This window comes from Bos mutus, chromosome 11 (genome assembly GCF_027580195.1).
Source record: "Bos mutus isolate GX-2022 chromosome 11, NWIPB_WYAK_1.1, whole genome shotgun sequence".
NCBI lineage: Eukaryota > Metazoa > Chordata > Mammalia > Artiodactyla > Bovidae > Bos > Bos mutus.
In genome coordinates this window covers 10792297-10863980 of record NC_091627.1, presented here as the reverse complement: position 1 = coordinate 10863980, position 71684 = coordinate 10792297, and the positions used below count along the sequence as shown (strand labels likewise).

The 71684-nt window shown below is 41.6% G+C and overlaps 3 protein-coding genes across 4 annotated transcripts in view; 1 reads left to right on the top strand and 2 right to left on the bottom strand.

Moving 5' to 3' along the window:
* The window catches only part of PPP6C (protein phosphatase 6 catalytic subunit), a 41221-nt gene extending 5605 nt beyond the window's left edge, over nucleotides 1-35616 (bottom strand). The window contains exons 1-3 of the mRNA XM_005893052.2: nucleotides 35428-35616; nucleotides 10620-10715; nucleotides 942-1007 (exon numbers count right to left, since the gene is read on the bottom strand). Of these exons, the coding sequence (XP_005893114.1) occupies nucleotides 942-1007; nucleotides 10620-10715; nucleotides 35428-35502 (237 nt within the window). The 5' untranslated portion in view covers nucleotides 35503-35616. The remainder of the gene's footprint in view (nucleotides 1-941; nucleotides 1008-10619; nucleotides 10716-35427) is intronic.
* A 5883-nt stretch (nucleotides 35617-41499) lies between these two features.
* On the top strand, nucleotides 41500-64357 carry RABEPK (Rab9 effector protein with kelch motifs). 2 transcript variants are annotated; one of them, XM_005893049.3, is made up of 8 exons: nucleotides 41501-41573; nucleotides 42750-42808; nucleotides 45218-45375; nucleotides 54246-54398; nucleotides 58200-58361; nucleotides 61460-61609; nucleotides 63481-63630; nucleotides 63910-64346. In XM_005893049.3, exons 2-8 carry the CDS (start codon nucleotides 42756-42758, stop codon nucleotides 64200-64202), a joined length of 1119 nt encoding a protein of 372 aa, XP_005893111.2. In that variant the 5' UTR covers nucleotides 41501-41573; nucleotides 42750-42755; the 3' UTR covers nucleotides 64203-64346. The 2 variants fall into 2 exon arrangements, with proteins under 2 accessions (XP_070235098.1, XP_005893111.2); XM_070378997.1 differs by lacking the exon at nucleotides 58200-58361 and having other exon boundaries at nucleotides 41500-41573; nucleotides 63910-64357.
* Nucleotides 64358-65452: 1095 nt separating this feature from the next.
* HSPA5 (heat shock protein family A (Hsp70) member 5) lies at nucleotides 65453-69796 on the bottom strand. Its single transcript, XM_005893048.3, has 9 exons — nucleotides 69696-69796; nucleotides 69389-69614; nucleotides 69059-69290; nucleotides 68514-68651; nucleotides 68108-68220; nucleotides 67623-68013; nucleotides 67262-67499; nucleotides 66784-66951; nucleotides 65453-66364 (listed from the first exon to the last, which is right to left on the bottom strand). Exons 2-9 carry the CDS (start codon nucleotides 69511-69513, stop codon nucleotides 65802-65804), a joined length of 1968 nt encoding a protein of 655 aa, XP_005893110.1. The 5' UTR covers nucleotides 69514-69614; nucleotides 69696-69796; the 3' UTR covers nucleotides 65453-65801.
* Between the last annotated feature and the right edge of the window lie 1888 nt (nucleotides 69797-71684).

The following is a 71684-nucleotide window of genomic DNA, read 5'->3' as shown; positions in this document are numbered from 1 at the left end:
AAAATAGCAAAAATGAAGAGTCACACACTGAATTATTTGGAAACTGGGTTTTGACAAAAAATTGAAATGGAAGTACATAAGCTATTCCTACTAAATGTTTGTGCTAGTTTTATGCTACCGGAGGCTTACAGCAACCTGATGTGCAGTTCTCTCAAGGACTGTCCCTATAAAACCACCATTTTTTCAATTCTCTACTACCTACATTAATAAACATTTGTAAAAAAAAAGAAAAGTGTGAATCAAAAAACTTTAAATTTCAAAAATCTTTTTAACTGTATCAAAAGAGCTGTCAATTTGAAAATAGTTCTTTTTTTTTTTAGAGCAAATATCCTAACAGTGTTCTACACTCAGCTTTGTATTTAACAACTGCATATAATGACATACTATCTACACTTCCCATTTATGTTTACTTGGGCCAATATTAGACCATAGGAAACAGCTAAAAGAATAAGAAAGTAACCCAGAAATTTTCAGAAGGAAGGAAATTAACAGGACTCAAAAAAAATTAAACAGTAACATTTTATTCCAAAAAGAAAGCAAGTATCTACGTTAATAGTAAATATGTATATTCTTCAATCCAGATTAATAACAGATGAAAATGAATACTCAAAAAAAATGACAAAATAACAGTAAATTGAAAATTCATGCTTTAAACCTGAGGTTCCAAGCTATTTTTTTTTTGTTTTTGCCTAACCACTACTGAAGGCTACAATCCAGTCCTAACTGCACAGCAGTTTACAAAAATTATTATTCTCAACTAAAGGACACAGCAAAATGTAGCAAAGTATTGAATCACTTTTTCACATATTTAAATAGTGACTGTCACATGGCAATGAAAGTATTATATAATCTACATGTAGTAAGACAGATCTCCATTTAAAATAAGTAGGTGAAAAAATGTAAAATAAAATAAGTAGTTGTTATCACTGGTGTTTACATACCATAAATATGTAGTTTGTGTCAGGAACCTGACCTCCAGTTCTGAATAGTTCACAAAGGTCATAAAACTATAAAAGAAAGGCAATATATGCTGATTACAAATTCCTGTGAAGGAGTAAAATATGAAACTGAGGCCAAACTGTGTAAAGAAGCGGTGAATTAAGACTTCAAATATGTACATTCATAAAAAGAAAGAAAGTGCAAACTAAACTACCAAGCACACAGCTTCCGAGCCTTAAAAAAAATGAAGCTCTCGGTTATCACTAAAGTCATTCCTAGCTCATCAGTGTCATGGCAAACCCCTCAAATTTCTTTCATGCATCTCCCCGTCTACCACTAGAGAATTTGAAATCATGTACCTGTTACCTAACTGTCGAGAAGCTAACCCAATCATCTTATCCCACATTCTGCATCTATTTTAAAGAGACAAACGTTAAGGAAACAAGTGCATAAGAATTTCTTTCAAAGAATGAGTTTACATGACACTTCATCGTGTCCTACAGAGCAGATCAACCTACCTTCTTATACTCTGCTTTCAGAGATGTGTACCCTTAGGCTCTACAGCTGTGGAGAGTCTTCTCAATAATCAGTATATTAAAAAAAAAAAAGTATATTTCATCATACTCTATTTGCCTGAAAATTTAACTGACAAAAATGTGTGCTTGATAACTTCAGTCAACTAGATTATCCTAATCTTATTTTCTAAAGAAAACATCACAGTTTTTCTGAAAAACAACTTTGGATTAAAGGTATTGACTATACCAACTACTATTAATAATTTCCTTCACATCTACTGTTTACATTTGAAAGTAAAATTTACGTAGTAATATTACTTCTCACTTCCCACCTCATATATATGTATACATGTGTATATCACATATGCATAAACAATCACACACAATATAAGCAGTAAAACATAAGTATATATATTTATACACACTTAGTGTATGTATGTGTATATGTAATACACACACACACACGTGTGTGTGTGTGTCTTACTTTGGCCTAGTAATTCCACTTTTGTGACTATATCCTCAAAGGGAAAAAAAAAAAAAAGGTGTGTAACATAAAGAAAATGCATCATAGCACCATTTCTAATAAGAGAAGAAACAACCTTCATGACCAACATAGAGGAATATTAGTAAGACCCAGACCTCACACAGTCATAAATAATGATTATAATGGAAACTATGTAGCAAAGTGCGACAGAACACAAAATTACACCTATAACTATACAATTTTACTCTGTAAAATATTGAGTATGTACACACAAGTCTGAAAGGAAACATTTAAAAGTTTTATAAAATAGCTGCTTTTTTTTATTCAATATAAATTTATTTATTTTAATTGGAGGCTAATTACTTTACCATATTGTATTGGTTTTGCCATACATCAACATGAATCCACCACGGGTATACATGTGTTCCCCATCCTGAACCCCCCTCCTACCTCCCTCCCCACACCATCCCTCTGGGTCATCCCAGTGCACCAGCCCCGAGCATCCTGTATCCTGCATCGAACCTGGACTGGTGATTCATTTTACATATGATATTATACATGTTTCAATGCCATTCTCCCGAATCATCCCACCCTCGCCCTCTCCCACAGAGTCCAAAAGACTGTTTTATACATCTGTGTCTCTTTTGCTGTCTCGCATACAGGGTTATCGTTACCATCTTTCTAAATTCCATATATATGTGTTAGTATACTGTATTGGTGTTTTTCTTTCTGGCTTACTTCACTCTGTATAATAGACTCCAGTTTCATCCACCTCATCAGAACTGATTCAAATGTATTCTTTTTAATGGCTGAGTAATACTCCATTGTGTATATGTACCATAGCTCTCTTATTCATTCGTCTGCTGATGGACATCTAGGTTGCTTCCATGTCCCGGCTATTATAAACAGTGCTGCAATGAACATTGGGGTACACGTGTCTCTTTCCATTCTGGTTTCCTCGGTGTGTATGCCCAGCAGTGGGATTGCTGGGTCATATGGCAGTTCTATTTCCAGTTTTTTAAGGAATCGCCACACTGTTCTCCATAGTGGCTGTACTAGTTTACATTCCCACCAACAGTGTAAGAGGGTTCCCTTTTCTCCACACCAATAGCTGCATCTTTAAAAGTATTGTAGAAGAGTGAGTGTCCTCAGACGTTGTTACTCTGGATGTCTGCAGCAACATGTTCTTGAACAAAAGCTTTGTAAGTTTCCATTTAATTTATATATATTTAATGGATGACCAAAAATTCTGCTTCAGGGACCCATAGTTCCTACTCCACACTTAAAGTGTTTTCCAAAATTCTTTAATATAATAAAGAGTTACTACAGTGAGTCAGAAAGAAATATAAATATTGTATTCTAATGCATATATATGGAATCTAGAAAACTAGTACTGAAGAATTTAAACAGGGCAGCAGTGGAGAAACAGACCTAGAGAACAGATCTGTGGACTTGGGGAGAGGGGGGGTGAGGGGAGGCGAGGGGGGGCAAGGGGAGGATAGGGGGGCGAGGGGAGGAGGGGGGTTGAGGGGAGGCGAGGGAGCAAGGGGAGGGAGGTGAGGGGGGTGAGAGGGGGAGTAAGTGGGGGATGGGTGGGACGAGGGGAGGAGAGGGGGGCAAGGGGAGGAAGGGAGGGCGAGGGGAGGAGAGGGGGGCCGAGGGGAGGCAGCAAGGGGAGGCAGGCGAGGGGAAGAGAGGGGGAGCGAGGAGAGGAGAGGGGGTGGGGGGGGCGAGGGGAGGGAGGCAAGGGGAGATGGATGGAGAGAGTAACGTGGAAACTTACAGTACCCTATGTAAAATAGATACCCATGGGAATTTGCTGTATGGCTAAGAAACTCTAACAAGGGCTCTGTATCAACCTAGAGCGGTGGGATGGGGAGGGAGATGTGGGGGGAGTTCAAAAGGGAGAGGATATATGTATACCTATGGCTGAATCAGGTTGAGGTTTGACAGAAAACAACAAAATTCTGTAAACCAATTATCCTTCAATAAAAAAAATTAAAAATATATATATAATAAAGAGTTACTAAAAACATATGGAGACAAATAACTGTCATACATTACTGGGAGCACATCTCATTATTTCACAAATAATTTCTACCATCTAGTGTATGTTTTTCATATCACACACACTCTATAAGTGTTCTTATTTTAAAACAAAACGAATCCTGAGATGTGGATTTTACCCCATTATTAGAGGCAAGGAAATAGTTGGTCAACTCAGTAGTTTTTAATTTTTTTGGTTTCAGGACCCAAGCATAGCCTTAAAAATTACAGGTCCTCAAAGGCTTTTGTTTTTACACTATATGAATCAGTATTAACCATATTAGAATTTTAAAGTGATCATTTGTTAATGTTTAAACCTCAGATATGCAGATGACACCACCCTTATGGCAGAAAGCGAAGAACTAAAGAGGCTTTTGATGAAAGTGAAAGAGGAGAGTGAAAAAGTTGGCTTAAAACTCAACATTCAGAAAACTAAAATCATAACATCCGGTCCCATCACTTCATGGCAAATAGATGGGGAAACAGTGGAAACAATGGCAGACTTTATTTGTTTGGGGCTCCAAAATCACTGCAGATGGTGACTGCAGCCATGAAATTAAAAGACGCTTACTCCTCGGAAGAAAAGTTATGACCAACCTAGACAGCATATTGAAAAGCAGAGACATTACATTGCCAACAAAGGTCCATCTAGTCAAAAGCTATGGTTTTTCCAGTAGTCATGTATGGATATGAGAGGTGGACTATAAAGAAAGCTGAGCACCGAAGAATTGATGTGATTGAACTGTGGTGTTGGAGAAGACTTCTGAGAGTCCTTTGGACTGCAAGGAGATCCAAGCAGTCCATCCTAAAAGAGATCAGTCCTGAGTGTTCATTGGAAGGACTGATGCTGAAGCTGAAACTCCAATACTTTGGCCATCTGATGCAAAGAGCTGACTCATTTGAAAAGACCCTGATGCTGGGAAAGATTGAAGGCGGGAGGAGAAGGGGATGACAGAGGATGAGATGGTTGGATGGCATCACTGACTCAATGGACATGGGTCTGAGTGAACTCCAGGAGTTGGTGATGGACAGGGAGGCCTGGTGTGCTGTGGTTCATGGGGTCACAAAGAGTCAGACACGACTGAGAGACTGAACTGAACTGAACTGAAATTCATTTTAAAAATCGGGGAGGGATGAATTAGGAGTTTTGGATTAACATATACATACTACTTTAAATAAAATAAACAGTGAGGACCTACTGTATAGCACAGAGAACGCTACTCAATATTCTGTAATAACCTATATGGAAAAAGAATGCATATATGTATATGTATAACTGAATCAATTCGCTGTACATCTGAAACTAACATAACACTGTAAATCAACAATACCCCAAAATAAAAAAATTAAATTAAAAAAAAAATCAGTAACTCACTAAGTAGTAACATACACAAATTTTTAATGAAAAATAAACTGTTTTCCAAAGCAAAACAAAACAAATTTATGAAAAGAATGGCACTGTTTTACATTTTTGCAAATCTCTTTAATGCCTGGCAAAAAAAGACCACAGCTTGGGTTCTCATAGCGTGCCTCTACAGCCAATCTGAATATTCAGTTCTGAATATTCACTGGAAGGACTGATGCTGAAGCTGAAACTCCAATACTTTGGCTACCTGATGCGAAGAACTGACTCATTTGAAAAGACCCTGATGCTGGGAAAAGCTGAAGGCGGGAGGAGAAGGGGACAACAGAGGATGAGATGGTTGGATGGCATCACCAACTCAATGGACATGAGTTTGAGTAAACTCCAGCAGTTGGTGATGGACAAGGAGGCCTGGTGTGCTGCAGTTCATGGGGTTGCAAAGAGTCAGACACGACTGAGCAACTGAACTGAACTGAACAGCCAATCTGTTGGGATATGCTGTTTAAAGTATACAAAGGAAATCCAGCTTCATACAGGTATGTGTTACAAAAGGGAGAAGAATTTTAATAACCTTTAGAGATAATGGTGCATATTTTTCTTACAAATCAAAACTGGACAACTGGTCTCTTCTCAAACTGTGTTAGATAGGCTGGTCTAACATTTTGAGTGAGTAATACACTCTGGTTATTTGGAAAATGAAAAATAGTATTTCCTTATAATCATTAAAAAAAATACTTGTTAATATTATCACTCATCTCATCAGAAAAGTCTTTTAGGTATCAGAAGCTAGGAGCTTCATGGTGGTGAATTCAAATTTTCTAAAATTCCAATTATTTTCTAGAAAACTCAAATTCTGGCATCAGCAACAAATACTATCAATTGTTCCTCTTAAAGTGACTGGCTCACTTCATTCACTTTTGCAAAATAGTTGCCAAATACTCATAATTTGTCATTCATTCTCTCAAGTAAAAATAGCATTCCATTAAAAAGAAAAAAAAAGAGGCTATTTCAGATGGAGATACAAAACTGCAAAAGTAATCTTCTTTTGAGAAAACCATTTTTCTTTGACATGCAGCAGATGTGCTTTATGCATACTTCCTATTTCATCACAGGGGCTGTTCAAAAAATGTATCTACTCAATGGTTAAGAGTTACTGTTAATTAATATTACTAGTTCATCAAGGACATTCTTAAATGATACTGGCACTTTATTTTACTGTAAATGCATGATGCCGGTGAAGAATACAAGGACAACCAGCATAGGCTTGGTGACACTCCCTGGATCAGGGAGGCACCAGCAGTTTTACCCTCAGTTGATTTTGTGCCATCTTACAGATTCTCAAAGGTCCACATAGCTAAAGAACTGAAGAGCTAGCTGAAGTGGATTCTTAAACAGCTATTATGTACCCAGGCAGGACTTAAATCAAGCTCTGTCTGTCACTCAACTCTACAACCTCCTCACTAGATTATTACTGTTTCAATGCTTCCTGGCACTGTACAAATGCCAACACTTTCCATGAGTTTATTTATAGTCATAATCCAATCTTGCAATCCCAGAACTGGCCCAAGGGGAAGACAACTGTACAAGTCCCAAAAGACACATCTTACATTTGACTTTACTCTACAGACATTTAGGAACTTCTCAAGCCCTATGCTTTTGATGAGCAATTGTTTTAAAGGGTCAAGTACAAGAGAAACACTATTCAGTTTGGTGGCAGTCTTAACATGGACTGGGAGTTCCCTGGTGGCCTAGTGGTTAGGATTCTGAGCCTTCACTGATGTGGCCCAGGTTCAAATACCGGTCTGGGAAGTGACAGCAGGTGGGTGAGCAAACTGTGCAGGCAAAAATAATAATAATAGTAACATGGGCTATTGGGCACCTATATGAGTTTCAAATCTCAGCTCTGTCCCTTAGTAGCTATGTGAATTTAGGCTAATTCCTCAATTTTTCAGTCTCAGTCCCTCTCCACAAAATGATCCAATCTCATGGAACCCTTAAAAAAAAAAAACTGACATGGAATTTATGAGAAAGCATAATTTATCTCAAAATTTATTAATCTCAAAACACAAGATAAATGAAAGCAAGAGTTGTACATTTGACTGAAGGATAAGAAAGCCTACTTCAGCGATCAATGCAAAGAAATAGAGGAAAACAACAGAATGGGAAAGACTAGAGATCTCTTCAAGAAAATCAGAGATACCAAAGGAACATTTCATGCAAAGATGGGCTCGATAAAGGACAGAAATAGTATGGACCTAACAGAAACAGAAGATATTAAGAAGAGATGGTAAGAATACACAGAAGAACTGTACAAAAAAGATCTTCACGACCCAGATAATCACAATGGTGTGATCACTGACCTAGAGCCAGACATCCTGGAATGTGAAGTCTAGTGGGCCTTAGAAAGCATCACTATGAACAAAGCTAGTGGAGGTGATGGAATTCCAGCTGAGCTATTCCAAATCCTGAAAGATGATGCTGTGAAAAGTGCTGGACTCAATATGCCAGCAAATTTGGAAAACTCAGCAGTGGCCACAGGACTGGAAAAGGGCAGTTTTCCTTCCAATCCCAAAGAAAGGCAATGCCAAAGAATGCTCAAACTACCGCACAATTGCACTCATCTCACACGCTAGTAAAGTAATGCTCAAAATTCTCCAAGCCAGGCTTCAGCAATACGTGAACCATGAACTTCCAGATGTTCAAGCTGGTTTTAGAAAAGGCAGAGGAACCAGAGATCAAATTGCCAACATCTGCTGGATCATGGAAAAAGCAAGAGAATTCCAGAAAAACATCTATTTCTGCTTTACTGACTATGCCAAAGCCTTTGACTGTGTGGATCACAAGAAACTGTGGGAAATTCTGAAAGAGATGGGAATACCAGACCACCTGACCTGCTTCTTGAGAAATTTGTATGCAGGTCAGGAAGCAACAGTTAGAACTGGACATGGAACAACAGACTGGTTCCAAATAGGAAAAGGAGTACGTCAAGGCTGTATATTGTCACCCTGTTTATTTAACTTATATGCAGAGTACATCATGAGAAACACTGGACTAGAAGAAACACAAGCTGGAATCAAGATTGCCGGGAGAAATATCAATAACCTCAGATATGCAGATGACACCACCCTGCAGAAAGTGAAGAGGAACTAAAAAGCCTCTTGATGAAAGTGAAAGTGGAGAGTGAAAAAGTTGGCTTAAAGCTCAACATTCAGAAAACGAAGATCATGGCATCCAGTCCCATCATTTCATGGGAAATAGATGGGGAAACAGTGGAAACAGTGTCAGACTTTATTTTTCTGGGCTCCCAAATCACTGCAGATGGTGACTGTAGCCATGAAATTAAAAGACGCTTACTCCTTGGAAGGAAAGTTATGACCAACCTAGATAGCATATTCAAAAGCAGAGACATTACTTTGCCAACAAAGGTTCGTCTAGTCAAGGCTAAGGGTTTTCCAGTAGTCATGTATGGATGTGAGAGTTGGACTGTGAAGAAGGCTGAGTACCAAAGAATTGATGCTTTTGAACTGTGGTGTTGGAGAAGACTCTTGAGAGTCCCTTGGACTGCAAGGAGATCCAACCAGTCCATTCTGAAGGAGATCAGCCCTGGGATTTCTTTGGAGGGAATGATGCTGAAGCTGAAACTCCAGTACTTTGGCCACCTCATGCGAAGAGTTGACTCACTGGAAAAGACTCTGATGCTGGGAGGGATTGGGGGCAAGAGGAGAAGGGGACGACAGAGGATAAGATGGCTGGATGGCATCACTGACTCGATGGACGTGAGTCTCAGTGAACTCCGGGAGTTGGTGATGGGACAGGGAGGCCTGGCGTGCTGTGATTCATGGGGTCAAAAAGAGTCAGACAGGACTCAGCGACTGATCTGATCTGATATATATTACAGAAGTGTAAATTTATTAATTTTAGTAGTATGCAGTTTCTCTACCTTCTGGACCTTTGATCCGGATGACTGTAATTCATATACTGAAAAGTCCTTGGGGAACTTTCTGGTGGTCCAGTGGTCAGGACTCTGCACTTTCACTGCTGATTGAATCTGAGGGCAGATTTAATCTCTGGTCTGGAACTAAGATCCCACGACCTACGCAGTGCAGCCAAACACAGGTAACCCCTCAATTTTAATATTATAATCAAAGGAAAACACTGCTTGGTTTATTCCAACTTTTACAAATATGTTAAAGGCACTGCCTATATTAATACCTTTATGTTAGCAAAATAGAAATGTTTATTATACTTTAGCAGACAAGTAACACAGAAATCAAGAAATACGCTCCTAATGGTTTACTTTAGAGAACTAGAATTTTAACAAATCAAATATGACATAATGGGGTTTCTGTTTAGAAGCTGATAACATGCAGGTGTCAGTTACTATAACCTCAAACATTCAGAGAATAGATTGAAAAACCCAACTCAATCACAAATAATCTATACACCTTTCTGCTCCTTTAGGCAGTCATAGTTAAGGTCATGCTGGCATTCATAAATCCAACATTGTTCACAATATATTATTATTATAATTATGTATTATATTATGTCACAATATATTAGCCCCAACTCCACTGCATGCATAAAGCAGGCTATGAGTGTTTTGTTCAGCTTTCATTACCCAGGAAAAAAGAAAAAAAACTCCACAAATACACAGTTTCCTAATCAGGCTAAACACTAACAGTAAGAGTCTAAAAATGAGGTGTACCCCTCTTTTCAATGCTCTGAAACTCTTAAAAACAAAATCCCAGCAGATGAAAAGGTGAGCTGTCTTTCTCATTCCATTCTAGCACAGAACTGCTGTGAAATCATGCACCAATAGTTTTTCTGAACAGTTGTTATTCTCATTCCCACTAAGGAAATGATGAATTTTCAATAAAATATGACATTAAGTGAACAGAATGAATACAACAGCAATGCGTAGAATGAATAGAAAATTAGTGCCCCAAACCAAAGCATCTCCTATCAACCATAATAACAATGAGCAGTCAGTCTGTAGTTATTTTCTATCTCCTCTTGTCCACAGAACAATAATGCTTCACTCAGTTCACTTCCTAAGTGTGATTTCAACAAAGTCCCTGAATAATTTGACTACTGCTTTTATTCAGTTTAACAGTAACCAGGAATCATTAGTGTCACACAGACTGAGGTATCCTAGCCAACCACTAGCTGCTCTTTTTTTTGTTGTTTTTTAATATTTTACAGCACAAGTGGAAACACACGTGGACTATGGACAGACGGTACAAAAGCTAAAACTCTGCTCATGAAATTTTACCTGTCCATGTATGTCTCCACACACTGTTACTGGTGTTGATACTGGCTGGACATTTGACTCTTCCAACAGGAGGTCACAAACGTAGTCACATAGCCGCTGTAAGAAGAGAAAATAAAATGCAACCTTTTATTAGAACATTAAAGCTGAAGACCAAGTGCAAAAAAGACAAGAACTAACACATGTAATAACTCAACATTCAAAAAACTTAAGATCATGGCATCTGGTCCATCACTTCATGGCAAATAGATGGGGAAACAATGGAGACAGTGAGAGACTTTATTTTCTTGGGCTCCAAAATCACTGCAGATGGTGACTGCAGCCATGAAAGTAAAAGATGCTCGCACCTTGGAAGAAAAGCTATGACAACCCTGACAGTGTATTAAAAAGCAGAGACATTACTCTGCTGACAAAGGTCCGTATAGTCAAAGCTATGGTTTTTCCAGTAGTCATATATGGATGTGAGAATTGGATCATAAAGAAAGGTGAGCAGCAAAGAACTGATGCTTTTGAACTGTTGTGCTGAACAAGACTCTTGGGAGTCCCTTGGACTGCAAGGAGATCAAACCAGTCAATCCTAAAGGAAATCAATCCTGAATATTCATTGGAGAGACTGACGCTGAAGCTGAAGCTCCAACACTTTGGCTACCTGATATAAAGGGCCGACTTCTTAGAAAAGTCCTTGATGCTGAGAAAGATTGAAGGCAGGAGAAGGGGATGACAGAGGACGAGATGGTTGGATGGCATGACCGACTCAATGGACATGAGTTTGAGCAAGTTCCAGGAGATAGTGAAGAACAGGGAAGCCTGGTGTACTGTAGTCTATGGGATCGCAAAGAATCAGACACAACTGAGCAACTGAACAAAATACATGTATTGTTTCACAGAAAAGGAAACCACTCTATGATGACTCTGGGATTTGATCTGTCGGCTTTCACCTTCCTCTCACAATGCCTATTCCAAAATGCAAACTCCCTGGATACACAGGTTCAGTTCAGTTCAGTTTAACTGCTCAGCTACACAAGTAGCTAAAAGACAGACAGCTTTGCAAGGAACTGTCAGCTGATGTTTTTCACACACACACACAAACACAAGTAAAAGTCAATCATTTTAAAAGGAAAAGGTCTTTATCTGCTAGTTTTTTAAGTAAATTACAAACCATGCATGTAGCAAATATGATCCAGCAATTGCACTCTTGGCAATGAAAATTTATGATCACATAAAAACCTGTACACAGAAGTCCACAGAAGCTTAATTCATGACAGCCAAAAACCGGAAATAAATCAGATGTCCTTCCACAATGACTAGTTAAGTTACAGTACATTCACACAATGGAATACTATTCAGAAATAGAAGCAAACAAACTATTGACACATGACAATCTGGATAAATTTCAAGGGAATTATGCTCAGTGGGGGGGGCGGGGGGGACCCTACCCCACAATGTTACATACTGTATGACTCCATTTATGTAACATTCTTGAAATTAAAAAATTTACAGAAATGGAGACCAAATTGGTTGACTGCCAAGGGTCTAGGAGTTAGGAGCAACAGGAGGGAAGTGGGTACAGTTATAAGAAGGACAACACGTGGATTCCTTGGGGTGACGCAACTGTCTTAAAGGTAGTATTGGATATGAGACTATAGATATAGTAAGACTGCAAAGAACACAATTAAGTACAAGTAAAACTGGAGAATGATGAACAAGATCGTGGGGTCTATCAATGTCAATATCATGTCAATATCTTGGTTGTGATATCTGTTCTACAAGATGTTACTACCAGGGACAACTGGATAAAGGGAGACTTCCTGGTGGTCCAAGGGCTGGGACTCCGCACTCCCAACGCATGGTGCAGGTGCCCGGGTTCGATCACTGGCGGGGGACTGGATCCCACATGCTGCAACTAAGAGTTCACACGCCACAACTGAAAACCACACAGCCAAATATATAAATAAACTTAAAAAATAACTGGAAAAAGGGTACATGGGATCTTTTGGTATTATATTATTAAATGCATATAAATCTACGATTATTTCAAAATAAAAAGGTTAACTAAAATTAATTATAAAATATAAATCTGAAATTGAAGAGTCACTCTACCTTTCAAAAAGAGCTCTAAATGTCTGCATTTTAAAAATATTTGTCCTCTGAAAGCACTCAAACCAAAAGATTTCACAGAAGGAAAACAATTCTAACAATAGTTCTCTGGAGAAGGAGGGGTACAGTCTGCTGTGTGAAGAGAACTGGAGGGGGAACCTCCTTCCATCTAAGACCAGTTAATACTAGTCAGACGCTGTATAAATTAAAATCTCATAAAATTAGATTTTAATAAGGGAAGCCAAGAAAGGACAAATTAAACTACACAAACATAATGAAATGATTTTAAACATGAATTATGGAATCTAAATGCTATGACTTACTTAAATATAGCAGAGGTACACTTTAACAGTTATAGCCACAATACTTTATACACAGGTAAGCACCAGAAAGCAGCCACAATGGGAGGAAGGAGGAGTAAGAAGAGAGGCCCCCCAAAAGAAAATGAGGGGAAACCAAGCTGTTTAGAAATGTTCAAAATAAAAACAGTCATTTTTATTCCGAGGATAAATTCTGACCTTCAAATAGCACCTCAAAGGAAAGATCTTCCTTTTGGCCTGGAGTCCTTCTGGCCCTGGAGTAGCGAGCTCTTTCTTGTGCTGAATTTCCTACAAACCTCAAAGGCTTCAATAAACAGTCCTTAGTCTTGACATATAATCCATTCATTATTCATACCAGGAAAAGATACGGATGAAAAGTCCTTCAGTTCTATTTTCCATTTGTTTAAAAAAAAACAAACTCAGCTTTTTCCTCCCCATGTAGGGAGAATTTCAGTTCTTCCCTACTGTGTCAATCTGTCTAAGTCTCCTTTCCTGGTTACACGGAACACTCATATTTCTGACACTTCTGGTCACCAAATGTATGGAGGTTTTTTCCTCCCTACAATATGCAATTCTCTGTAACATCAGCTGGGTATCCTACAATTTAACTCAACTCTGACACTATTTATTAGAGATAGTGTCAGATCTCACAGGTTAAGAGTTCAGTTCCACAAGACTGCCCTTCTCAACTCCCCAACAAACATACACACACACTTCAGACACCAGTTGTAAGCCCAGGTTATATCACCTGCACTTTTAACCAACCAGCTATATATCAGAGGTTCCAAAGACCTCCTCCGTGAGTTTGAATTTTTGCTAGGGCAGCTCACAGAATTCAGGGAAGCACTTGCATTTATCAGCTTATTAAAGGATGTGATAAAAGGATACAAATGAACATCTAGATGGAAGAATGTGTAGGGCAAGGTATAGGGAAGAGATGGAAACAACTGATCTTTCACTGTCACCACAGCTCTGCCTTTACTACAGCTCTGCCTTTACTAGAATGTCATGTCGTTGGAATCATACCTATGTTGCCTTTTCAGGTTGGCATCTTGCACAAAGTAATATACAATTAAGCTTCCATCCTGTCTTTTCATGGCTTGATCATTTCTTCTTAGCGCTGAATAACATTCCACTGTCTCAATGTACCAGTGTATCCATTCATCTACTGAATGATACCTTGGTTGCTATCAAATTTGGGCAATTATGAATAATGCTGCCATAAACATCTGTGTATAGGTTTTGTGGTGGACATGTTTTCGATCCATTTGGATAAACATCAAGGAGCATGACTGATACAATATATGTAAGGGTGTTTAGCCTGGTAAAGTAAAAGTAAAAGTCGCTCAGTTGTGTCCAACTCTTTGTGACCTCATGGACTTTTCCATGGAATTCTCCAGGCCAGAATACTGGAGTGGGTAGCCTTTCCCTTCTCCAGGGGATCTTCCCAACCCAGGAATCAAACCCAGGTCTCCCACATTGCAGGCGGATTCTTTCCCAGCTAAGCCACAAGGGAAGCCCAAGAATACAGGAGTGGGTAGCCTATCCCTTCTCCAGCAGATCTTCCCAACCCAGGAATTGAACAGGGGTCTCCTGCATTGCAGGCAGATTCTTTACCAGCTGAGCTTTCAGCTATCAGTGAAGCCCAAGTGACAAAAGATCTTCCAAAGTGGCTCCTCGAGTCTGCATCCCCATCAACAACCAGTGAGCTTCTGCTTCTGCCGGTGTGTCAGTGTCACAGGTGTGTCGGAGTATGACCCTGTTATTTTAATTTACATTTCCCTAATGACATATGATATTGAGCTATTGAGCACCTTTTCATATGCTTATCTGTTTTTCTTTGGTGAGGTACCTGTTCAGGTCTTTGGCCCATCTTTAATAAGGTTTCATAGGGTTGTTTGTTTTTGTTCTGTTGAATTTATCAGATACGTCTTTCACAAATATATTCTCCCAGTTCGTAGCTCACGTTCTCATTCTCTTGACAGTGTCTTTTGCAAACCAAAGTTTTGATTTTAGAAAGCCCAGAGCTTCTCAATTATGTTTCCATAAGTAGATTGTTTTGATTTGTTTGGGTTTGGTTTGAGTGATGAGGAACTAGGAATTTGAGGGGTCTTTTTAACAACTTCATTGAGATATAAATCACATATCATAAAATTTGCCCCTTTACTGTGTAAAATTCAATGGTTTTTAGCATATTCGCTGTTAAGCAACCATCATCATAATCAATTTTAGAATATTTTGATCACCCCAAAAAGATCACTAATGTACTCAACAGCATGGATCTCTCAATTCCCATAACCTCGTCTGCTGTGTCTACAGATCTGTTAATTCTGGACATCTGGAAACGGGGCCTTTTGTGACTGGCTTCTTTCACTTAATGTATGTTTTTAAAGTTCAGCCACATTGTAACACGCATTATTTCTTTGTTCTTTTTTATAGCTGAATAATATTCCATTGTATATGTTTATCACATTTTGCTTATCTATCCATCAGTTGCTGGACATGTGGGTTGTTGCCACTATTTGGCTATAAGAACTTGATTTTGACACAGTAAGTCTGTGATGCCTATCAGATCTCAAGGTACTTAAGACATGCTTTAAACAGCTAATCAAATGAGTCCTGTTTTCAAGGAAAAGTATCCAAACTAGAGAGACCCATCTGGAGACTGTGAGAAAATATCCAGTTCAAGTCATGAGACTAGAAGAGACAACTAAAGTGGCTGCTTATAAACAGAGAAAAGGTAAGTTCAAACAAACATGAGTCCTAATACCTCCCATAGAAGTTAGCGGGGGGAAGGGGGAACCAGCAGAAAAGACTGCTTGATGAGGTACAAAGGAAACCATGTGAGTGTGGTATTACGGAAGTCCTGTGAGGAAAACATTTCAAAAGCGGAGTGATCAACTATGTTCAGCACTGATGGAAGGTCAAATTTTGAAGAAACAGAGTAGGGCCAAGAGGGAAAACTCCTTTATTCCTAAATCAACAAGTACCAATCGGAGAATATCATACACAAGTAATACCATGGCATAGTTCAGAGGTTAAGGGCACACACTATTTTTACTACTTATTACTTAGCTTACTGTCTGTTACTTAGCTGTATAACCCTGCTAATTTACTTGATCTCTCTGTACCTCAGTTTCCTTGTCCACAAAACAGAAATACCAACCGGGGGATATTCTAAGGATTAATGCCAGTGCATGCAAAAAACGCTATGGAGCTTTACATACACAGAGTCATATACAAAATCTACTACATAAAAGCATACACTGAATTATAAAGTATGAGTTAGAAGAATATATATCAAACCCGAAATAGCAGCTGCTAGAGATGTCAAACAAAAGGAATTCCACCTTCCTCTTTATTTATTTCACTTTTTTAAAAAGCCTGAAAGGGACTTTCCTGGTGGTCCACTGGCTAAGACTCCACGCTCCGAATGTGGTGGGCCCACGTCTGATCCCTGCTGCAACTAGGAGTCTGATGCTGCAACTGAAGAAGACCCAGCGTGCTGCAACTAAGGCCTGGCACAGCTAAATAAATCAAATAAATATTTTTTTTTAAGGATAAAAAAATTTAAAAAGCGTGAAAAAAATTTATTCTCGGTGGAAGGAAACAGGTATATTGTAGGTTATCCTTCATATTTTCCTGTGGATACTGCATTTCTTTTGCAAAAAACTTAATGTTATTTTGAAACTAGAAAACAGCCTTGGAGTATTACTCAGCCATTAAAAAGAATACATTTGAATCAGTTCTAATGAGGTGGATGAAACCGGAGTCTATTATACAGAGTGACGTAAGCCAGAAAGAAAAACACCAATACAGTATACTAACACGTATATATGGAATTTAGAAAGATGGTAACAATAACCCTGTATACGAGACAGCAAAAGAGACACTGATGTATAGAACAGTCTTTTGGACTCTGTGGGAGAGGGAGAGGGTGGGATGATTTGGGAGAATGGTATTGAAATATGTATAATATCATATATGAAATGAGTCGCCAGTCCAGGTTCGATGCACAATACTGGATGCTTGGGGCTGGTGCACTAGGACGACCCAGAGGGAGGGTAAAGAGGGGGAGGTGGGAGGGGGGTTCAGGATGGGGAACACATGTATACCTGTGGCGGATTCATTTCGATATATGGCAAAACCAATACAATATTGTAAAGTTAAAAAATAAAATTAAAAAAAAAAAAGAAAAGAAAAGAGCCTTAATTGAAAAAATGTAGAATAACACATATGCTACCTCCTTTGTTAAAGCAAAATATATATAGTATACACACACATAAATACACACGCTTGCTTATATTTACTTGTCATGCCTAAACTGTTGTTTCTGGAAGGATCCATAAGAATCCTTATACTGGCTATCCAATATGAGGAAGGAACTGGGTGACTGGGTGGTAGGAGGCAAGAATGGGAGGAAGATGTAACTTTTATATAGTCTTTTACACTGTTTAAGTTTGGAACCATATCAATGTATTATCTATACAAAAAAAATTGTTAAAAATGTTACCAGGAAGAACAATATTTTCAACAGAGGGTGCTAAGACAACTGGATTTCCACAAAAGAACGAAGCTGGACCCCTACCTCACATCATATACAAAAATTAACTCAAAATGGATCAATGACGTAAATATAAATGCTAAGAACTATTAAACTCTTAGAAAAAAACATAGGGATAAATCTTCATGATCCTGGATTTAAGCATGAGCAATAAAAGAAAAAATAAAACTTCATCAAAATAAAAAAATTGTGTGCATCAAAGGACATTATCAACAAAGTTAAAAGATAACCTGTAGAATGGGAGAAAATATTTGGAAATCATTTATCTGATAGGAGTTTAATACCCAGAATATATAAAGAACTCCTACAATTCAACAACAAAAAGACAAACTAACTTAAAAAATACGAGGTGACTTCCCTGGTGGTCCAGTGGAAGACTGTGCTCCCAATGCAAGGGGCCCAGGTTCCGCCCCTGGTCAGGGAAGCAGATAGCACATGCCACATCTAAAGATCCAGCACGCTGCAGTGAAGGTCAAAGACCTTGTGTGCCACAACTAAGACCCGGGGCAGCCAGGCAAATAAATAAATAAATTTTTCAAATGGCCAAAGGACTTGGATACATTTCCAAAGAAGAAATACAAATGGCCAACAGCCACATGGATGTTCAATATCACTAGTCATAAGGAAAATAAATATAAATCAAAACCAAAATGGGGGGATTTCCCTGGTGGTCCAGTAGCTAAGACTCCGCACTCCCAACGCAGGGGGCCTGGGTTCAATTCCTGGTCAAGGAACTAGATCCCACATGCTGCAACTAAGACCCAATGCAGTCAAATAAACAAAAGTAAATAAAACTTTAAAAAAAAACGGGATACCACTTTACACATACCAGGATGGCTATAATTTTTTAAAGACAAAAGATAACAAGTGTTGGCAAAGATGTGAAGAAACTGGAACCCTTACACATTGCTGGTAGGAATATAAAATGGTGCAACCACTTTGGAAAAGAGTTTGGCAGTTCCTCAAACACTAAACACAGAATTACCACGTGACCCAGCAAGTCCACTTCTGGGTACACACCCAAAGAACTGAAAGCAGGAACTTGAACAGACACTTGTACACCCATGTTCACTGCAGCATTATTCACCGTAGTCAAAAGGGGGAAACAACTCATGTCTATCAACAGATGAATGGATTAAGAAAATGTGGTATATCCATACAATGAAATATCATTCAGCCACAGAAAGAAATAAAGTTCAGATACATGTTACAACATAGATGAATCTTGAAAATATGCTAAATAAGCTAGTCGCAAAAGGCCACATAATATATGATTCAATTTACCTGAAATGTCTAGAAAAGGCAAATTCATAAGAGGGGAGGGAAACAGGAGAGAGGGAGGGAAGGAACGTGGGTGTACCTATGGCGGATTCTTGTTGATGTATGACAGAAAACCACAAAATTCTGTAAAGCAATTATTTGATTAAAAAAATAAATAAAAGTGGTAAAAATATATACATATAAACTTTAAAAACAAACAAAAAAGATATAGAATAGATTAGTGGTTGCTTAGGGCTGAGGTTTGAGGTAAGGGGAAATGGGGAATTTCTATTAATGGGTATAGTTTCTCTGTGGGGTGATAAAAACGTTCTAACATTGATTATGGCAATGGTTGCACAACTCTGTAAATATACTAAAACCCAGTAGAGAAAAAAAACCCACTGAATTATATACTTTAAAATTTTATTTTATGTGAATTATGTCTCATAAAGCTATTACTTTTTAATTAGTAATATATACTACCTATTTAAAAATAATAATTACACCTTGATCTTAACCACTCAATCTACTTCTTGTGGATTGAGGTAGCTGTCCTTCCATTCTCAAAAGATCAATGTTGTACAGCAACCTATTTCTATTTTAATCCAGTAGACTTGTGATATATAATTTCTTATTATTTGTAATTAGCTCCCAAAGTTTACATTTTGCATTTTTTTAAACCCTAACTCACTTACGTCTAGCTTAAGGATGGTTCCAAAGAACAAATATGCCATGATTGGCCTATACTTTTTTTATAGCATTCCATCACAACCTCCCTTCTCAATCAGTCAGAATACAGAGCACTACTCTTTCTAAGTTAGCCTAGTAGAGAAGCAACTTATACTTTTAAATATAGTTTCTGACCATGCAATTTTTTAAAATTTATTCATTTTTTAATTGAAGGATAACTGCTTTACAGAATTTTGTTTTCTGTCAAACCTCAACATGAATCAGAGGGGATATCAGTATACATATATCCCTTCCCTTTTGAACTTCCCTCCTATCTCCCACCCCATCCCACCCCTCTAGGTGCCTACAGAACCCCTGTTTGAGCTTCCTGAGCCATACAGCAAATTCCCCTTGGCTATCTATTTTACATATGGTAAGTTTCCCTGTTACTCTCTCCATACATCTCACCCTCTCCTCCCGTCTCCCCATGTCCATAAGTCTATTTTCTATGTCTGTTTCTCCACTGCTGCCATTTTTCTAGATTCCGTATATATGCATGCTGCTGCTGCTAAGTCGCTTCAGTCGTGTCCGACTCTGTGCAACCCCATAGACGGCAGCCCACCAGGCTCCCCCGTCCCTGGGATTCTCCAGGCAAGAACACTGGAGTGGGTTGCCATTTCCTTCTCCAATGCATGAAAGCGAAAAGTCAAAGTGAAGTCGCTCAGTCGTGCCCAACTCTTAGTGACCCCATGGACTGCAGCCCACCAGGCTCCTCCATCCATGCGATTTTCCAGGCAAGAGTACTGGAGTGGGCTGCCATTGCCTGAGTATACAATATTTATCTTTCTCTTTCTGGCTTACTTCACTCTGTATAACAGGCTCTAGGTTTATCTACCTCATTAGAACTGACTCAAATGTGTTCCTTTTTATGGTTGAGTAATATTCCATTGTGTATTGCGTTGTGTATATGTACCACAACTTCCTTATCCATTCATCTGTTGATGGACATCCAGGTTGCTTCCATGGTCTAGCTATTGTAAATAGTGCTGCAATGAACAATGGGATACATGTGTCTTTTTCAATTTTGGTTTCCTCAGGGAGAAGGAAATGGCACCCCACTCCAGTGTTCTTGCCTGGAAAATTCCATGGATTGAGGAGCCTGGTAGGCCTGCACTCCATGGGGTCGCCAAGAGTCAGACACGATTGAGCGACTTCACTGTCACTTTTCACTTTCACGCACTGGAAAAGGAAATGGCAACCCACTCCAGTGTTCTTGCCTGGAGAATCCCAGGGACAGGGGAGCCTGGTGGGCTGCTGTCTATGGAGTCGCATAGAGTCAGACACGACTGAAGCGACTTAGCAGCAGCAGCAGCAGGGTATATGCCTAGGAGTGGGATTGCTGGGTCATATGGTGGTTTTATTCCTTGTTTTTTAAGAAATCTCCATATCGTCTTCCACGGTGGCTGTATCAATTAACATTCCCACCAACAGTGCAAGAGCGTTCCCTTTTCTCCACATCCTCTCCAGCAGTTATTGTTGGTAGACTTTTTGATGACGGCCATTCTGACCGGTGTGAGGTGATATCTCATTGCAGTTTTGATTTGCATTTCTCTAATAACGACCTAGAGCCAGACATCCTGGAATGCGAAGTCAAGTGGGCCTTAGAAAGCATCGCTAAGAACAAAGGTAGTGGAGGTGATGGAATTCCAGTTGAGCTATTTCAAATCCTGAAAGATGATGCTGTGAAAGTGCTGCACTCAATATGCCAGCAAATTTGGAAAACTCAGCAGTGGCCACAGGACTGGAAAAGGTCAGTTTTCATTCCAGTCCCAAAGAAAGGCAATGCCAAAGAATGCTCAAACTACCACACAACTGCACTCATCTCACACACTAGTAAAGTAATGCTCAAGCCAGGCTTCAGCAATATGTGAACCATGAACTTCCTGATGTTCAAGCTGGTTTTAGAAAAGGCAGAGGAACCAGAGACCAAATTGCCAACATCTGCTGGGTCATGGAAAAAGCAAGAGAGTTCCAGAAAAACATCTATTTCTGCTTTATTGACTATGCCAAAGCCTTTGACTGTGTGGATCACAATAAACTGTAGGAAATTCTGAAAGAGATGGGAATACCAGACCATCTGACCTGCCTCTTGAGAAATCTGTATACAGGTCAGGAAGCAACAGTTCGAACTGGACATGGAACAACAGACTGGTTCCAAATAGGAAAAGAAGTACGTCAAGGCTGTATATTGTCACCCTGCTTATTTAACTTATATGCAGAATACATCATGAGAAATGCCGGGCTGGAAGTAGCACAAGCTGGAATCAAGATTGCCGGGAGAAATATCAATAACCTCAGATATGCAGATGACACCACCCTTATGGCAGAAAGTGAAGAGGAACTAAAAAGCTTCTTGATGAAAGTGAAAGTGGAGAGTGAAAAACGTGGCTTAAAGCTCAACATTCAGAAAACGAAGATCATGGCATCTAGTCCCATCACTTCATGGGAAATAGATGGGGAAACAGTGGAAATAGTGTCAGACTTTATTTTTCTGGGCTCCAAAACCACTGCAGATGGTGACTGCAGCCATGAAATTAAAAGATCCTTACTTCTTGGAAGAAAAGTTATGACCAACCTAGATAGCATATTCAAAAGCAGAGACATTACTTTGCCAACAAAGGTCCGTCTAGTCAAGGCTATGGTTTTTCCTGTGGTCATGTATGGATGTGAGAGTTGGACTGTGAAGAAGGCTGAGTGCCGAAGAATTGATGCTTTTGAACTGTGGTGTTGGAGAAGACTCTTCAGAGTCCCTTGGACTGCAAGGAGATCCAGCCAGTCCATTCTGAAGGAGATCAGCCCTGGGATTTCTTTGGAAGGAATGATGCTGAAGCTGAAACTCCAGTACTTTGGCCACCTCATGCGAAGAGTTGACTCATTGGAAAAGACTCTGATGCTGGAAGGGACTGGGGGCAGGAGGAGAAGGGGACGACAGAGGATGAGATGGCTGGATGGCATCACTGACTCGATGGACCTGAGTCTCAGTGAACTCCGGGAGTTGGTGATGGACAGGGAGGCCTGGCGTACTGCGATTCATGGGGTTGCAAAGAGTCGGACATGACTGAGCAACTGATTTGATGTGATCTGATCTGAATAATGAACGATGTTGAACATCTTTTTATGTGTTTGTTAATCATCTGTATGTCTTCTTTGGAGAAATGTCTGTTTAGGTCTTTTTTGACTTTTTGACTGGGTTGTTTGTTTTTCTGGTATTGAGTTGTATGAGCTGCTTGTATATTTTAGAAATTAATCCTTTGTCAGTTGTTTCACTTGCTGTTAGTTTCTCCCATTCTAAGGGTTGTCTTTTCACTTTGCTTATAGTTTCCTTTGCTACGCAAAAGCTTTTAAGTTTAATCAGGTCGCACTTGTTTACTTTTGTTTTTATTTTCATTACTCTAGGAGGTGGGTCATAGAGGGTCTTTGATTTAGGTCACTGAGTGTTCTGCCTATGTTTTCCTCTAAGAGTTTTATACTGAAACTATACAATTTTTAAAAGAAAACATCTCAGGAACTCACCCACCTTTCTTAGATCTAATGCCTTACTCAGTATTTGCGATTTTTTTCAGGTACACTCACCAAGCCTCCTCAAAGGGAATTCCACCAAGGTACCTGCAGAACTGTTTTGCTGTAATTTGTACAAGAGTGGGCAGAGTTTTCTGTTTGTTGCCAGGACGTTCTCAGGCACTTGTCCCACTGAGTCTCTCTTTCAGGTTTCACATCTTTTAAGAACAGGCCTAACTTTCAACAGTGAAGGTCAAAGCCCACACGTAATACAGCATTTGTTGTTGTTGTCCCACTCTTCACAACCCCATGGACTGTAGCCTGCCAGGTTCCTCTGTCCATGGGATTCCCCAGAAAAGAATACTGGAGCAACTTGCCATTTCCTTCTCCAAGGGATCTTCCTGACTCAGGGATCGAACCCATGTCTCCTGCCTTGGCAGGCAGGTTCTACACCACTAAGCCACCTGGGAACCCATACATCCCTTTAAGGGCAGATATTAAGATGTTACCCAAACAAACCAGCCTACTTATCAACTTGGTGAATTAAGCCAGACTGTCCTCTAGAGAGGCCTGTCCTCACCCTGCCTTACACTGCTTCCTTCCTCAATTGCTTTTTCCCAAATTGTACTTTAATGTCATGCCATCAGCCTGTATGCAGTAAAGGACTAGGAAACAGTCCCCTACTGAGGTTGTCATTGTGGGGACTATAAACAAGGTGCATAGGATGTTGTGATTAAACAGCTGCCTTCAAGGAGGACTGGCAGAGGAATGTCCCTGTGCTTCTTCTATCAGGAATAGACGTGATTTCCCTGAGATGATTTTTTATCATCTTACAGACTCTGTAAATTTTTTTAATTGATCAGTTTCCATCTTTCTGAATCTCAAAGAAGTAACTTGATCATCACAGCTTTTATTTTACCCGTACTTTTCTTACTTTTACAACTGGCCCCTAGTTCCTATCTTTATTTTCTCTGTCTCATTTTTCTTACTTATTCTAAAAATAACTTCTCTTGCTATATTGAATGCTTCTTTGTAAAGCACTCTGTATCTTTTTTAGAACAAAGTGAGTTCTCATTTAACATTCTGAAACTAATCACAGCACAGATTCATGAGGGACTCCACAGCTCCCATTATGAATGTGCCAGAATCTGCACCCAAATATGACGGGTCTCCTGACCCATAGTGGCTCCTGAACTGCAAGTCACCCCTGGTGACCGGCCCATACCTCCCAGCGCTGATCTGAGAATAACAGCAGACCATAAGCTAAAGAGCATCACTGTGAAACCCTGCCAATCTCAAAAGTCGTGAGTGTCCAGGGAACCATGTGAACCACTTAGGCAGCATCTCCAACCCGGGGCCAGGCACACGAACTTGAGTACAGGAACAGCTGTCTCCTGTAACTGCCACTTCTGCAGTCCCAACCGAGGATTTAGAGTACTAAGCCTCTAAGCCAAAGCCATGCCTCTCATCTCTCCAGTTCAGCAGCAGCTTATAAATTCATGTCAAGCACACATAAAAATAAGTAGTCTGTGAAATCTCAGTACAAGTTTTACGTATGTCAGTAAACGACGCACACAGTGGCCTCACAGAGCCCAGCCCTGCCACGGGAGAAGCTCCTCCACAGTCCCTCACAGATTTGTTTTGCTGCCTGGTTTGTAGGAAGCCTGGTTTCTCTTTTACTGCCCCAAACAGTCACTGAGGCAAGATTCTTAATCTTATCCCAAATTTAGGGCAAACTATCCATTTCTCCCCACAGTGACTAATTAATCCCTAATCCCTGAAAAAGCAGAGGTTGGGACTTCCCTGAAGTCCAGTGGTTGGGATTCTGCACTTCCACTGCAGGGGGCACACGTTCCATCCCTGCTCAGCAAAGTTTCCTATAATGTGAGGTATGGCCCAAAATTAATAATAGTAGTAAGTACAGGTTCATGGGCCCATTCTTAGCAGAGCTTTTCTCCCTCCTTTACCTTTTCCTCCAGATACCTGTTTACAGATCCATTCCATCCTCTGCTTGTCCCCCTGTTCCCTCAAATACCGTAGGTTTTAAATTTTTGTAATTCTTTGTTTAGCTGATCTTGTTATATAAAACATACTATTTCCTTTATTTACTTTCACATACTGGGATTTATAAAATTTCTTAAGAAACAAAAATCTAAGATTATATTTTATACAGCCTTTGAATAGAGTCTCTACTAGAATACAAATCACTGGGAATGAAGAGTGGAAATCCAAGATGATAATGACATCCACACTCTTACAATCCATAAGGAAATATCTGTATCTTGAGTAAAAACCGGAGTTTCTCAACCATGGCACTCCTGGTAGTTCTTTGTCGTAGGGGTCTGCTGTCCTGCCATGCTGCGTAGGGCCACCCAGGACAGACGGGCCATGCTGGAGAGTTGTGACAAAATGTGGCCCACTGGAAAAGGGAATGGCAAACCACTTTGGTATTCTTGCCTTGAGAACCCCATAAACAGTATGAGAAGGCAAAAAGATATGACACTGGAAGATGAACTCCCCCAGTGAGTAGATGCCAAATATATTACTGGAGAAGAGTGGAGAAGTAACTCCAGAAAGATTGAAGGGATGGAGCCAAAGCGAAAACACCACCGATATGTGTATGTGACGTGTGATGGAAATAAAGTCCGATGCTGTAAAGAACAACACTGCACAGGAACCTGGAATGTTAGGTCCATGAATCAAGGTAAATTGGAAGTGGTCAAACAGAAGATAGCAAGAATGAACATCAACATTTTAGGAATCAGTGAACTAAAATGGACCAGAATGGGTGAATTTAATTCAAATGACCATTATATCTACTACTGCGGGCAAGAATCCCTTAGAAGAAATGCAGTAGCCCTCACAGTCAGTAAGAGTTAAAATGCAGAGCTTGGGTGCAATCTCAAAAATGACAGAATGTTCTCTGTTCGTTTCCAAGGCAAATCATTCAATATCACAGTAATCCAAGTCTATGCCCCAACTAATAATGCCAAAAGCTGAAGCTGACTGGTTCTATGAAGACCTACAAGACCCTCTAGAACTAACACCAAAAAACGATGTGCTCTTCATTATAGGGGATTAGAATGTAAAAGTAGGAAGTCAACAGACACTGGGAGTACCAGGCAAGTTTATCCTTTGACTATAAAATGAAGCAGGGCAAAGGCTAACAGAGTTTTGCCAAGAGAAAGCACTGGTCACACCTTTTTCCAACAACACAAGAGACTACTCTACACAAGGACATCACCAGATGGTCAATACCAAAATCAGACTGATTATATTCTTTACAACCAAAGATGGAGAAGCACTATACAGTCAGCAAAAACAAGACCGGGACTTGACTGTGGCTCTGATCATGAACTCCTTATTGCCAAATTCAGACTTAAATTGAAGAAAGGGGTTAAATCAAACCCCTTATGAATACAGAGTGGAAGTGACAAATAGATTCAAGGAATTAAAGCTGATAGACTGCCTGAAGAACTATGGACAAAGGTTCATGACTTTGTACAGGAGGCTGTGATCAAAACCATCCCCAAGAAAAAGAAATGCAAAAAGGTAAAATGGTTATCTGAGGAGGCCTTACAAATAGCTGAGAAAAGAAGAGAAGCAAAAGGCAAAGGAGAAAAGGAAAGATACACCCATCTGAATGCAGAGTTCCAAAGAATAGCAAGGACAGCAAGATAAGAAAGCCTCCCTCAAAAAAAAAAAAAAGAAAGAAAGAAAGCCTTCTTCAGTCATCAATGCAAAGAACAGAGGAAAACAATAGAATGGGAAAGACTACAGATCTCTTCAAGAAAATTAGATACCAATGGAACATTTCATGCAAAGATGGGCACAATAAAGGACAGAAACGATATGGAGCTACCAGAAGCAGAAGATATTAAGAAGAGGTGGCAGGAATACACAGAAAAACTATATAAAAATGATCTTAATGACCCAGATAACCATGATGGTGTGATCACTCACCTAGAGCCAGACATCCTGGAATGCGAAGTCAAGAGGGCCTTAGGAAGCATCACTACGAACAAAACTAGTAGAGATGATGGAATTCCAGTTGAGTTGTTTCAAATCCTAAAAGATGATGCTGTGAAAGTGCTGTACTTAGTACACCAGCAAATTTGGAAAACTCAGCAGTGGCCACAGGACTGGAAAAGGTCAGTTTTCATTCCAATCCCAAAGAAAGGCAATGCCAAAGAATGCTCAAACTACCGCACAACTGCACTCATTTCACATGCTAGCAAAGTAATGCTCAAAATTCTCCAAGCTATGCTTCAACAGGACATGAACCAAGAACTTCCAGATTTTCAAGCTGGATTTAGAAAAGGCAAAGGAACTAATGATCAAATTGCCAACATCCGTTGGATCATCAAAAGAGCAAGAGAATTCCAGAAAAACATCTACTTCTGCTTCATTGACGATGCTAAAGTCTTTGACTGTGTAGATCACAACAAACTGTGGAAAATTAAAGAGATGGGAATACCAGACCACCTTACCTGCCTCCTGAGAAATCTGTATGCAGGTCAAGCAGCAACAGTTAGAACTGGACATGGAACAACAGACTGGTTCCAAATTGGGAAAGGAGTACATCAAGGCTGTATACTGTCACTGCTTATTCAACTTATATGCAGAATACATCATGTAAAATGCCAGGCTGAATGAAGCACATGCTAGAATCAAGACTGCGGGAGAAATATCAATAACCTCAGATATGCAGATGACACCACCCTTATGACAGAAAGTGAAGAGGAATTGAAGAGCCTCTTGATGAAAGTGCAAGAGGAGAGTGAAAAAGTTGGCTTAAAACTCAACATTCAAGAAACAAAGATCATGCCATCCAGTCCCATAACTTCATGGCAAATAGATGGGGAAACAATGGAAAACAGTGACAGACTTTTTCTTGGGCTCTAAAATCACTGCAGATAGTGACTGCAGCCATGAAGTTAAAAAACGCTTGCTCCTTGGAAGAAAAGCTATGACCAACCTAGACAGCATATTAAAAAGCAGAGACACTACTCTGCCGACAAAGATCAGATCAGATCAGTCACTCAGTCGTGTCCGACTCTTCACGACCCCGTGAATCGCAGCACACCAGGCCTCCTTGTCCATCACCAACTCCTGGAGTTCACTGAGACTCACGTCCATCGAGTCAGTGATGCCATCCAGCCATCTCATCCTCTGTCGTCCCCTTCTCCTCCTGCCCCCAATCCCTCCCAGCATCAGAGTCTTTTCCAATGAGTCAACTCTTTGCATGAAGTGGCCAAAGTACTGGAGTTTCAGCTTTAGCATCATTCCTTCCAAAGAAATCCCAGGACTGATCTCCTTCAGAATGGACTGGTTGGATCTCCTTGCAGTCCAAGGGACTCTGAAGAGTCTTCTCCAACACCACAGTTCAAAAGCATCAATTCTTCGGTGCTCAGCCTTCTTCACAGTCCAACTCTCACATCCATACATGACCACAGGAAAAACCATAGCCTTGACTAGACAAAGATACATCTAGTCAAAACTATGATTTTCCCAGTAGTCATGTATGGATATGAGAGGTGGACTATAAAGAAAGCTGATCGCAGAAGAATTGATGCTTTTGAACCATGGTGTTAGAGAAGACACTTGAGTCCCTTAGACAGCAAGGAGATCAAACCAGTCAATCCTCAAGGAAATCAATCCTGAATATTCATTGGAAGGACTGATGCTGAAGCTGAACCTCCAATACTCTGGCCACCTGATGTGAAGAACTGACTCACTGGAAAAGACCCTGATGCTGGGAAAGATTGAGTGCAGGAGGAGAAGGGGACGACAGAAGATGAGATGGTTGGATGGCATCACCGACTCAATGGACATGAGTTTGAGCAAGCTCCAGGGAGTGGGTGATGGACAGGAAAGCCTGGCGTGCTGCAGTCCCATGGGGTTGCAAAGAGTCAGACATGACTGAGTGACTGACTGAGCAACATCTGGCCCCTACATCCACTAGATAGCCACAGCAACCCCAGCTGTGAAAATCTAAAAATGTCTTCAGACATTGCCAAATATCCTCTTGCGGGGGGCACTATCACCTCCAATTAGGAACAATTGATCTAGACCTTTCTCGTGAGTTTAATACATTAGAATAATGTCTGCAGCACATTTGGCAATCAATGAATGGCTACTACATAACTGATCCAACAGTCTTCTCAACATTTCTAACTCAGTGTCTTGGCTTGGCAGCATCTCCAGTTCAGTATGACCCAAACCAAATTCCCTTGTATTCCTTAATCCAGGTATTGTATTTACTAAGTAATCCATGCCAGGAACTAAGAGATTACCCTGAACTCCTCTCTCATAACCCAGATATATACTCTGTCAACAGGTCCTATTATACCTTCTTCATGTCCTTTTAAACACCACAACCACTTGACACTGGCTTACTTCTAAAGCTCTCGTGTCACCTGGTCTACTGCTTCGATGACATTTTTCTCTCATTCCAGTCCAAAGTCCACAATGCTGCCAGAATATTTCTAAAACCTGTCACTGTCTCCTTCAAAAACCTTTCGAGGACACTCCTCTAAGGTTGTTTTCTGTCTATGCAGTGTTTCCCAAATTCCATTCAGATATCATCTCTGATTTTGTCACATTCCTACTGTATACAATAGTGTATCCTTCAAATGGTTTTCTTTCAACTTACTTTTTTAGTTAGCCATCTTTTAAAAGACAGCACATAGTCATAGTATGATTATTTGTTTTTCCCTAAAATATAAAAACATTTCAAGGGACTTCCCTGGTGGCCCAGTGGCTAGGACTTTGCACTCCCAATGCGGGGGACCCGGGTTCAATCACTGGTCAGGGAACTAGATCCCATATGCTACAACGAAGACACAGCAGAGCCAAATAAGTAAACAAATATTAAAAAAAAAAAAAAACTTTTGGAAGTGTTTATCCATCTAAAAGATAAAAATCCACGTGTATCAGCCTAAGTCTTCCAAGATGTGGCCTCTGCCTGTCTTCGCTGCACCGCCTCCAGCCATACCAAACTACTTCGAGTTGTGTTCTTGGGGATTAAGCTATACCACTGTACACGGTATTTCTTCTGCTTCATGTTCTTTCCTTCCTGTTTTGTCTACCTGAAAAAACTCGGCTCATTCTCTCATTGCTCCTCCTTTTGTGAAACTATCTGTGCTTGAGAGTTAGATGCTGCTTCGTCTATGTTCTCTGATATGATGAACAGCTCTCTATTTTAGCGCTACCACACGCTGCAATGATCACTTGTTTACCCTTCTACCTCCTTTACTATACTGAAAGCCCCTCAAAGACATTGAGAAGTACCAAATTCTCTCTCAAGAATCCACAGAGAATACTATTTGACACAAGGGGACATTTAAAGAAATGTTTGTTGTAAAGCAGTACATACAAGGTAGTGTTTAAGACTGTAGAGAATACCAAAATAAACAAGATAGGATCCTGGCCCTTCATAAAGCTGGTAATCTAATGGTGAAGACAGGTATACTTACCATCATACAAGAAAGAACCATACAAATGGTAGTAAAATGGAACAGAAAGTGCTATGGGGCAAAGGTCAGTATAGAAAAAGAATGGAATTTCTTTTTTCTGGCCTTGCCAAGTGTCTTGCAGGATCTCAAGTGTCTTGCAGGATCTTAGTTCCCCAACCAGGGACTGAACCCAGACCCTGGCAGTGAAAGCACTGAGCCAGGAAATTCGAGAATGGAAATTTTTAATAGCAAATAAATTCAGATATGTACTCTGCTGACTCACTAGGGCAAAAATCACGTAAACCTTATCAAGTCCTGGCTCTGATATCTGTTGTATCACAGTGGTAGAATGGACAGAACGGTGCTCTGAAAATTAAGTAGCTGTGTAAATTCTAACCATTACTAATCATTCTGACTGCGGAATCCAGGAGCCCTACATGGAGAAAGTGACATGTGAGCTAGAGCTAAAAAGGGGCATGGAGGGGAACTCCCTGGCAGTCCAGCGGCTGGGACTCGGCTCTCTCATGCTGTGGACCTGGTTCAGCCTCCGGTGAGGGAACTAAGATGCCACAAGCCACGTGATGAGACCAAAACAATTACTATTTTTCAAAATAAAACAAAGGGGCATAAAGGGTGTTGTATAAAGGAAGCATAAGTGGTAGTTATGGATGTGAACCCTAGTGCCAGACTCCCTAGGTTTGCATCCCAGCTTCTCCACTTACTTATTACTAGCTATATGACTTGAAAAGTTACTTGTCTGTTGTTTGAGTTACCTGTCTGTAAAATGGGGCAAATGTTAATACCCAACTTACACAATATTAAATAATTTAACATCTCTGCCATGTAAGTATTAAGTAAGTAGGTGAAAGAAAGAGACTCAGCAGACGCAAAGATGCAGGGAAGTACGAGGCACATAGTCAGAAGAGAGTACTCCAATGTGCTCAGAATGGAAAGTAAAAGAAGGTGATGAAGTGGAAGACATACAGTATTTAGAAAAATATGCTACTTGCCACCCTAAAAAGGTTATTAACTATATCAGAAAGAGCTCTGCACAAAGAGGCTTTCAAACTTAATTCCTTATTAGTTGGACAGCCTCAGGCAGATCATGAACTCTACGAAGCTCAGTTTCTCGTCAGCGAAGTGAGGATACAGAACTAGGTAAACACTGATTCTCAGTTCTGAAATTCTAGAAAAGGGGCTGGGGAGTCATTAGCAGCGTGCACTGTCCCATAGGAAACCTACTGCCACATGTAGCTACTGAGCACCTAAAGTGTGGCTGATCCAAATTGGGATGTGTTACTAACATAAATGTAAAATGTATATCACATTTCATAGATTTAATACAAAAAAGACAAGATATTACACTAGTTATTTTATATTAATTACATGTTGAAATTGCATTAAATAAAATACTACTAAAAATGGATTTCACCTGTATATGTTTTTACTTTTAAAAATGTAAATAAATTTGGCAAAACTAATACAATTATGTAAAGTTTAAAAATAAAAGTAAAAAAAAAAATAAAATAATAAAAATGTAAATATAATTTGACACTCACATTTATGAGCATTTTCTTTCTATTAGACAGCACTACTACAGACTGTTTTCAGAAGATCTGAGAGAATGTGATTCTATGGCCAAAAAGACAAGACAAAATGCCAAGCATTATCAGAAAAGGTCTTGAAAACACTATTTTAGCCCTATACAAAGCCATGGTCTATCCCTAACTGCTGTACTGCGTTCAGTTTTCCTTGCAATACCTGAAAAGATAATATGCAAAACCAAATAACTCAGGTAAACAGAATGATCAATAAGACAGGCAATAAGGTGAGTGGCAAGACTAACAGGCTTCAGGCCTAGAAGGATCATGACTACCACATATGAGAATCTATTAAATTAGACAGAGGCCGACACAAGGAGGTGCAAAAGGTTCTCCATCAAATCTCAGAAAAAAGCAAGGGAGGATTCTCTGAGGCTTCATGGAGGCATTTCAAACAGAGGTACACCTTTGCAGAGCAGGTGGTCTTACATGAAAAACAGATGGCTCAGAGTAAACATAAAAGTGAGCTCCAAAAAAGATTGCATTAAATTATTAATCCATAGACATGGTTACTATTTCTGCGTTGTATGTCTGACGCAGACACTAGGATTCTCCCAACCCCGACTACAGAAATCGTCTTCAGATCTTCAGTAAAAAAAGAAAGAACTGAATGTCAACTGGGTGTGCCATTTCTTTACTTACATGGCACTTTTAAGAATTGTCAGAGAGATCAGACAATCTCCACTTTACAGATCCTTTCTCATGCCAAAATATTTAAGTGTAAGTATTCGGTAAGCCTGTCTGTTATCATTCCTTCTTCCACTTGGCCAGATATGAAATCTGTGTCTTCTATGATCCTCTCTGAAATCTTTATAGTGGGTGAGAATCACATGAACTCTTTTTTTAAGAAAGCTTACCCTGTGGTCCGCACACTTTCACGTATCATCCTTATTTCTTAAAACAGTTATGTACTTTTGATCCAGGACTAGTGATCTGACCACTTCCAAGGTAGATACGGAGAGATCATGATTAGATCTAGAACATCCTATGCATTTATTATTTTATTTAGTATCTCCAACTTCCAGTCAATTCAAAACACAGGTAAATTTCTATTTTCCTACCAGAACAAAACTTTTCCATAATGATCATTAAGTGGCCCCAATGATTTCTTTTCTTCCTTTGATAGAATATTTTATTTTGGCTTTAAAGCTTCAGAAGAAATGCTCCTGGAATACTTTCTTGGCCCACCTAATTTTAGTTTGCACTTCATGCCAAGAGGGAGAAACAGAATTAAATTTCTTTAAATACACCAGAGATGCAGCACAAGAAAATTAATCTGATAAGAATATTTTCAAGACAAAGAAGAAAAGCCTCTACTTACATAGAAAAATTTAGAATTCTTTTTTTTTCTAGTATTGTGGGGAGGAATTTACTAGGAAACAGATACACGCTAAGTACAGTCCCATTGTGCTTCAAAGGGAAATGAAATGGTTTAACAAATACATTATTTTAGGCTGGGAAGGAAATCTGATGTTTATAAAACTAAGAGGTCTAAAGAAAATTCAGCTGACCTATCTTTCCTATCATTTCAATACCCAAGATCAAGATATGTTTCATAATAAGCAACACCTTACTCATTATAAACATAAAGGTTAAAACTGCTAAAGAACAGAAAACGCCACTTCATCTCACGGACATGCAAAAGTCAACTTCGCCAATGGAATCAACAATGCTACTAAAAGACAACTGGTTAGTTTTCTAACGAACTGGGTTGCAATGTTTTGCTTTGTTTTTCCTTTTTTTTTTTCTTCTTAGGAAAATTCCTGTTTCCTAAAAAGTCATACAGCGGAAAGAAGCTTCAAAACTACTGTCATAAGAGCATGAAAGTTAGGGACTTCCCTAGTAATCCAGTGGCACCCAATGCAGGAGGCCTGGGTTCAATCCCTGGTCAAGGAACTAGATCCACATGCCACAACTAGCAGTTTGTATGCCACGACTAAAGACCCCACATGCTGCAACTAAGACATGGCACAGCCAAACAAATAAATAAAACTAACTTTTAAAAAAAAGAGCATAAAAGTTAATTTTTATTATTACTGGCTTTGTCCCTGTTTTAATTAAATTATCCTGCTAAAAAAGGGGGAAATGGACAAGAATGACATCCCTATCAAATAGCACATATAATTAACATCTAAGTACAAATAAGTTATATTCACAACAGCTCCTGTGGCCTCAAGCATTTTGCATACTGTTAACAGACGTTCAACTCTCCTGTACCAAAAGATGAAAAAAAAAAGTAGTATCTTCCTTAAGAGAAGAAAACTCACAAAGATAAACTGCTTTAAACTCATAGCTTAAAGAATAAAATGAACTCAAAACTATCAACAGTTTACCCACTTAGCACACAACAAATCAACTTAAATGAACAAAAAAACAGGCACTAGCAGGAACGGCTAAAAACTGCTGGTCGCTTAAGAAGTGGTTTTAACAAACGCAAAGAAACACTTGTCAAAAAGAGCAGTAGCCCAAAGACTTACATTCCTTTATTCTTATACTCATTCCTTTACTCAAACAGAGGTTTACTGTTACTTGGACTCAGCAGTACAAGGAACAACTCTCCTCCCTTGGAAAACTCAGAAAATGCAATCTTGAGCTAAGAAGAGATTTCGGGGGAGGGTGGACTTGACAGAAAAGTATTTGTATTTATTGACAGCCCCCTACTTTATCCACTTAAACTATAGCCCAACGATGTACTCGAAAACGGGTTCATATTGGAATTATCAGGAGAAAACCAACACTCTCAGAAAGTAACTGGGAGAAGCTCCCGGGAAAGAGGGACGACTTGACGTTCTCGCATCACCACCAGACCGTCCGGTCCCCCACCTGCCCCTTCCCATACCCATTCCTCAGGTCCCTGAACACACTGGGGCTACGTTCCGGGAGCCGGCGACATCTCCTGTCAGACGCCGGCCACCCCGCGCTCCCGTCACCGCCCCCGGAGTGGATGACCCCGGGGCGCGAGAGCCGAAATCGGGGTAAAAGAAGAGGTGCCTTGCAAGCAAAGCCGTGAGGGCTGAGGGGGAAACCCGGGGGCAGAGGCCGCGACATCCCTCGGGATCCCCGCCGAGAGGACCGGGACAGCATTCGGGAGGTCTCGGGCTCCCCCCGCCCCCCGCGTGACACCAAGTCGGACCCGGTCTCCTCACATCGCGTTAGGCCCTCCACCCTAATGGGACGAGATGCCGCCGGGGGGTCCCGCGGAGAGAGGAAGGGCGGGCCGGCGGGCGCCCCACTGCCGGAAGGGGCGAGCCCCGAAAGCAGCGCTCCCGCCTCGGCCGGGCTTACCTTCAAGTCGTTCTCCGGTAGGTATTTGCATAGCCGCGCTATCTCCACGTACTTGTCCAAGTCCAGGGGCGCCATTTTAGAAGTAAGAAGCCCCGACGGCGGCGGCGGTATCCGCGGCGGTACTAGCGGCGGCAGCGGCGGAGGCCGAAGCCGGAACCCTCCCTACGTCACGTCCGGCCCGTGAGAGGCGTCTGCGCAGCGGCGTCAAGCTTGACCCGATTTTCCCCACTGCCTCGACACGCCCCACGCCCTCTCCCGCTGAACCCAGGCTGCAGGCCCCCCCAGAGGCCCCCTGGGTCCGGAGTTCGGAACCCGCTGAGACCCGTAGTTATCTGCCGCAGGGAGTGCTGGGATTTGTAGTTTTCTGTAGTGGCTAGCTGGTCCTCTTTTCCTTTCCTTCTCTTCGTCTTGACTTTCACCTCTTTGGGGACCCAGGGGGGCTTTAACGATGCAAAACGGCGAAGCAGGTGACGTTAGCCATTCCCTGGTTTCTCATTCCTACGCTTTTAAGCATTCTCTTCGCCAGAATATCTTCAATTAAAAATCGGGTAAGCCTGGCCAGAGAGTAACCTGTTTGCACGGTTGCCAAGGCAGTATGAAAACCTTGCCTAAATAAACCTTTGGCAGAGATGTCAGGCTACCAACTTTCCAGTCTGGCAAGAAAGGAAACAAATGTTTAAACTCTTCTTATGCCAAATGCTATACAGATGCTGTTTTTCTGTCTAATCTTCATAACACTTGATAGGAAAGGAAGGCTCAGAGAGGTTACGTAACTTGTCCAGCTCTCACAGGGATAGGCGGGAGAGCCAAGACTGGAATAGGTCTGCGTGGCCCACGAGGGCTGAGAGTTTCTTTATTGTAGCCTCAGCACCTAAATCAGGACCTGGCACTTAGTACACCTTCAACATTTCTTCACTCAACAGCTATTAACCCTTCTTATGTGCTAGGTACCCTGTAGGTGCCTGGGGTATCCAGCAAACAAAATAGAAAAAGATATCCTCTCATCGTGTATCTATATTCTAGTAAAGGAGGCAGAACAATAACTATAGTAAATAACTGTAGAGTATATTAGAAAGTGGTAACTGCTAGGGGGAAAAAAGTACACAGCAGAGTAAAGGAGATGTAGTGATGCATGTTTAGGAACCAACAAAGAAGCAGAGGAGATAGCTCTGTAGTTACTTGATAAAAATTACAAAGACAGCTGATGCAGAGACTCTACGATTAAAAAAAAAAAGCATGTCTAGAATCTTAGGAAAATGGCAAGATTAGTGTGGTTGGATCAAGGTGAGAGGAGTGGGAGAGGAGATGAGAGAAAAGAACACTGATTTTTTACTTTTCATGCAATGAGGAATTATTGCAGACTTTTGAGCAGAGAAGTAACGATCTAACTTGTTTTAAAAGGATGGCTCTGGCTGCTGTGTAAGACTAGGAGGCAGCAACTGCGGCTGAAAGACCAGTTAGGAGACAGCTCTATAACCCAATAATAGCAGGTCCTCCAGAAATATTTGTTGTTCAAGTCATCCTGGATCGATCCTCTGGCCCTAAAGTGTATTTTGATGACATCTAGCTAAATTTTATTGAGGTATCTGGGTGAAGTTCTTTGTATTATTCTTGTAACTGTTCTTTAAGTATGAAATTGTTTCAAAGTAAAATTAATCCTTAAAAGTTTGTTGCAGAATGGCACCCACAAGCATACATTTCTTCATTTATTCAATTAATATAGTACCTGTGACCCTGGAGAAGGGCATGGCAACCCACTCCAGTATTCTTGCCTGGAGAATCCATGGATAGAGGAGCCTGGCGGGCTACACTCCATAGGGTCACAGAGTTACACACGACTGAAGTGACTTAGCAGGCACACACCTATGATATAAATGAAACATGTAAGATTCCTGCCCTATGGGTAATACATTCTAATAACAAAAATAAATGAGCAAGAATTAATTGCAAAGTATAATTCATGGTAAAAAGGGAGAAAATGGGGTGCCACGAGTAAGAAAAATGGAATAGAAGAGGCCTATGTTATGTTGGCAACATATGGACATCAGGTGTGCAGACTCTAGCACCAAATGGCTAGAGTTCAAACCCAGGTTCTAATACTCCCTGTGTGACTTTGGCAAAGTTATCTATCCTTTCTGTGCTCCAGTTTTCTCAGGTCCAATGTGGAGATAATAACAGTGCTTGCTTCATAGGGAGCGAATAAGAATACTTACCTTCTCCCTCAATATGTGGAGGAAAAAAGAATACTTATCTTCTAGGCTTGTACTGAAGTTTAATAGAGTTGGTATATAGAAAGGGTTTAAAACAATGTTGTGTACAGTGAGTGCAAGGTGTTAGCTCTGAATATTGGCTGAGCAGAAAAGGTCTTTCTAAAGAGGTACCATATAAGACTTTAAGCAGGAGACTTCCTTGGTGGTCCAGTGGCTAAGACCATGCTCCTAATGCAGGGGCCCTGGTTCCATCCCTGGTTAGAGAACCAGATTCCACACACCACAACCCAAGATTCATATGCCGCAACTAAAGCTCTTGCATGCCATGACGAAGATAGAAGATCCTGCATGCTGCAACTAAGACCTGGTACAGCCAAATAAATAAACATTTTAAAAAAAGATGACCATGACTTTGGGTGGGGAGTATAGAGATAATAGGCTCAGAATTTTTTGAAGAAAAAAAAAAATCCCAAAAGAGGAAAAGATGTTATTGGTGTTTGACTTTTCTTTTTTTTTACAGTCCTCTTTGAAAAAACTGACATTTCACTTTTTATCTTTGAACCTCAGTAGCTGGGAATTAATCCTATTCAAGATTTCTCCTCAGGGACTTCCCTGGTGGTCCAGTGGCTAAGACGTCACACTCCCAGGGCAGGGGACCCAGGTTCACTCTCTGGTCCTCTGGTCGAAGAACTAGTTCCCGCATACTGCAACTAAGACTCTGCACAGGCAAATAAATAAATATTTTTTAAAATTAAAAAAAAGGTTTCTTCTCAGAATTGGAAAGGGAGAAAAACAGGGAGATGGATATGAACATTCTTTAAAACAATAAAATGCTTGAAAGGAAGGTGCCATGAGCCTCATTGCTTCCCTTGTTGATAAGTCAGTGAACGGGTAGGTAATGAAGGCAGATGGTATCCCCTTCCAGTGAAAATAAGAGGCAGTCCTCACATTACCAAATTGTCTGGCAGTTAGAAGCTCCCTCCTGGCAGACTCACCTCATTCAGAAAAACTCACTCTTGACAGTCTCAGTGTTGGATGAGTTCTTAGAAGAGTTGACGGGCACACTGAGTGGTTTGCGACAGAGAGTACAGAGCTTGCTGACTGGAATATGTTCTTAGTCTTCCTTGCACAAAACAGGAGATCTGGGCTCCTGGTTCTGCCATTTCAGTGGGTTAGTCATTTTAACTTCTCTGGGCCTCAACTTCCAGTTTACAAATAGATCTCAAAAGTTCTCTCCAAAAAAAAAAAAAAAGTTATTTCCAACCTTTCTGAAATGTAATTTCTAGTCTGAAAGCACAGGTCCCACAATGAAAACTGGTTGTATCAGGGTGGGAGGGAGGCTCAAGAGAAAGGGGATATATGCATACATATATTAATAGCTGATTCACTTTGTTGTACAGCAAAAACTAACAGAACATTGTAAAGCAGTTATACTCCAATAATAAAAAGAAAACTGGTTGCTATTTTGCCCACAAACCTCTTCCAATTTTTCTTGTTTATGTGCAACTCCAGCATGGCACCTTGAAACAGATTTATCTCAAAGACACAAGGAACACCAGAGCAATTTGCAGCTATGAGCAGAAATCTCCATCTACATGCACATGGACATATGGCAGGGCCAACCTGGCCTTTAGTTTTGTTTCCTGAAGGAGAGAAGGAAACTCCTCTTTGGCAGTCATGGAAATTCCTCCATTAATAAGGGAACTCACAAAGACTCCAGGTGTTTGGAATAGATACATGAGCTGTAGAGAGAGCTGCAGACTGCAAATTCCATTTTGTCAATAAATTTTTGCTGGAAGGACTTCCCTAGCAATACGCTGGTTAAGAGTCCACACTTCCACTACAGGCGGCATCGGTTCAGTCCCTCAGGGAACTAAGCTCCCACATGCCACAAAGTGTGGCCAGTAAATAAATATGTCTGTTACAGATTCTAGTAGCAAAAAGATTTACCAAGCTGGTCTTTCACCTGTACTATTAACTCTCAACTACTCCCTCTTTGAGGTAGATAATTTACTATTTCCATTTTAGACATGAAGAACCTAGAGCTCAGAGAGGATAATGAACTTGCCAGATGCCAAGTTCAGATGGTTAGCACTGGAGCCTGGATGTGACCCCAAGTACGTCTGTCCGCTTCCCACTCTGCTAGCATAGTTTGAAGCTCTGTACCACAGGAGCTTCTGTGGTTTCCTTCCTTAGCTGTTTTCTTCCAGTTCCCAGGATATAACTCAATCTTCCTGATTGTGGGTTTCTCAGGAACATAGACACAGTTGAACCAGCTCTCCAGTTTCTGGAAAACCACCGGCAACCTGTGGTTATGAAAGAGACCAACAATAATGCAGATGAACACTTCTAACTCAGGACTGGTGTCTAGAGTTCATTTACAGCTAGGAATAGCATTACATTTTACAGACACTTTCGAATTGTGGTGCTGGAGAAGACTCTTGAGAGTCCCTTGAATGCAAGGAGATCAAACCAGTCATTTCTAAAGGAATCAACCCTGAATATTCATTGGAAGGACTGATGCTGAAGCTCCAATATTTTGGCCATCTGATGCAAAGTGCCAACTCATTGGAAAAGACCCTGATACTGAGAAAGATTACGGACAGGAGAAGAAGGGGGCAGCAGAGGATGAGATGGTTGGATGGCATCGTGGACTCAATGGACATGAGTTTGAACAAACTCTGGGAGATGGTGCAGGACAGGGAGGCCTGGCATACTGCAGTTACAGGGAGGCAGAGTCAGACACGACTCAGCGGCTAAACACTGAACAAGCTCTGTGTCAGTCACTGGGCACTAAGCACTTTATATACATTAGCTCGTGTATTCCTCACCATAGCCTTGTGACAGAAATCTTATTAGCTCCATTTTACAGACCGGTGACAATGGGGCCAAAGAAGAGTAACTTCCATGAGAATAGATACTCTTCTTGATGAACTTTTTGTTCCTTGCACTTTTTATGAATGTACCTAGTTATTGGTTTTTCTGTTTCATCTCCCTCCCTCCTTCCTTCCGTCTCTCTCTAGTTAAGACTGTAAACTCCAAGAGGCCAGGGGGCAAGTTTGCCTGGTTCAGCACTGTTGTTGTTCGGATGCTCATTTGCAACCCCATGGACTGCAGCAAGCCAGGCTTATCTGTCCATCACCAACTCACCAACATGCTCAAACTCATGTCCATTGAGTCAATGATGCCATCCAACCATCTCATCCTCTGTCCTCCCCTTCTCCTCCTGCCCTCAATCTTTCCCAGAATCAGGGTCTTTTCCAATGAGTAGGGTCTTTTCCAATGAGTTGGTTCTTCGCATCAGGTGTCCCAAGTATTCCAGCTTCAACTTCAGCATCGGTCCTTCCAATGAATAAATATTCAGGGTTGATTTCCTTTAGGATTGACTGGTTTGATCTCCTTGCAGGTTCAGCATAGTGCCTGCCAGAGTTACAAATGCTAATTGTGGAATGAGTCAGCTTTTTAAAGCGCCAAAGCTTGAATTGGCCTAAAGATCGCGCAGAGAAATTTACACCCGGGAAAGCACCCTCAACTCTCCCTTTCAGAAACCATTTCTAACAACCGCTGGAAATGAAAATATCCTAGCTCCTTTAAGATAGCCCATGGGGATTTGGGTCACCTAAACAGATGCCCAACCCCTGGCGTTTCGCTTGGAAATCGTTTCCAAGTAGCCCTGCCTTATTTACTCCGCCGGGGAGGTAGGGCCCGCAGGAAGACCTGGCCAGTTCAGCTCTGGAGAAATACACAAACAGGTCTTCACCTGGGACACCAGGACCCCTTACGCTCCCTTCCAAGGGCGCGCCCCGGGGACCCAGTCCTCCAGGCTGGGAGCGGTTGGCCGCCGCGCTCTTCCGGGGTCTGGAGGAGGAGCGAAGGTCTAAGACCCGCCCCCACTGGGGCGGAGCCACGGCCCAGGACTGGCCTAAACCGTCGCAGGTAATGCAGTCTGGAGCTGAGTCGGGGTGCTCCGGGACCCCGGTTGGAGGCGATCCCGGGCGGGGGCGGCTGCATCTTTTAGGGGAATGGAGCTAGGCCGGGTAGAAAACGCCGGGTAGACCTCCTCAGGCTCCGGCCCAGCCACACTGACGGACAGGAACCAGCCGGTTCTCTCCTGACCCTGTCTCCTATCGCTTATCGCTGCCACGCGGGGATGGGACTGGGGGATGGGACTGGCAGGGGCTGCTGCGGGAGGTCCCGGGCCAGGTGAAGTTTATGCCACTGAGCTTTGGGCTTTGGGAACAGCAGTTAGTGGCTTAGGCTGAAGGTTGGATTTATCCATTCACGTCCCGGAAATGTTATCTATTTTCTTTCATCATTCACTCATCCCTCACTTCTGCTCTATACCGGGCACTAGTTGGTTCTCTGAATGCATCGGAGAGGCCCAGCTCCCTTGGAATTTAGTCTAGAATCTTGTCTAGAGACTTTTAAATAGATAATTACATTAAGGGTGATCCTGCAATTACGATAGCTTAATGGATACCTTCGGATGGAGAATAACTTGAGAATGTAAGAGGAAAGGAACAAATAAAGGAAGGTTTCACTAAGGATGGGACAGTTGAACTGGACTTTGGAGGTTAACTAGGACTTTGCTAGTTGACCAGAAGGGAAGGGACATTTCAGGTAAGGGAAGCAGCCTAAGATGCAAGTTATGAAAGACATTTCAAAGGAACAAATATAGTAAGAACAGCTCAATATAGCAAGAAATTTAGAGTTGAACTCCTGAAAAGGTTGAGACCAGAAGGCTTTGAATGTCATTCTGGGGCCAAGAGTTATCCTAGAGTTTGGTATTTCTCAGCTTTTTAAAGTGTTTTATGTTTTGATAAATATAAATACCTTATGACCTCCAAAATTATTTTGATATATGCCATTTACCCATGAAAACCATAGACACAGAAAACTTCAAGCAAAAAAAATTCTCTAATTGGATTAAGAAAATTGTGTTATTGTTGCCTTCCAAATGTAAGTTTTTATCAAAAGGTTGGTAGTGCTTCAGTTCTGGCCCTAGAAATGGGTATATCAACAGGAAATTTTTTAAAATGGGAAGTAATCTCTGTGTGTTAGGTAGAAGATAATCGTCAATGTCTAAAGAGTGCCTTTCTGTCTTATGCATAGGACATCATGAAGCAGCTGCCAGTCTTGGAGCCTGGAGACAAGCCCAGGAAAGAAACATGGTCTGTAAGGAAGGATTCAGACAGAGAAACACATGAGTTTTTGTTTCATTTATAAGTAGTTTACTAACATATTTGATCATCTATGAAAAACAGTAGAGATAAAACTGTCTGCAGTTTCTGGTAATTAGACTCAAACTGTCTGAGAAGGTCTTCGGAGGAAAGGTAGTGGGGCAATAATTATCACAGAGCAGATGTTGATTTTATTAGAATCCATTTACCAAGACGAGTAAGACACTGGCCATCTGGCATCCTCAGCTCCAGCACTGTGTCTTCCCCCTAGCTGTGACTCATTTTTTAAGGTTTTCAGGGAATTAGATTAAACTGGCTTCACTGTTTCTTGAGTGCTTGTTCAACTCACCCTTCATTCAACAACTAACACTGGCCTGACGGGCAGTTACGGTGTAGATGCTGAAGGTACAAAGGTGAATGAATAGTCTCAGTGTGGGGGCGGCTGCAGACTAACGTGGTGATGGTGATGAAAAGCGATCAGTGCTGAAGCAGGGCTCATAGAGGGCTGTAGAGAGGAGGCAGTGCTTCTGCAGGACCTTGGAGGAGAGCCTTTGATCTGCCTTCTCTGTGTTCACTTTTGCCCTCTACCCATCAAAAATCTGATCATGGTATTCTCTGGATTAAAAGCCTTTTGTTCCTCTGTGTTGGTCTTAGAATAGAAACCAGAGTCCATAAAATGACCCGCTGGGCCCTGCATAATCTGTCCCTACCTACTTTTCCAACTTTACGACCCCCTGCTCACCCTTTGTTCTCTTTCTCTTCCTTTAACGTGGTTTGCACTCTCCCACTGAGGAACTGAACAGGCTGGTCCTTCTACCTGGATCACCCTTTCCCCCCATCTTTTGTCCCTTTCTTTACCCAGCTATTAATAACTTCTACTCATACTTCAGATCTCAGTTAAAATGGGGCTCCTTTAGGAAGTCTTCTGTGACCACTCTTGTCCCCACCCAACTCTCCTTACAGAGGAGGGACCCCCTGTGATATGTTCTCATACTGTATATCCAGTTATCCTTTATAGCACAGTTGAAATGAAGTGGTTATTTGTGAAATTACCTGTTTAGTGTTTTTCTTCCCAACTAGTCTGGCAGGGCTATGAAGCAGGGACTTCTTTTGTCTTATTCACCATGTAGCTGGAGGGCTGTGTGCCCTTGAATAAGTTATTTAACCTTTCTAAGCCTCAGGTCCGTAGCTGTAAAACTCTGATGATAACGGTACTGTCCTCAAAGGGGTTTTGTACAAGTTGAGTGAAACCAGAGTTGTAGCAAAGTTAGCGGTAGGCATGGTACATGGTTAGCAGTCATTCGGGCAGTAATGTGATACGTGAATCTGGACATCAAAAGAGAGATCTGGAAAAGAAACAGACTTTGAAATCACTGATGAACATGTAGATAGGTGGTAATTGAAGCCATCAGTACATATAGAATTGATCAGATAAGCAAACCTAGACTAAGACAAAGAATCCATGGGGGTTTGGAAGAAAGCTGGAGGGAAAGGAGTCAGAGAAGGAAACAGAAAGTGCAGCCAGACAGGTGGATAGAGAACCAAAAGGAAAGAGTGGGGAAGCCAGGCCAGGAGAAAGGTGCGAGAAGGAGGGAAGAGCCAAGAGTCCCAAATGCCAGAAAAACAGCTACAGAATTTTCTTTTCCAACCAGAAAGGTTGAAGTGTCTGCATTCAGAATAACTTTACAGAATGGAATGAATGGATCCTGTATTTGATTTTTCAAAGAGCTAGCTTTGGCTTCCATCAGGTCAAGCTTTATGAGTAATCTGGAAAAGCTCTTAAAATTCAATGAAGGATGGAGAATATTACTTGGCAGAGGGAAGCATTACTGGCTAGTGGTGGGAGCTTTGGTGCTGTTGGTTCTCACGTGATTATACATAAAGCTCCGGCTATCATTTACTAAGTCGTTCCCTGCTGTGTAACAAGAGTGCATCTCATTCTTCACAGGTATAATTATTGCTGTCTTCATTTTACAAATGAGGAAACTAAAGTGACTTCTAAAGGGGCATACCTGGAGAAAGCATGAGAACTAGGACTTGAACTAAGTCTGTCTGAATGGGCAAGCCGTGCTCATAAGTACCATCTTGTGCCAGGACATACCATTGAACATTTCTGTGTATCAGTTTCTGCCTCTACCACATGGGGACAATAACTAGTCCAGGGCATCCTCAGGAGGTTAATGTGAGATGAAAGTAGGGACAGAAGTAAAAAATCAAAGGTTATGTGCAAAGGGACGGTACTGTTGTTAATCAGAAAAATGCTGCTTTGCTAGGTATTATTTTAAAAGTCTGTGTGTATAAGACCCTTCTCTCTGGTGACTGTTCCATGAGGAGTGCAAAGAACACACTGCTGCATTTATTCTCTGCTCAGGCCTCCTGAATATATCCTCCCTTTGGCAGGTACACCCTGACCCTGGTTGGAGACAGCCCCTGTGCACGGGTTGGTCACAGCTGCTCATATTTACCCCCTGTTGGTGATGCCGAGAGAGGGAAGGTCTTCATTGTTGGGGGAGCAGATCCAAACAGAAGCTTCTCAGATGTGCACACCATAGATCTGGGTAAGACCAGCAGTGGAGGGGACTTCCCTGGCGGTCCAGTGGTTGGGACTCCAAGTTTCCGCTGTAGGGAACATGTATTTGATCCCTGGTGGGGGAACAAGGATACCTTGCCATGTGGCATGGTTAAAAAAAAAAAGACCAGAAGCTACAGAGCAAGTGCCCTTTGGCTAGAGAGCAGGGCTTTGTGCTGTTGGCCATGATCATTCCTAAGATTATTAGTTCAAACATGTACACTACCATATATAAAATAAGTAACCAGTGGGAAATTACTGTGTGTGAGCTCCTGGAGCTTACTCAAACTCATGTCTATCAAGTTGGTGATGCCATCCAACCATCTCATTCTCTGTCATCCCCTTCTCCTCCTATCTTCAATCTTTCCCAGCATCAGGGTCTTTTCAAATGAGTCAGTTCTTTGCATCAGGTAGCCAAAGTAGTTGAGCTTCAGCTTCAGCATCAGTCCTTCCAATGAATATTCAGGACTGATTTCCTTTAGGATTGACTGGTTTGATCTCCTTGAAGTTCAAGGGACTCTCAAGAGTCTTCTCCAACACCACAATTCAAAAGCATCAATTCTTCAGCGCTCAGCTTTCGTTATAGTCCAACTCTGACATCCCTACATGACTACTGGAAAAATCATAGCTTTGACTAGATGGACCTTTGCTGGCAAAGTAATGTTTCTGCATTTTAGTATCTTGCCTAGGTTGGTCATAGCTTTCTTCCAAGGTGCAAGCATCTTTTAATTTCATGGCTGCAGTCACCATCTGCAGTGATTTTGGAGCCCCCAAAAATAAAGTCTCTCACTGTTTCCATTGTTTCCCCATCTATTTGCCATGAAGTGATGGGACCAGATGCCATGATCTTCATTTTTTGAATGCTAAGTTTTAAGCCAGCTTTTTGACTCTCCTCTTTCACTTTCATTAAGAGGCTCTTTAGTTCTGCTTTGCTTTCTGCCATAAGGGTGGTTTCATCTGCATATCTGAGGTTATTGATATTTCTCTAGGCAATCTTGAATCCAGCTCATGCGTCATCCAGCCTGGCATTTTGCATGACATGCTCTGCATGTAAGTTAAATAAACAGTGTGACAGTATACAGCCTTGACGTACTCCTTTCCCTATTTGAGACCAGTCTGTTATTCCATGTCCAGTTCTACCTGTCCCTTCATGACCTGCATACAGATTTCTCAAGAGGCAGGTCAGGTGGCCTGGTATTCCTATCTCTTTCAGAATATTCCACATTTGCTGTGATCCACACAGTCAAAGGCTTTGGCATAGTCAATAAAGCTGAAGTAGATGTTTTTCTGGAACTCTCTTGCTTTTTCCATGATCCAGTGGATGCTGGCAATTTGATCTCTGGTTCTTCTGCCTTTTCTGAAATCTAGCTTGAACATCTGGAAGTTCAGGGTTCACGTACTGTTGAAGCCTGGCTTGGAGAATTTTGAGCATTACTTTACTAGCATATGAGATGACTGCAATTGTGCAGCAGTTTTAACATTCTTTGACATTGCCTTTTTTTGGAATTGGAACGAAAACTAACCTTTTCCAGTCCTGTGGCCACTGCTGAGTTTTCCAAATTTGCTGGCACGTTGAGTGCAGCACTTTCACAGCATCATCTTTTAGGATTTGAAATAGCTCAACTGGAATTCTATCACTTCCACTAGCTTTGTTCATAGCGTTGCTTCCTAAGACCCACTTGACGTCACATTCCAGGATGTCTGGCTCTAGATGAGTGATCACACCATTATGGTTATTTGGGTCATGAAGATCTTTTTTGTATAGTTCTTCTGTATATTGTTGCCACCTCTTCTTAATATCTTCTGCTTCTGTTAGGTCCATACCATTTCTGTCCTTTATTGTGCCCATCTTTACATGAAATGTTTCCTTGGTATCTCTAATTTTCTTGAAAAGATCTCTAGTCTTTCCCATTCCATTGTTTTCCTCTATTTCTTTGCACTGATAGCTGAGGAAAGCTTTCTTATCTCTAATCACTATTCTTTGGAACTCTGCATTCAGATGGGTATATCTTTCCTTTTCTCCTTTGCCTTTAGCTTCTCTTCTTTTCTCAGCTATTTGTAAGGCCTCCTCAGACAACCATTTTACCTTTTTGCATTTCTTTTTCTTGGGGATGGTCTTGATCACTACCTCCTATACAATGTCATGAACCCCTGTCCACAGTTCTTCAGGCACTCTGTCTATCAGATCTAATCCCTTAAATCTATTTGTCACTTCCACTGTGTAATCATAAGGGATTTGATTTAGGTCATACCTGAATGGTTTAGTGCTTTTCCCTACTTTCTTCAATTTAAGTCTGAATTTGGCAATAAGGAGTTCATGATCTGAGCCACAGTCAGCTCCCTGTCTTGTTTTTGCTGACTGTAGAGAGCTTCTCCATCTTTGACTGCAAAGAATATAATCAATCTGATTTCGGTGTTGACCATCTGGTGATGTCCATGTGTAGAGTCTTCTCTTGTGTTGTTGGAAGTGAGTGTTTGCTATCACCAGTGCGTTCTCTTGGCAGAACTCTGTTAGTCTTTGCCCTGCTTCATTTGTATTCCAAGGCCAAGTTTACCTGTTACTCCACGTATCTCTTGACTTCCTACTTTTGCATTCCAGTCCCCTATAATGAAAAGAACATAGTTTTGGGGTGTTAGTTCTAGAAGGTCTTGTAGATCTTCATAAAATCATTCAGCTTCAGCTTCTTTAGCGTTACTGGTTGGGGCATAGACTTGGATTACTGTGATATTGAATAGGTTTGCCTTGAAAATGAACAGAGATGATTGTGTTGTTTTTGACATTATATCCAAGTACTGCATTTTGGACTCTTTTGTTGACTATGAGGGCTACTCCATTGCTTTTAAGGGATTCTTGCCCACAGTAGTAGATATAATGGTCATCTGAATTGAATTCACCCATTCTAGTCCATTTTAGTTCACTGAACATCACTGAAAAGTCCCTAAAAACTCAACAGACTCCAGGAATATATCCACCAAACTAAGCCGCCCTTGATTTGGGGCAAAGAGTCCATTTGAAGCCCTGGACAGCCAGCCACTCATTTATCAGATGTTTCTCTAGGAGACACTGATTCCTTCACCTCTTACATCCACATCACCAAATCCTAAACATCTCTATTTTCATCCATGTCTTTCCATTTGCATGGCTACTACTGTGGTCCAAGCCTCAGTGTCTCCCAGCTACACTCTTAAAACAACCTTCTTACGGATCTGCCTGCTTCCAAACTTACCCCCTGTGCAGTGCATTTCCAGTACTCAGGTGAGTATTTGATAAAATATAAGTCTGATTATGTCACTCCTCAGTTTCAGGCCTTCCCCAGCTTCATCTCCTGGCTCTCCGAAACCGCATTTGCTCCACTGAATATCCTTTGGTTTCTTGAACTCTGTTGGTCTCCAAGCCTTTGCATATATTGTTCCATCTGCTTGGGACACTTTTCCTTGTCATCTGACTGCTTTCCATCTTTCCGACCCCAGGTTAAATGTCACTTCCAGGGACTTCCCTGGTGGTTGAGACTCTGCTCTCTTAATGCAGGGAGCACGCATTTGATCCCTGGTCAGAGTACTAAGATCCCACATGCCAGCGTGGAACGGCCAAAGTACATAAATAAACAAAAATGAATGAAAGAAAAGTCACTTCATTAGGAAGCTTGCCCTGGTATATCTGGACTAGTTTAGGTACTGCCACTGAAAAGGGGCAACTCTTCTGTTTTTCGTCTCTATTCCTGTGCCACCTCCTGACACACCTTCAGTACTTGCCTTCTGACTGACAAATATGTGGGGATTTTTTCCCCACAGCAGATAATTCTGCAACACCAGCTGGATGTCCTACAACTCAGCTCAGTTCTATCTGGGGTTAGACTCCAAGCCCACAGGTGAAGGGCTCAGACCCACAAGATTCTCCCTGCTCCCTTTCAGATGCCAATCACAAGGCCACAGGCAGTTCTGACCAACCCCTTTAAATGGGAGGGTCCCCTGACACCCTCCTCTGTTCAGTTCAGTCGCTCAGTCGTGTCTGACTCTTTGCGACCCCATGAATTGCAGCACACCAGGCCTCCCTGTCCATCACCAACTCCCGGAGTTCACTCAGACTCACGTCCATCGAGTCAGTGATGCCATCCAGCCGTCTCATCCTCTGTTGTCTCCTTCTCCTCCTGCCCCCAATCCTTCCCAGCATCAGAGTCTTTTCCAGTGAGTCAGCTCTTTGCATGAGGTGGCCAAAGTACTGGAGTTTCAGATTTAGCATCTTTCCTTCCAAAGAAATCCCAGGGCTGATCTCCTTCAGAATGGATTGGTTGGATCTCCTTGCAGTCCAAGGGACTCTCAAGAGTCTTCCCCAACACCACAGTTCAAAAGCATCAATTCAAAAAAAAAAAAAAAAAAAAAAAAGGCATCAATTCTTCAGCACTCAGCCTTCTTCACAGTCCAACTCTCACATCCATACATGACCACAGGAAAAACCATAGCCTTGACTAGACGGACCTTTGTTGGCAAAGTAATGTCTCTGCTTTTGAATATGTTATCTAGGTTGGTCATAACTTTTCTTCCAAGGAGTAAGCGTCTTTTAATTTCATGGCTACAGTCACCATCTGCAGTGATTTGGGACCTCCCAAAAATAAAGTCTGACACTGTTTCCACTGTTTCCCCATCTATTTCCCATGAAGTGATGGGACCAGATGCCATGGTCTTCGTTTTCTGAATGTTGAGTTTTAAGCCAACTTTTTCACTCTCCTCTTTCACCTTCATCAAGAGACTTTTTAGTTCCTCTTCACTTTCTGCCATAATGGTGGTGTCATCTGCATATCTGAGGTTATTGATATTTCTCCCAGCAATCTTGATTCCAGCTTGTGCTTCTTCCAGCCCAGCGTTTTTCATGATGTAGTCCGCATAGAAGTACATAGACACCCTCCTCAGCTTCCATTAATTTCTGGTTAATTTCCTCAAGAGGCCACCAAGCTCAGGAAAACAGCCAAACAGAAGAGATGCTTAGAGCAAAGTATGTGGGGAAAGGCACTCCTGTGCCCCGTCCAGGTGCCCTACCTTTGCAACACTTCCATGTATTCACCAACCCGGAAACTCTGAACCCTGCCTTTTTTCTGGAGGAGTAATTGATTACATTAAGGCCGTTGGTGATTGTCAACCTCCATCCGTCTCCTCTCCCCAGAGCTGGGGGTGGGGTTGTCTGTGGCTGAAAGTTCTAACCTTGTAGTCTCACGCTTTCTTCCCCTGGCAACCAGCCCCCATCTTTAGGGGCTTTCCAAAAGTCACCTTATTAACATAAACTCAGGGACTTCCCTGGTGATCCAGTGGTTAAGACTTTGTACTTCCAGTGTAGCAGGAGTGGGTTGGATCTCTGGTACGAGAAATAAGATTCCACATGCCTCATGGTGTGGCCAAAAAACCCCCATAAACTCAGGTGTGGTTAACAGGGGGTTTGTCATCAATAACAAAAGACACTTACCAGTCTTATTACTTAGGTCATCACAAAGGTTTTCAGAGCTCTTTGCCTAGAACAGATGAAGGTCAAATATATATTTCCTAACATAAATGACAATGACACAATCACTCTCTGTGTTTCCATAGCATCCTGTACTTTCCGATCTTTATCCCTCTTCACAACCCTGTTCACATGGGATTGTTTCCTTGTTTATCTTCCCTACCAAAGTATAAGCTCCTTGGAAACAGGGAACATGGTTATAAATATGTATTTTTTTCTTTTTTTTGCCCTGCCATGCAGCTTATTGAGCCTGGCTCACGGCAGTGAAAGCATCACATCCTAACCTCTAGGCTATCAGAGAACTCTCAACATCGTTATACTACCTCTCATTGCATCCCCAGCCATTATCATAGCACCCGGCACAGAGTAGGTGCTTTATAAGTATTTGGATGAATGAATGAACTAACAAGTGACTACTGTGTACTACATAATGGCAAAAGAAAACTGGTGTGGTGTTGTTCAGTTGCTAAGTTGTGTCTGACTCTTTGTGACCCCATGGACTGTAGCACACCAGGCTTCCCTGTCCTTCTCTATCTCCCAGAGTTTGCTCAGTCTCATGTCTGTTGAGTTGATGATGCCGTCCAACCATCTCATCCTCTGTCGCCTCCTTCTCTTCCTGCCCTCTGTCTTTCCCAGCATCAGAGTCTTTTACAGTGAGTCAGCTCTTTGTTTCAGGGGGCCAAAGTACTGGAGCTTCAGCTTCAGCATCAGTCCTTCCAATGAATATTCAGGGTTGATTTCCTTTAGGATTGACTGGTTTGATCTCCTTGCTTTCCAAGGGACTCTCAAGAGTCTTCTTCAGAACCACAGTTCAAAAATGTGTTGTTAACGTGTTTTATTAGGTTCCTGTAACATGGGTGTTATTGTTTTGATCTTAGTTGTGTATCAACCACATGTTCAGGAGTCTACTTGTAAAACTTGAAGTTGTTTGGCCTCTGTTGTAGTCTTGGAAGATCTGACATCAGTAGGCCTGGATGTCTGCATGGTGACAATTTTTTGCAACTGACCTGCCGGGTTCCCATTCTCCACAATTTCCTCCAATTCTCTGTAGGCATTTGAATTTCTACACACTGTACTAGGATTTCAAAGGTAAATTAAATCTCTTTCATCTCTCAAGAAGTTTACCATCTAGTACAGTTATAATTCTGTTGCGACTTGTTACTACTTTTGTGACTCTGGCTAAACCACCTAAACCATCTGGGGTTCAGTGTCCCGTAATAACTCGCTGCACTTGGCACTTGTAATGATCTAACAAGACAATGCCTGTGAAGGCCCTATGTGAGTGGTTTACTAATTAAAATCACTAAGAAGTCAGGTATTAATAGTCTGTGGAATTGTTTTAGCCAGAAGTCCTTTACCTAGAGGTAATAGAAACTGTCTTCACCAACCAAAAAAAATTAAAAAACCTAGAGAGAGAATCCATGGGCAGGGAATTTGGCCTAGCCTCTGGAAAGAGTGGAGGCGGGACTTAGAAAGCTGACAAAAACTGCCTATTTTCTCCCTTATTCTGCAGGGAGATGGGGGAAATATGTTTGTTTGTTTGTTTTTTCAGTTTGACCGAACCAGGTCTTAGTTGAGGCATGCAAACTCTTGGCTGTGGCATGTGGGATCTAGTTCCCCAACCAGGGATCGAACCCAGGCCTCCTGCTTTGGGAGCTCAGAGTCCCAGTCATTGGACACCAGAGGAGTCTCTAGGGGGATCTGCTCCTTTATGTAGATGTTTCATTCTTCTCTTCTCCACACCGTGGCTTTCTCTGCTTCTCCACATATGGTAGAAGATGGGCGCCCAAACCCAGAAATCTATTTGAATTCCAAATTCTTGGGGGAGAGGCTCTGATGGGCTCATCTTGGGTCTGATGACTACCTTTGGCCCTGTCAGCTAAAGCTAGGAAGTCAAGGTGTAGTATAACCCAGTCTCCTGGGATCTATCTCTGGGATGGGGAGATGGGGCAGGTCCCATCAGATCAGATCAGATCAGATCAGTCGCTCAGTCATGTCTGACTCTTTGCGACCCCATGAATCGCAGCACGCCAGGCCTCCCTGTCCATCACCAACTCCCGGAGTTCACTTAGACTCACGTCCATCGAGTCAGTGATGCCATCCAGCCATCTCATCCTCTGTCGTCCCCTTCTCCTCCTGCCCCCAATCCCTCCCAGCATCAGTCTTTTCCAGTGAGTCAACTCTTCGCATGAAGTGGCCAAAGTACTGGAGTTTCAGCTTTAGCATCATTCCTTCCAAAGAAATCCCAGGGCTGATCTCCTTCAGAATGGACTGGTTGGATCTCCTTGCAGTCCAAGGGACTCTCAAGAGTCTTCTCCAACACCACAGTTCAAAAGCATCAATTCTTCGGTGCTCAGCCTTCTTCACAGTCCAACTCTCACATCCATACATGACCACAGGAAAAACCATAGCCTTGACTAGACGGACCTTTGTTGGCAAAGTACTGTCTCTGCTTTTGAATATGCTATCTAGGTTGGTCATAACTTTCCTTCCAAGGAGTAAGCGTCTTTTAATTTCATGGCTACAGTCACCATCTGTAGTGATTTTGGAGCCCCAGAAAATAAAGTCTGACACTGTTTCCACTGTTTCCCCATCTATTTCCCATGAAGTGGTGGGACTGGATGCCATGATCTTCGTTTTCTGAATGTGGAGCTTTAAGCCAACTTTTTCACTCTCCACTTTCACTTTCATCAAGAGGCTTTTGAGTTCCTCTTCACTTTCTGCCATAATGGTGGTGTCATCTGCATATCTGAGGTTATTGATATTTCTCCCGGCAATCTTGATTCCAGCTTGTGTTTCTTCTAGTCCAGCATTTCTCATGATGTACTCTGCATATAAGTTAAATAAACAGGGTGACAATATACAGCCTTGAAGTACTCCTTTTCCTATTTGGAACCAGTCTGTTGTTCCATGTCCAGTTCGAACTGTTGCTTCCTGACCTGCATACAGATTCCTCAAGAGGCAGGTCAGGTGGTCTGGTATTCCCATCTCTTTCAGAATTTTCCACAGTTTATTGTGATCCACACAGTCAAAGGCTTTGGCATAGTCAATAAAGCAGAAATAGATGTTTTTCTGGAACTCTCTTGCTTTTTCTATGATCCAGCAGATGTTGTCAATTTGGTCTCTGGTTCCTCTGCCTTTTCTAAAACCAGCTTGACCCCATAGAATACGGTTTATGGACAGGCCGACAGCCCCCAAAGTGTCTGATGTAAAATGTTCTGGAGGTTGACCACATTCCCTTTAAGTGATCTGCTGGTTGTTCACTTACACTTTTAACCCCTTTTTCCTTTTTCACCCTCCCCCAAGTTTGTCAGCCACTATAAACCACTGGCAGCCCCAATCTAGGAACTGGGTGAAATGTTTTCTAGGAACACACCAGTGGGATTTAGCCACCTCAGAGGGCCTCCTGCCCCGGTACGAGCACACCAGCTTCATTCCCTCCTGCACACCTCACAGCATCTGGGTGTTTGGAGGGGCCGACCAGTCAGGAAATCGAAACTGCCTGCAAGTTCTGAATCCTGGTAAGTAGCTGATGGTTATTTTATTTACAAAAATGAATAAGTAAATCCAATTTCCATTCCTGTACCAAAGTCCCATTTGGATTTTACTGACTGATCCATTTAACCTTTGCTAACCTCATAGAAAAAGAGACATTTCCACTTCGAATAGAATCTGAAAATCATAAATGATATTTTGTTTTCCTCCTAAGTTCCACAAAGTATCAACTTCTGAAAAGTCAAAGCTGAAAGAGACTTCAGAAAACAGTTATGCCAAGTGGGCAACCTGGTCTAGCGACGGGGGGTGACTTTCCTAAAGTCATCGGGGAATCAGAGCCGTGAGCAGGCTCGAATCCGAGTCACTCTATCAGAGGTCTCAAATGGGGGTGATTGTGCCCGCCAGGAGATAATTGGCATGTTGCACCTTGGGGCAGGGCATCTAATGTGTGGAGGCCAGAGATGCTACCATACATCCTGTAATGCAGTGGTCCCCAACCTTTTTGGCACCAGGGACTGGTTTTGTGGAAGACAAATTTTCCATGGACAGGGGTGGGAGCGGGGTGGGGTCATGGTTTGGGGATGATTCAAACTTATTACATTTATTGTCACTTTATTTCTATTATTATTACATCGGCTCCACCTCAGATCATCAGGCATTAGATCCTGGAGGCTGAGGACCCCTGCTATAATGCATAGGGCAGCCTCTCACAATAAAGAATTGTCTGGTCTAGAATGTCAATAGTGCCAAAGTTTAGAAACCCTGCTCGAGATCCTCTTAGTATGTTTCTTTTAGCCAAAAAGTACAAAGTTCCTGACTCGTCTCACTGGCAGTTTTGTCACAGAGGAAGCAGTTTGGGGACATCACTGCTGCAAGGATGTTGCTGAGCCACCCATGGGGGTGGACCTGACTTTCTGTCAGTTAGAAACACTTTTTTGTTGTTTTGCTCTTTGTAAATTTTTCAATATGCATTGAAAAATGTCTAAAAAGTGTAAATAAGTGGACAAAAGCCATCCACAATCCTATGATATTAAGGTTATTAATATCAATATATTAATATCAATATAAGGCTATATTGCTATAGCCTGTATATAAGGCTATTAATATTAATAACAGTTCTGTGTACTTCCTTTCTGTCTTTTCTCTGCATTTTTGTAAACCTGAGATCTTTGTATTTTACCATTACACTGTTGTGTCTTTTTAATTTCATAATTAGCACAGAAATGATTCCCTATCAACAAAGCTTTGCTAAAATCATTTTTAATGGCTGTATAACACTCAATTTTATGATGATACCATAAGTCCTCTGTTTTTTTTTTTTAACATGTAGGCTGTCTTCAGATTTCTATCATTATAAATAACAAAGTAGTGAATATCTTTGTTCAGAAGTCATTGAAAATGTATTTCAAATTATTGCCTTAGAATTCATGCCCAGAAATAAAAGAACTAGATAAAACCCTGGACTTTGCTTTTTTTTTGTTTGTTTGTTACTTTAAGGCTTTTAGTACATGCTATCAAATTGTTCTCCAGGAAGACTTTTTTTAATTTTCTTTTTTGGCCACATTGCACAGTTTGTGCAATCCCAATTCCCTGACCCAGGATTGAATCCGGGCCCAGAGAGTGAAAGCCCAGAATCCTAACCACTAGGCTACCAGGGGACTCCATCTCTAGAAGGATTTTTTTTCAACTTATCCTCTCTCCAATTGTGTTTAATAGTTCTTGTTTCACTCCTGACTGGCACTGAATTTATCATGTTTAAGCACTGCTAATTTGATGGGCAAAAGTAAAAAAACACAAACGATTGTATCTAATTGTTTAAATATGCAGTTTGTTCATTACTAGTAACCTGGACATTTTTCATGTAACAGTCAGCTCTTGCCTGGTTACCTGTGTCAACGATAGGTTTACTTGTATGACAGTTGGTCTTCTTTGTCATTCTGGGACAGTAATAATTTCTGTCTTGTTAGGTTTGGCAAGAATTAACTCACGTCTGGCTCATAGTTAACATTCAGTAATTGTTGTGGTTGATGTAGCTATGGTTTGACAGATGGAAATCAGTTCCAGAGCCCTGGCCTCTCAATTTTTCAGTGATGGCATCTATTTTAAATAAAATACAGTAAGAATTTGAAAAGCTTCTGTCAAAGAAAGTGACTTTCCACCAGATCCTTTCCTGTCCTGGAAAGTATAGTTTGACACCATGACCAAGAAATATGAATGATATAAGTGCATCATTAATTTCTTGTGTTACTAAGGCAAGTTCCTCAGTCTTAGGATTCCTTTCTGATTATTTGTGCTAGCATTTGACTTGGCAGCCACACAATCTCAATTTTATGACAGTACCATAATTCCTCTGTTTTGTTTTGTTTTTTATTCTGAAGGTTGTATGCTTTCTAACTCCTCCTAAGATCTAAAAGTTCCCCAAGATCTGTAGCTATAGAGGCAATTACATTATGCTTTGTTATTTCAGCTTTTAGTTTTTGTTGTTTGTTTTTTTTGGCTATGAAGTTTGTGGGATATTCGTTCACCAACCAGGGATCGAACCCAAGACACCTGCAGTGGAAGCCCAGAGTCTTAATCACTGGACTGTCAGGGAAGTCCCCATTATCCTTTGGATATAGGCTGAGACTTGTTTGGTCTCCAGGTTCATGTTTTGAGTCCCACACATACTACAAATGCTTCATGCACCACTTTGTATATTGAATGAAGACCTTTACACGAGACACAGAATTTCCCAGTCAAGAAATAATTCCTGGGAATTCCCTGATGGTCCAGTGGTTAAGACTTGGAGTTTTCACTGCCGTGGGCTCGGGTTTAAGCCCTGGTTGGGGAACTAAAATCCCACAAGCCATGCAGCATGGCAGAAAGGAAGGAAGGAAGAAAGAAAGAAAAGAAGTAGTGGAATGACTGTAGGAGTTTTGACAGATCTGTGTTCAGAGCCCTGCCCTACTACTCACCAACATTGTGACTGGGGGAAAGGATTTAAACTTTCTGAGCTTCAGTTCCTTCATCTGCCAAGTGGGGATACTTTCCACCTGCTCCCAGGATTCCCCGAGGATGATGGAGATGGTGGGGTGCTCAGGGCAGTGATTCTGCCCACAGAAGGTGCTCAGTTACCGCTTGTGTTTCTGTAAAATGTGTGCTTCCTTTTGAAAAAAAAATGAGCTTCTGTTCACCCGCCCAGGTGGTAGAACTTCATTCTCAAGTCAGAAGTGTGGAATATACATAGATCTTGATGTTGAAATGGAATTTGAATTCCAGCTCAGCCATTTACTGGTCATGCCATCTTAAATGAGTGACTTAATCTATCTTTGCTTCAATTCCTTATCTGTAAATGGGGGAAGAAATATTTATTTGGCACATAGTGTTTAGTGGGGACAATTACTACTACTACTATTACAACTACTACTACTACTAAGACTGTAATGATATTGTCCACTTTTTTTTAATGGCCACATATCCTGAGAAACATATCCTGCTTTCTTGCATCCAGTGGGAATGAGTTTGCTCAATGTTGGGCTCCTCTGGGTGGGCACAGGGCAGGATAGTCAGCAAAGGGGAATAGGGTGCAGAAAGGATGTTTAATGCTTCCAAAAACAAATTGTCCTCCTTAATTATACCTGTGGCTTTTCACTCGTGAGAATTTGGGTCTATCTGGACACATTCTGAGTATTGTCCCCTACCCCTCCTTGAATTTGATGGCAGGAGATCCCTGCCTAGACCTACCCTGTCCCTCTTGGGGATTGGGGTTTGCCAAGTGACGCTACCCAGCCTCAATGTCTGAGGCCCTCAGCCTGGGGATTTAGATGCCTACCTTCTCTCTGGACCAGATACCAGGACTTGGACTACCCCAGAGGTGACCGGCCCACCGCCATCCCCAAGAACTTTCCACACGTCATCGGCAGCCATTGGAGACCAGCTGTATGTCTTTGGGGGCGGAGAGAGAGGTGCCCAGCCCGTGCAGGATGTGCAGCTTCATGTGTTTGATGCAAGTATGAATGGGGTGGGAGACCCCTGGGGCCACCTCCTACCTGGTCAGGGCTGCCCTGGCCTGCAGCTTACCTGATGCAGGAAACAGATTAGAAAATGACAACCTGGCTGTGGGTCTCAATTCTAGACTTCTTCAGTATTTCTCTTAGCTGGTATCTTCTACCCATAGCTAAAATTGCATTTAAAGAGGAATAACTGATCAATTTAAAAAATGTAGACAGTATAGTTTATCAAGCAAAAGAGAAAAACGTTTCTCCTTAGGCCTTTCCTTCCCACTGCCCAGACAGAGGTAAATACTGTTAGCTATTCCTAATAGTCTAACTTCCAGATTTTTCTGTGCATTTATAAATCATATGCACATGTATATGTGAACACCTATGAATTTTCTATGAACTTTGAAATTATATGAAAACTTAAAACACATACATGAAAATACTAATTATAAATACTGTTCTGACTTTTAGTTTTGTGGGTCTAAGGGTAGATCTTAGGGGCTTCCCTGATGGCTCAGTGGTAAAGAATCCACCTGCAGTGCAGGAGACTCGGGTTCAGTCCCTAGTTTGGGAAGATTCCCTAGAGGAGGAAATGGCAGTCCACTCCAGTGTTCTTGCCTGGAGAATCCCATGGACAGAGGAGCCTGGCGGGCTATAGTCCGTAGGGTCGCAAAGAGTCGAACAGAACTGAGCAACTAAACACGCATGCATACAAGGGTAGATCTTAGTTGAAAGCGTAAACTTTGAAGCCACAGGAAGTGGACTTGGAACCAGATCTGACATCTACTTTCTGTATCACTTTAGACTAATTTCTTAATCTCTCTAGGCCTTAGTTTGCTACAAAATGGAGATAGTAATAGTGCCTAACACAAAGAATTGGAAAGATTAAATGAGATAATGTAATAGTGTATAGCCATTCTGACACATAGGAAACACCTAATAAATTTTCACTGTATTATTATTATTTCTTCATTTAATCACACATCATGGATCTCTCCTAAGCCAACAATTTCCTTGCAAAGCATATTTTTCTGTGGGCATCCTTTATTCATTCAGTCATTTTCCTATAGATTGCTGACAGTGTTACAGTGAATATATACATTAATTTATGTATGTGTTACAATGTTTAGGGCTCCCCAGGTGGTGCTAATGGTAGAGAACACGCCTGCCAATGCAGGAGATGCAAGAGATACAGGTTCAATCCCTGGGTCAGGAGAATCCCCTAAAGGAGGGCATGGTAATCCACTCCAGTATTCACACCTGAAGAATCTCATGGACAGAGGAGCCTGGCAAGCTACTGTCCATAGGGTCACAAAGAATTAGATATGACTGAAGTGACTTAGCACAGCACACAACATTTAATGTGGAATAGATGCTGAGGAGTGGAATCACTGGGTCAAAATGGTATGAATATTTAATATATTTAATATGGTAAGACCTTTTGCCAATCTTTTGTCTAAGTAGTGTTTATTTACATTTCTTTCTTTTAGTAGTGGGCATTTATGAATAACGCTTTACAAATATCATGTAACAAAAATAATTTTCCTGTGTTTTTACACCTTTTTTGAAAAAAGGCAATAAGCAAAATTGAAAACTTAAAGTTTAAATTAAAATTAATACATGTCACAATACGAATTTTTCCAGAAAAAATGGACTCTGATTCTTTTAAAGCAGTTTTAAAAAAATATTGGCTTTGAATACATAAAACTGTGAGAGAAAAAATATATGTACATATATATATGCCTACATATATGTGTGTGTGTATATATATATATAATTCTATAACCTCAAAATTGTTAACATTTCAGTGCAATTATGGTCCTTTTTTTAAAAATAGTAGAGATAATTCTAGATGTGCTATTGTGTCTTGTATTTTTCACTTAAGCATTTCCCCAGTAATCACAAAGTTTTCTCAGTGTTTTTATTTATTTTATTTTATTTTATTTAACTTTACAATATTGTATTGGTTTTGCCATATATCAAAATGAATCTTCTCAGTGTTTTTAATGAGCACATAATATTCTATTATGACTGTAGCAATAACTCACTCATTCACCTGTTAATGGACTTAGGGGCTATTTCTGGTTCTCCCCTATTATTAATATAAACAATACTGTGGTAAACATACTTACCACTTAAGTATGCATATGCATCAACTTTCTCAGGTTATTTCAAATTGTATTTCTTGGAACACTGAGGGCTCTGTGAACAACCTTCAGGCATGTTGCAAATGGTAATTCAGAGATAAATTGTTTGTCAGGCTTTTGTCTAAGATAATTTTTGTAGCACTCCTTTAAGACTTTTCTGGTATGTTGAAGTGATTGATTTTCCTCAATTCTATACATGTACAATTTTGAAGATATGAAGGGTTATCAACAGGTAGAATGCATCCGCTCTATTAGGATCATACTCATATTAATAACTCTCGTACTGAGTCCTTTCTTTGTGCCTGTGCTTTACATGTATCATCTCATTTAATCCACACTTCAACCCTGAGAGGTAGGTATTACCGGGTACTCTCTTTCTCTTCATTTTATAGCTGCACTAACTGAAGCTTAGAAAATTAACACGTGCAAGGCCATATAATTATTCAGTGAAATAACCCAGTTTTAACTCCAAATCCTATATTCTAATCATTATCCTATACAACCACTTCAGGAGGCCCTGCTAACTTTAAAAGTAGTAAATTTTTTTCCCCTACTCTTCCAGCTAATCAATTAAGGATAGTGTTTTGAAAAAGAGAATACTCTGAAGGTCTGTCCCAGAAGAAGGAAGCTCATTCTTTTTAATTTTGGGGCAGTTCAAGGTTAAAGAAACTTAAGGGAGGTATTTTTTAAATTCAAAACACAAAGTGGTTCGTTAATGCCCAGTGGAAGGGGTAGGCATATTAGGTAGTGAGTTCTCTAGTCTTGGACACACATCAGCAGAGGCTGTAAAGGTTGTGGATGGAGGGAGGCCTGGGTTGGGCTGGCAAGTCACAGTGAATGACCCCCAGGCCGCTCTCTGTTCAGCACATCTCCACTTGCTGGGAGGTGAGGCTTAGGTATAGTCCTCACATTTTTGCTTCATACTTTTGTCACCTTATGTCATGGGATTTATTTTTCCAGACACCCTGACCTGGTCACAACCAGAGACACATGGAAAACCTCCATCCCCCCGACATGGTCACGTGATGGTGGCAGCAGGGACAAAGCTCTTCATCCATGGAGGCTTGGCAGGGGACAATTTCTATGATGATCTCCATTGCATTGATATCAGTAAGTAGGGTAGGGGGCATGGGGCTTGCTTGTCTGCTTAAAATTAAATAAAATATACTTTGACTAGAGCCTTGCTCTCAACCAGCCAGTAGACTCTTTGCTAGATTCTCTCAAATGTGACCTGAATAATAATAATAATAAAAGCAAGTCTTTCCTAAGTGTTTGCCATGTATTGGGTTGACCAGAAAGTCTGTCCAAGTTTTTCTGTAAGATCTTACAGAAAATTCATCATGAATTTTCTGGCCAACCCAAGACCTATCCATTAATTCTTTCTTATCCTTCCAACAACCCTTCTCTTTCATTAAAATTCATTGTGTCTTGTGCTTCCCGAAGGACTGGATTTCTTTCAAGTTGTAGCCTTTAATTCTCTGGATAACTTTTAGAGTGTGTCTGGAGGTGGACAACCAGAACTGTCATGCTAAATTGTTAAAAAATGCTGAGAAAAGGAAAGTTAGGAATAAACGTGAGTATTGTCTTTAAGCGTTTGAATGACCTCAAAAAAGTCCCGAGAGGCTGGACACCTTTGGGGTCATTCTTCCAGACTCTGAAGTCCCTTAGGGCAGGGACTTTGTCTCTTTTTCCCTTAGTGTATTTCCATCATTGAGTACAATGTCTGGCGGGTCGCAGATGATGAGTGTATATCTGTTAAGAGTGGACAGACAGGGACTTCCCTGGTGGTCCAGTGGTTAAGACTTCACGGTTCCACTGCAGGGGCAGAGGTATGACCCCTTGCTGGAGAACTAAGATCCTGCCTGCCACACAGTGCAACCAAAAAAAAAAAGTGGACAGAAAAACAAATGAACATAATCTGCAGTGCTCCAGACTACAGGAATTGGAACCATGGGCAGAAGGCATGAGAACTGCTGTGCAAGTATCAGGCTACCTTGCCAAACAGTGGGTTCTCTGATTTGGTGACATTGGAGGCTGGCTGACACTGGCAAGGATATTTGGCTGGACTCGGTGATTCTCCCTTCCAACCCAGTTGCTGGACCCCTGCCTTGAACTGACAGATGGAAAATATCTTCACAGGAGCATTCCTTGCAGGCAGGCAAACAGGGTTTTAATGCTTATTTTAAAAAAAGAAAGTCCTTTTCTCTTGTAGGAGGAACTATTTCCTAGCTATTTTTCCTCCTTTCCTACCCAGGCTGTTCTCTAAAACCTAAAATCCGGTGAGGTCCTGCCTCCTTTAAATGCTTGTCTGAAAAGTTGCAACTATCTGCAGAAATAGGTAGGAAATAGGCGCTGAGGCAGCACGTTACAGCGTAGAGAACACAGATCTGGGAGTCAGACCTGAGTGCGGTTCCAGCTGTGCCACCTGCTAGCTGTGGGACTTCTTCCCCCTCTCTAATCCTGTTTCTTCATCTTCAAGAACAAAGAAAGTAGGCAGAAGTGAGTAGTAGCAATTTTATGCAGCTATGAGAATAAAGTAAACCAGATTTTTGAAGTGTCTAGTCAGCACTCACAAAGTTGCAAAGTAACTGTTACTGTTTCAGACATGCATGTGTGTGCACACACACACACACACACCCTTACCTGCTCCTGGGCTCCTACGGAGTTAATGGTGATGGTCACCAAAGCTTAGATCACATTCCTCAGTGTGCTCTGAAGACCACCTACATCAGAATCACCTGGGGATGCTTGTTAACAACTATAGATGACTGAGCCCCCTCCCTCCGTCCCTCTCTGGACTATCCAGACAGAATTTCAAGCTCCCCCAAGGAATTTTTGTGCACGCCAAACCTTGCTCTATTATCTTGAGAACTCTTTATGAGTGAAGTTCAGGGGTTGGTTTGCAAACTGCAGACGTCTGACAGGTTCCGTCTGAAACCATTGTTTAGGCCAGGTTTTGCCCACTTTCCATCTCTTGGCAGGTGACATGAAGTGGCAGAAGCTAAGGCCCACTGGGGCAGCTCCCACAGGCTGTGCTGCCCACTCAGCTGTGGCTGTGGGGAAACACCTGTATGTCTTCGGAGGAATGACTCCCACAGGAGCCCTGAATACAATGTACCAGTATCACATAGGTGAGCAGATGTTCACTGTGGGTCTTTAAACAAGTATCACCCTTCTTTGAAACTATCACAATGCTTCGGTCTTTCAATTTGGCCACTCCACATCCAAGGCCGAAGGAATAAAAACCAGACTTTCAGGGAATGACATCATCAAAGCTGTAAGAGTATCATTAGGGTACCCCACCCCCCTGCCCCCGACTTTTCCTGTTTCTTTTAGGGCTCAGGTGATATAGCACATCACTGAACATTTTTGGAAATTTTTAACAGACTTTTTTTCTCCCCCCAAAATAGAAAAGCAGCATTGGACCTTGCTTAAATTTGAGAATTCTCCACCCACTGGACGGTTGGACCATTCCATGTGTATCATTCCGTGGCCAGGGACGTGTACTTCTGAGAAAGAAGATTCAAATTCTGCCGCTGTAAACCGTGATGCTGAGAAAGGGGATTCCACTGAGAAAGGAGTGACTCAAGGTGGTGACTCACGGGAGGAAAGTCAGGCTGACACCCTGCTCTGTTTTGTGTTCGGTGGAATGAATACAGAGGGGGAAATCTATGACGATTGTATTGTGACTGCAGTTGATTAATAAAACCCATGTTTTTACTGCTTTTAAATGTCAATTACTTGCAGAAAAGTTCAGTGAAACAGTTGTTTTCATATCTCCAAAATTGTCTGCACTATGTATGTATCCCTTTGGCTCTTACCTACTGTGGTAGGTGAAGAGATGAACTGGATAGCCCAGGCAGGGCAAAAACCTTAATAAAGGTTTTTTTTTATCAGCAATACGTCCAGGTAACTAACTGGCTGGTTATGAATACTAATCACAAAAATGTTGCAGATATCCTAATTGCAAGATACAACAAAAGTTGTAGAAATTAGTGAGTGGACATTCCCAAGCTGGTGTTTTAACATTTGACTGCACCAGGCCTTAGTTGCAGCATGCAGGATCTAGTTCCTTGACCAAGGATGGAACCCATGCTCCCTTCATTGGAAGCATGGAGTCTTAGCCACCAGCCCCCAGGGAAATCCAGGGAGGTGCTTTCAATATTAGCAGCTCCTCAGAAAGAGGTGTACTGTTGACTTTTGGTACGGAGAGCCACTGGGGACAGGGGCAAAGATTGGCTCTCGTCTCTCCCCACCAACCCCTACCCCTCTGCACACAACACTTCAGGTCATTTTTAATGTTTGTATGGAAACTGATCTGAAAGAACCTCCTGTCCAAATGCTTTGGGCAACACAAGAGAGGTCCAGGCCTCAGAGTAAATCACACATCAGGTCTCAGTTCCACAAATTAACCTTGCAGCTGGTTGCCCCATGTATAAAATGTCTATCTTTGGACTGAACTGGATTTCATGTTAGCACGACAGCCTGCCCTTCGTTAATCATACTTAATTGTTCCCACTCTTGTACCAGAGGTAGAGATTGACATGGCTGAGATTCAAAAATACACCCTCACATCCTAAAATTAGGAATTGAATCCAAGTGTGTAAAATTATCAGTGATTCATCACTTATCAAATCTCAAGAGAATCCAAGCAGTTGTAAAGTGTTACGAATAAATAGAAGGCCACTGTTAAGTTTTTCAAAGGTAAGGGGAAGCCGGAAGTTTCCACTATGCTCAAGAAAACTCCGCTCTTGAAATGGTCCTTGCCTAGTTAAGCATATGGATGAACCAACCTCCCACCCCTTTTCTTAGGTTAGGCAGGTTTCCCAAAATGACTGAATATTTACAGAAATGTTGTTTCCTTACCTCAAAACCCTGAACACTCCCAACACATGAGAGTCTAACCTTAAATGACTAACCTAATTAGAAGCTTTATCACAAAAATTAGACCAGTGTAAATAACAAACATTTATTGGTGTCACTTATGGTAGAAAAAAGTTCCTACACCAGATACACATGACCCAATTGTTAAATAGAACATTTTCAAGGTGAACACACGCCCTAACCCAGCTTTTTTTTAACCCACTTTTGATTATAGCCAATTCCTCCTTGCCCCCCACCCCAAGACATGTGAGCAACTGCTAATGAAAAGCAGTAAACAGCCACTTGGGCTATAGCATTTTCAACTCCACTCCAAGGTGAAGATTCCAATTACATTCGAGACTTAAGTTCTCTCAATTTTCTCCTAGCGAAAGTTCCTGAGTCCAGTATTTACAATATTATAGCACTAGCAGAGCAGTGTCTACAACTCATCTTTGTCTGCTGCTTCCTCCTCATTGGTTGGGGGAGGGCCTGCACTTCCATAGAGTTTGCTGATAATTGGCTGAACAATTTCTTCTAGCTCCTTCTTTTTAGCTTTGAAATCTTCAATGTCAGCATCTTGGTGACTTTCCAGCCACTCAATCTTTTCTTCTACAGCTTTTTCCATGGTCTCTTTATCTTCTGAGGAAAGTTTACCTCCCAGTTTTTCTTTATCTCCAATCTGATTCTTAAGAGAGTAGGCATAGCTTTCCAATTCATTTCTTGTGTCGATGCGCTCCTTGAGCTTTTTGTCTTCCTCAGCAAACTTCTCAGCATCATTGACCATTCTTTCAATTTCTTCAGGTGTCAGGCGATTTTGGTCATTGGTAATTGTGATCTTATTTTTGTTGCCTGTACCTTTGTCTTCAGCTGTCACTCGAAGAATGCCATTCACATCTATCTCAAAGGTGACTTCAATCTGTGGGACCCCACGGGGTGCAGGAGGAATTCCAGTCAGGTCGAAAGTTCCCAGAAGGTGATTGTCTTTCGTCAGGGGTCGTTCACCTAGAAGTCACACACACAAAAATTGTTAGTTGTCACTGATAAACGTTAGTACATTTGGATTTCTACTTTTAAGTCTGCAGTGGCAAGGGCACTCTATCAACTTAAAGTGGGTGGTACTGGATCTGAAAAGAGCAGTGAATTAAGTTACTAGTACTGTTAATCGAATTTCGTCTATTTTATAGCAGTATGAACTTTGCTTGTTGTATTTTAGAAGCCAGCTCAGAAGGCATTTTTAATGGGAAAGAGTGCCAGACAAAAAACAGATTTTAGTCCTTGCTCTACCAAACAACACTAAATTAAGGTCTTCTCACCTGAAAACAGCAGATACTTCTTTCCCTAGTCATTTCAACAGCGTATATTAAAAAAAAAGTCAAACTCTTCAAACACATACCATGATATTAACAAATGTAAGCAATTACCTTCATAGACCTTGATGGTAACAGTTGGTTGATTATCAGAGGCTGTAGAAAAGATCTGAGACTTCTTGGTGGGCACCACAGTGTTCCTTGGAATCAATTTGGTCATGACACCTCCCACAGTTTCAATACCAAGTGTCAGGGGACATACATCAAGCAGTACCAGGTCACCTGGCAAAAGTAAGTTAATTGAGGTAAGTTCCAATTCAGGAGTCATAGGAGCAATACCAAGCAGTCCCCATGATCAATAAAACTTCATCTTCTCCATCTTGCCACTTGGTTAGGTTCTATGCAAAATCATTTCAGAAGCAGTGAATTAAATACAGCTGCTAAGGATGTTGAGACTTCCAGGTCTTGTCATCACTGTACCCTTCACTAGCTCTTTGAGCTTGCTGCTTGTGTTCTATTGCTTTCCAAAGCAACAGCTAATACTTTTCCCATTCAGCTACTGAAACACTGTGGACAATGCTGACAGACTTACCTGTATCTTGATCACCAGAGAGCACACCAGCCTGGACAGCGGCACCATATGCCACAGCCTCATCTGGGTTTATGCCACGGGATGGCTCCTTGCCATTAAAAAACTCTTTAACCAGCTGTTGAATCTTTGGGATTCTAGTAGAGCCACCAACAAGAACAATTTCATCAATATCAGACTTCTTTAAATCAGAATCTTCCAACACTTTCTGGACAGGCTTCATGGTGGAACGGAACAGGTCCTAGAGTAAGAGACACAATCACTGTGATGATGTCTGTCATACCCACAAATAGTCGAAATCCTTAAATGCACTGTCCCATACTCAGAGTCTAACTAGATCTCATTAGCAAAACAAGGAACATACCATGTTTAGCTCTTCAAATTTAGCCCGAGTCAGGGTCTCCGAGAAGTCTTCTCCTTCATAGAAGGACTCGATTTCAATTCTTGCTTGATGTTGGGAAGACAGGGCCCGTTTGGCCTTTTCTACCTCACGCCGGAGTTTCTGCACAGCTCTGTTGTCCTTCCGAACATCTTTGCCAGTCTTCTTTTTGTAGAGTTTGATGAAGTGTTCCATGACACGCTGGTCAAAGTCTTCTCCACCCAGATGAGTATCTCCATTAGTGGCCACGACTTCAAAGACACCATTATCAATGGTGAGAAGAGACACATCAAAGGTTCCACCACCCAGGTCAAACACCAGGATGTTCTTCTCCCCTTCCCTCTTATCCAGGCCATAAGCAATAGCAGCTGCTGTACTGTTAGGGGAATGAGAAAGAAAAAACAAACCTTACTTAACTTTTACCTTTCCACATTTGGCAAATGTGCCATACTTTTGAATTTAACACTTACGGCTCATTGATGATCCTCATGACATTCAGTCCAGCAATAGTTCCAGCATCTTTGGTTGCCTGGCGTTGGGCATCATTGAAATATGCTGGTACAGTAACAACTGCATGAGTAACCTAAAATGATAACAAAAGGTAGTTAGACATGTTTTATCATACAGTTTAACCTTTATTTAAGTTACAGTCAAACTATCACTTTATTTTTAAGATAATTATATGTATGTGGACTTGCAAGCAGTAAGTGATAAATGAAAAGACCCTAGTATTTTGTTTGATCTCCAGTAAAACATGCAAGTAATTAAAACTGATATACATGGATGTCAGACTTTTAAAATGATGAAAGCATCTACACGACACGATCAGAATCGGTAATAATAAAACTGCTCAACACGGTTCTAGAAAATACCTACCTTCTTTCCCAAATAAGCCTCAGCAGTTTCCTTCATTTTAGTGAGAACCATGGCAGAAATTTCTTCAGGAGCAAATGTCTTTGTTTGCCCACCTCCAACATCAACTTGAATGTATGGTTTAGTTTTCTTTTCAACCACCTAAATTTGAGAGAATAATTATTATTTTCAGACATAGGAGCAATGACATTTTAAACTTTAAAAGAGGACTGAGACTCACTTCCCTCTCCAAAGTTGGGTTTATTTTGGACCCTTTGAGCTGAATATTTGGGGCAGAAATATTTAAGGTGTAGAAGGTGCCTTACAATTACAAGCCACTTCAGTTTTAATCAGTCTCTTAATTCTAAACTATTGTCGACAGAATAGTTATGCATGAAATTTCCTTGCCAAGTTTACTATCTTCAGTTCTGAAATATACTAGGAGTATAAAATAAAATTACACACACACGACATCTATATCCCCTTTGCTTGTGCCTAAACTTTTTAATTCTCAATACTCCCATCACCATCACCCACTATCTATTTAGAAGAAAAAAACCGGTTCGAACCTTGAAAGGCAAGAACTTGATGTCCTGCTGCACGGACGGGTCATTCCACGTCCGGCCGATGAGTCGCTTGGCGTCGAAGACTGTGTTCTCCGGATTGGAGGTGAGCTGGTTCTTGGCTGCATCGCCGATCAGACGCTCCCCTTCAGGAGTGAAAGCCACATAAGACGGCGTGATGCGGTTGCCTTGATCGTTGGCGATGATCTCCACGCGGCCGTTCTTGAACACCCCGACGCTGGCGGAAAAAACCGAACGGAAGGAATCAGCACCACGATGCTCTGGGCAGCCCAGGAGGCCACGCCCCATTTTCCCCTCTCCCCAAACCCCACTTACCAGGAGTAGGTGGTACCCAGGTCGATGCCGACCACCGTGCCCACGTCCTCCTTCTTGTCCTCCTCCTCCGCGCGTGCCGTGCCAAGCAGCAGCAGCAGCACCGCAGCCACCAAGGACAGCTTCATCTTTCCAGCGCCGTCGGCCAGTCGGTCAGCAGGCAGCTATAGGGCTTCGCAGGAAAACCAGCCACAGGCCGCAAACACAGGAGCGCACCGAGGTTACTGAGCTGAGGATGACAGGGCCCGGGATCAGGAGAACAGTGGACAATGCGAAGGGCAGGTCCGAAAAGACAGGCCGCGGCACCTACCTCTCAAACGCACGAAAAGCTTAAGTTGATGTGTCTGTGATGTCTCGGTCAGCGTCTACCGCGCCGTCGCCTACTCCGCTTATATACCCTCCCCCCAGCCCCGTCGTGGAGGCCTCCGATTGGCGAAGGCGCAGCTCGTTGGACGTCGCTGATTGGTCCAGGCCACCAAGCTGGCCGCTGCGGATTCGAAGCGGCCTCCTCCGCAGCTAACGTCATCGCTACGCCCCCCGAGCTGACTCATTGGCTGTTGGGCGCGCACAGCAATCACCAATGAGACACAACATCCGCCTCGGGCTCCAGCTCCGTTGGTTTAGCAGCTGCCTGTCAGTGACGGGATCTCTCACCCCGAGGTGGTTTCCGCCGGTAACAGCTGAGGTCCCACCTCCACGCTGGGCCCTGAGGGGATCGGGGCCCGTCCGGCGTGCCAGATACCCTCAAGGCAGTAGGACTTGAGTCCGTGCCTTCTTCACGATCCGCCCGCGTGACCTTCCTCCGTCCCTCTCGAGGGAAGCGGCTGTTTTCTCCTCCCTGCCTCCATCCCGTCCCTGGCAGGCAGGTGTCAGCGTAGATGTTGTGATCACCTCCGAACAAATTTCTCTGTCCTTTATAGCTGCCACAGGTACTAGTGTCCTGGGGTCTTTTGTTGCTCATCAGGCCGCAGCTCTTGAGTTGGGACCTAGGCTGCGCACTGCCCGGTCGCGAATCATGGCTCCTTCTACTTCCATGCCCCGGCACCCGCTATCCCGTTGTGTTTCCCAGGTCTCCCCACATTGCCTTGCCCCACGGTAAGTCCCAGGACAGACCTGACCAAAGTAATTGGCTCCCATACAGAGTCCCCTACACATATGGCAGCCCTGCACTTAAGAGCGTGCTAATGCCATCACTCCCACCTTGGGATGCATCATTTTTCTAGCTTGTCACCCCTTGTCTTCTCTCTCCTTGCCATCATTTCCTTTTGTGGCTCAGATTATCATTTACAATGCCTTCTTCATCCTTTATTGATACCTTTTTACTTTCACTTCTGGAAAAGGTCTGATTGTGCTAAACATATTTAATGGACAAAGACCTCTGGATAATACCATACTCTTGTAGCAAAAAGTATAAAGGCTGCTATTTACTTTAGCCTTACTATGTGCCAAGCATTATTCTTTTACCTTTCGGTCCTTACAGTTCAATACTTGGCATTTCCCATTTTACAGATGAGAAAATTGAGACCAAAGAGATTAATTGTCACAGAGCTGCTAAGTGATAGAGTTATTATTGATATCCAAGTAAGCTTGACTCTGTAGCCAATGCTCATAATAAGTTTTTTAATTTGTTTATTTTTTGGCCTCTGTGTAGAGCATGTGGGGTATTTAGTTCCCCAAACAGGGATCAAACCCATGTCCCCTGCATTGGAAGCACAGAGTCTTAACTACTGAACTGCCACGGAGGCTCCCAACAATTTTTTAAAATTAAGTTCACTTATTCAACAAATTTTTAGAGGCCCTACTAGAGATGGGTCAAAGGCCTGATACAAAATATTTTGAGATGCTTACAGAAAATTTGTGGGACTTACCACAGTCAGGAGCTAGTGACTCCAGTATTTTTTGCACTAAATGGGTTCCTGAGATTCATTGGTATGAGCAATAGTATGTCCAAATAGCACTGAAACATCTTACGCACAGTTGACTAAGATGCTGAGCCTAGGAGTCAGTACTCAGGAATTTTTCTTTCTCCTTTAGTGCTCCTCAAAGGTTATGCTGGTGACTCAGTGTTGACTCCGTTCTTACAATTGAAGTTGCATCATGCATCTCTTTCACAGGGCTTGTAATACTGCTGTAACACCTACCCTTCTTCAGGTTACATCAGTCCATTATCAAGATAGACATCACCATTCCACCACATTGCAGTTACATATCATTTCAAGCAAATTTTCTGTATGTATCATAGTCCATATCCATTAAAAACAGCTCTCAATTTCAGCCTCATCCTTGATTGATGGAGTAA

What these genes read in the sequence shown, in the direction of transcription:
- RABEPK (XM_005893049.3), top strand. Translation starts at nt 42,756, where the DNA reads ATGAAGCAGCTGCCAGTCTTGGAGCCTGGAGACAAGCCCAGGAAAGAA. An exon ending in AAGCCCAGGAAAGAAACATG is followed by an intron (nt 42,809 to 45,217) that starts GTCTGTAAGGAA and finishes TCCCTTTGGCAG; the next exon opens with GTACACCCTGACCCTGGTTG. An exon ending in CCTGCAAGTTCTGAATCCTG is followed by an intron (nt 54,399 to 58,199) that starts GTAAGTAGCTGA and finishes TCTCTGGACCAG; the next exon opens with ATACCAGGACTTGGACTACC.
- HSPA5 (XM_005893048.3), bottom strand. Translation starts at nt 69,513, where the DNA reads ATGAAGCTGTCCTTGGTGGCTGCGGTGCTGCTGCTGCTGCTTGGCACG. An exon ending in CTGGGTACCACCTACTCCTG is followed by an intron (nt 69,291 to 69,388) that starts GTAAGTGGGGTT and finishes TTTTTCCGCCAG; the next exon opens with CGTCGGGGTGTTCAAGAACG. An exon ending in AGGCTTATTTGGGAAAGAAG is followed by an intron (nt 68,221 to 68,513) that starts GTAGGTATTTTC and finishes TTATCATTTTAG; the next exon opens with GTTACTCATGCAGTTGTTAC.